The sequence below is a fragment of the Corythoichthys intestinalis genome, chromosome 7 (assembly GCF_030265065.1).
Source record: "Corythoichthys intestinalis isolate RoL2023-P3 chromosome 7, ASM3026506v1, whole genome shotgun sequence".
Classification (NCBI taxonomy): Eukaryota; Metazoa; Chordata; class Actinopteri; order Syngnathiformes; family Syngnathidae; genus Corythoichthys; species Corythoichthys intestinalis.
This window is the reverse complement of record NC_080401.1, coordinates 9,477,707-9,549,795: the sequence shown is the minus strand read 5'-3', so window position 1 is coordinate 9,549,795 and position 72,089 is coordinate 9,477,707. Positions and strand designations below refer to the sequence as shown.

Below are 72,089 nucleotides of genomic sequence, written 5' to 3'. Positions count from 1 at the left end.
ACAAAATTCCTGGGAGTCCATATTGATGAGTACCTTAATTTTAAAAAACATATTGATGAGCTCTCAAATAAACTGTCGAAATATGCTGCGCTGTTTTTTAAACTGCGACATTATATACCACTATCTGCACTTCTCACCCTGTATAAATCTTTATTTGAGCCACATTTACAATATTGTAATATCATATGGTGCAACACATTTCCAACCTATCTAAAAAAGCTTGAAATCCTACAGAAAAAAGTCATACGTGCCATAACATGGTCTGGGTTCAATGCTCCTACTAAATTAATATTTCACCACCACCACCTTCTGAGGCTAAAAGAACACAACTACTTTCAAAATGCTTGCATAATGTATCAGGTCATCCATAAACTAAACCGTAAATTAAGTGATCTCATCCCAATCAGTACTCCTCAGCACACATATACTACTAGAAGAAAACATCACATCACAGGAAAAACCAGAAGTCTAAAGTCTACAAGCTTTGGGATTGTATGCAGAGGACCACAGATCTGGAATGAACTGGACGAAACACTTAAAATGTCACACTCCATCTCTATTTTTAAGAAAAAACTGAAAACTCATCTCCTTGCTATGTATGTTTAATATGCTGTCTTTGAATAACATTCCTAAGGTATCACATGTCAAATCCGATGTAATCAGAATTTTGAAATTTCCCATAGTTAATTGCATGTATGTGTATGAATGAGTGTATGTGTGTGTTGTTTGACTGGGCCCCTACTAAAACCTTTAAATAGCTTATTCGGAGTGTCCCTTTCATACATCTTGTCAGATGAATTGCTTGTATATATGACCATGTTCATGTGTGTACCATGATACGATGTGTGAATAAACTAAACTAAACTAAACCATTTTTGTGATGTTTTCGTCAAACAAACCCCAACGCTACTCTCTTGTCGTTAAAAAACAATGGCACCTGGCTCCGCCTCGACTGTCAATCACTTGTCGTGACGTGCCCGCCCCATTCGGCTGTTTCCGGAACACTTTCGGGAATGGTCGTCATTTTCGATCTATTTTCGATAATTACTCATTAATGTGATTGATTTTTTTGTTAACTTTATCAATATTTGTTATCTTGGCACATAACGGTTCTATTGATGTCTCACACCCCCTTTGCTGCTACATACCCTTTAATAAGAACAAATAGTAATATTTACTTGAAGTAAGTGGAATAATCTGACGCATTAAACTGTCAATTAGTCTTTAACACTTAAAACAAGATGGATAAAAATATTTGACTAAATTTCAGGAAAATAATCTGAATAAGATGTTCTAAATTTGCAGTGTGTTGAGTGTTGTATTTTCTAGGCTGCCCCTACTGCAGTGAGATATGAAGTTCTGGTCAGTTTCGTTACAAAAAGGGGGGTTCTCCTGGGTGGGTTGTTAGCCCTCTGCAGGATAGTCCGTTGATGAGGCTCACAGCGTACTGACACACTGGTATCTTGTTTGTCGGGAACCCACCTGGAGACTGTCCTGCCAAGGGTGACCCTGCCAGGAGCGAACTCCAGATAGTATCGCTCCCCAGGGTCACTGAAACACGCAAGCCACCTCGCCACATCAAGGCCAAGACACAGAGAGGGAAGTCAGCCCAGAGCCTCCCGCCTGGCTTCACAGCGCTCTATCCGTTAGCTTGGTCATGTTCTCAGTCTTCCTCCTGACCACCCAGTAACAACCATCCTGAAGTTTGACCCAAAGGCTGCAGGCTGGAGACGACCATGAGGAAAGCCTCAACACGGAGTTGCCTTGAAGGATGCAGACCGCCAGTACTGGAGGGGCCTAGCTCAACTGGTCAGCTCTACGAATTGGACGGGAAACCAGCCCCAACACAAGAGCTGTGATAATGGTGGAGAAGTTGGTAAGTTAATTTTGTTTGTGTTGGCTACGGCTACATTAGTCATGTTTTGTGCTTTCGGTTACAGATAAACTATTGAAAACCCTCTCCATCCACCTCACAGCAATAATGGTAAGTATGACATCTTTTTCTTTTTAATCTGAAGTACTACTAAAAAGATTAGCATATTGTGATCAAGTTCATTATTTTCTGTAATGGACTGATAAACATTAGACATTCATATATTTTAGATTCATTACACACAACTGAAGTACTTCAAGCCTTTTATTGTTTTAATATTGATGATTTTGGCAAAAAACTCAAGAAAAAAGAAAAAACAAAAAACCCTATCTAAAAAAATTAGCATATTTCATCCGACCAATGCAAAAAAGTGTTTTTTAATCCAAAAAAAGTCAACTTTCAATTAATTATATCAGCTATGCACTCAATACTTGGTCGGGAATCCTTTTGCAGAAATGACTGCTTCAATGCGGCGTGGCATGGAGGCAATCAGCCTGTGGCACTGCTGAGGTTTTATGGAGGCCCAGGATGCTTCGATAGCGGCCTTAGCTCATCCACAGTGTTGGGTCTGGTGTCTCTCAACTTCCTCTTCACAATATCCCACAGATTCTCTATGGGTTTCAGGTCAGGAGAGTTGGTAGGCCAATAGAGCACACTAATGCCATGGTCAGTAAACCATTTACCAGTGGTTGTGGCACTGTGAGTAGGTGCCAGGTCGTGCTGGATCTTGAAATCTTCATCTCCATAAAGCTTTTCAGCAGGTGGACGCATGAAGTGCTCCAAAATCTCCTGATACCTAGCTCCATCGACCCTGCCCTTGATAAAACACAGGAGACCAACACCAGCAGCTTACACGGCACCCCAGACCATCACTGACTGCGGGTACTTGACACTGGACTCCAGGCATTTTGGCATTCCCTTCTCCCCAGTCTTCCTTCAAATTCTGGCACCTTCATTTCCGAATGACATGCAAAATTTGCTTTCATCTAAAAAAAAGTACTTTGGACCACTGAGCAACAGTCCAGTGCTGCTTCTCTGTAGCCCAGGTCACGCGCTTCTGCCATTTCCAGCGAACCCCTGTGCACGGTGGCTCTGGATGTTTCTACTCCAGACTCAGTCCACTGTTTCTGCAGGTCCTCCAAAGGTCTGGAATCGGCCCTTCTCCACAATCTTTCTCAGGGTGCGGTCCCCTCTTCTGATTGTGCAGCGTTTCCTGCCACACTTTTTCCTTCCCACTGAGGTGCCTTGATACAGCACTCTGGGAACAGCCTATTCACTCAGAAATTTCTTTCTGTGTCTTAGCCTCTTGCTTGAGGGTGTCAATGATGGCCTTCTGGACAGCAGTCAGGTCGGCAGTCTTGCCCATGATTGCAGTTTTGAATAATGAACCAGGCTGTGAGTTTTTAAAAGCCTCAGGAATCTTTTGCAGGCGTTTTGAGTTAATTTGTTGATTCAGAATATTAGGTTAGAAGCTTCTTTAGAGTACCTTTTCATGATATGCTATTTTTTGAGATGGGGATTTTTGTTTTTTGACTTTTCTGCCAAAATCATCAATATTAAAGCAAAAGGCTTGAACTACATCAGTTGTGTGAAATGAATCTAAAATATATGAAAGTCTAATGTTTATCAGTACATTACAGAAAATAATGAACTTTATCACAATATGCTAATTTTTTGAGAAGGACTAGTATTTTGAAGAAAATTTCGACATTAAAATTCGGGATACATCGCCAGCGTGGGGATGGATCTTGTTCGTAACTGGAGGACTCCCACATATCAATAATTTAGGCTAACAAATGTAAAATTGTTTATTTTACCTATTGTCCATGAAGCAAGAAGTGTCGAGAAAGAAGATTTCGTTCCACTCACTTGGGGGATAACTGGTTAATGAACTTTCTTAGTTTATAATCCAAGGTATACCTGCTAAAATATTACACTTAAATCCCTGCGTTTTTTCCCCTCCAATTGCAACCATCCAAAAGTAAAATAAACAGGGCAAGATTTAGGATTAAATAACATAATAATTTTCACCAATGTCAATGCCCCAAAACAGTTGTGACGTGTAGGGATGAGAATCGAAATCAGATTCCAATTCGGAACCGGTTGCGAGTGTTTCGAGGCCTCGACATCACAATGAAAAAGCCTTAACGATCCCTTTAACGATTCCTAAAGACGCGTATTGCGTCGTGACGTGTCTTGTTGTCCAGACGCATCAAACGAGCATGGCGCCAAGAACCACTCGCTCCAAAGTTTGACTACACTTCACCAGGAAAGAGTGTGAAAATGAAAGGTTACGACGGGTAAGCACGAGCATTGCAGCCATAAACATAACAATGACAGCACGTAGGTTCAAACGCTCAAAAGTGTGTCTTCACTTCACGAGGAAAAATTACAACAAAGCGACTTGCAGTCATTGCAAGGTGGAGATGACTGCATCGGGAGGGAATACGACTGCGCTGTCCTCACAGAGAGGCTAAGGCTCAGTCCTGGCTATACAGCTAGCTAAACTCCCAAATGAAGATGCAGAAGACGTTGGTATAATTTGCTGACTTTATTCAACCATCACTTGAAGAGTCCCCAAACTGCGGCCCGCGGCCCAAATACGGCCCGCCTCCACATTTGGTCCGGCCATTTTGATTTTTTTTTTAACTCAATCGTGTTATGTATTTCCTGGCCTTTTCCTTGAATAATTCAGAGAGGGTTATTTGGTTATTATCTATTTAATTAATAGTGTTTTTATTATTAATTATTATTATTATATTATATTATTATTTTTATTTTATTTACTTTCATTCCGTGAAGAATCCAAAAAGGGTTATTTGATTGTGGCTTTCTGAAAAACAATAATTTTTTACATTTATGCACTTCTGCAATCGTCACACTTTTTCTGTTACAAACTGACCCCGGCCCCTCATCAGAGAAGGGAAAAGTTATGTGGCCCTCACAGGAAAAAGTTTGGGGACCCCTGCTTTAACACATATTGCCAAAGGCAGAACAACAACCTATCTGCCAATATATACCAATATTTTTTTTTCTATCAGATAAATGTTTCAGTAAAATGTTACACATTCTTGTGTATTTGCCACTTATTGCCACAGTTAACATTGAGGCTTTGGGCCTCTTTTGATCTCATTGTGAGTTTGTAAGGTTGTGACTTCTGATTAAACAAACTCGATGCCAATCAAAACGTTTGTTCTTCTTTCCCCCCAAATTAGAATCAATAAGAGAATCGATAAAGAATCGAATTGTTAAGCAATATCGATAATGGAATCGGAATCGTTAAAATCCTATCAATTCCCATCCCTAGTGACGTGTGAGCCGGTGGGTTAGCATCAGTCAAACAGTCTCACAGGACTCCACTTTTGGCTGCAAAAGAAATTAATTACGGCCGGCCACGTTTTAAAAGCAAATTTCAGCGCGTCCACCCACTACTTTGCATTCTCGTTGCTGCCCCACCAACTACGCTTACAGCAATAAAGCAATAAATAGTATTGCTCCTGAACCCAATCTCTTTATTAAGCGTAACTGATAGAGCTGGGAATCTTTGGGCACCTAACGATTCGATTACGATTACGATTCAGAGGCTCCGATTCGATTATAAAACGATTATTGATGCACCCCCCTCGTTTTAAAAAAAAAAAAAAATAATTTTTTTTTAAGTTTTGTACATTAGTTCCAAAATTGTTCAAAAATACTCTCAGGCTAAACCAAACTACTATTTCAGTATCAAGTTCGCATATAGCAGTAAACAAATATACAAAAATAACAGTAAATTAAAAAAACTCCAGTCCCCATTCTGTATCAGCAGCTTTAAACTACATTCAATTAATTTAATGTTGTGAATCAACCGTTAAAGTTGTTAAAATTGCTCCCGTTATTCCATAATTTCCCTTTTGTCTACTTTCGACATGTGAAAGTTTTAAAACTATTTTAAAGATAGATTCAAGTCAATATTTTACCAATTTAGGAGTATTTTAGATAAAAAGTTAATTAGGTTTGCTTGGAAGGTTCGCTACAACAGCCTTGCAGGAAAGTGTACTGCTTTAAGATGGCGGCCGTTTACTAACGCCCGCATCTAGCTTTTTGTAGATATGCTGCTTACGCTACCGAATCTATAATGCATCTAGTCCTATATAAATGATATCCACCGAAACATTATGTGGCTGTACTTTGTAGCAGCTTTTCGGCAGCAGTCAGGTATGTTGTTGTGTTTTTTTTATCTCGTGGCATGAGTTGAGCTAGAGCCGTGAGTTGAGCATTGGCATTACCTGAGGGGCCGGGTAATGAGAAGCATGATGTTTAGCTACTCTCGCTCCGTTCCGTCTTGAAGACCGCGCGGCGCGCTGAGTGTGTTGTACTTCCGCTTTACTTGGCATATTTCAATAATCGGAATTTGGATGTTTGTGAGTCGTTCTCGAATCTTCCACAGCCGAATCGCGAATAATCTAAGAATCGGAAATTTTGCACACCTCTAGTAACTGACACAACAGTAGAACACACAACAAGCGGAACACAAGAATTTAATATGTTTAATGTGACATTAAAATACACTTTTAAAAAGCCGCCGAGGGTGTTGTAACGCAGCGTCGACAGGGAATGCGTGGAAACTCATTCACTTGTTTGTTGCAAAATGATAAAACGACACTGCAATGAATGATTGTTCTCCCGCTCTGAAAGGGAATTGGTTTCTTTTTAATGTATGAAAGACTAATTTTTCAAAAATGTTTTTTCGTTGTCAATTTATCGCCATTTTATACTGGAAGGAGGTACGCCCACACTAATCATTGGTTGCCTTATTTATGCACCTAATCAATATGTTATGTACTTCCTCAATTTAAGTACATGTAAGGCAGAGACTTGTGTGGAACAACACTTCTCTATTCAGCGCGCTTCTCATCATATATGCACGCAATAGATCAGATAATCGTTCTTTATACTGTAATATCACACCCACAGGAAACGCATACCACACACACAGGGAGCGCCCAGCTATGGCAACAGCAGTGTGACATAAATTTATATAATCTTCTCCCCCCTTACATAAAATGTCCCAAAAATAAACACAGAACAACCTCCTGTGTTTCCCATCTTACTTATTACTTATGAATCCAATCTAGCAGGCGGTCACCATAGGCAAAGTTTGACTTTTGAAGCAGAGGGGGCACAATATTTAGATGACCCCGAAACGCAGTATTAGCAATAAACTTAACTCATAAGAATATTTATAATAAGAATAATAATAATGAATAATGAAAATAAGCGTTTTTTGTTTCCCATCAATCTTGTGGGGGATTCCAAATCAGGCTGCTTAGGCTATACTTTTCGCCAAGATTGTCAACCATTGAATATGGTACGCCCACCGGTGTCGTGCCAATGTAGTTACCCCAGTCAAAAATTGTATCCCCTGGGCGGAGCCACTGCTTTGCACTGATTTGCTTGATTTGCGTGTTTTGGTGATGTAGTCGTCTCCTCGGTTTTAAAACATGGCATATCCATCAAAAAAAAAACTTTTTTTTTTTTTCCTTTCGTAAAACGTAACATATGTACTGAATGTAAAAAAAGGCAGTGTTTCACTGTTTTACTTGCAGGATGACCTATAACTGTTATTACTGTAATTCAAGTCCTGTATGGAGGTTCTCCAGTTTAATAAACGTCGATGTCCAAAATATATTACTGTTTTTTTCTGGCTTTAATTAATTGTTTAAGTCGATGTAACTCATAACTAATGTGTGTATGTGTGTGTGTGTGTGTGTGTGTGTGTGTGTGTGTGTGTGTGTGTGTGTGTGTGTGTGCGTTCCCGCGGCCAGGGGACACCATTTTTTTTACAGGGGTAACTACATTGGCAAGACACCGGTGGTGGCTGTGTGGTACAATTAGCGTCTTTAGTGGGGCAAATTGAAACTCCACTCTCTATTTGACGGTGGTCTCTAGCGTTTCATGGTCCACATTTTCACTCTATGGTTCTTGCTCAGTAGTTGTTGTCCCTTTTGAAAGCTTAGGTTTGAAAAAAAAAATTATATGTATCCATCTTGCCTCTTCGGTCGTCGGGTGATTTTGGCGAAGCAAAGCAAATGACTGTCTAAGGTGTAGTCACATGATCTGTTCGAAAAATATTTTGGCCCATTATAAAAATCTTTTTTTTTTTTTTTGTTCATTTCATTCATTATAGACAATATTTTACTGGTAAATTATCAATTTTAAAATCATATACTGTATAGGAATGTCAATTACATGCAATGACACTTTGCGGCCACCAGGGGGGGCTGGCCCCCCTAAAAATCCGCTTATGGCGGTCACCTGTCTCGTGCAGGATAACGACGCTCAACAGTCACTTCAGATTTTTCACTTGTGGAAACGGGTTCCGATACCGTTGCAGGTTCTATTTGTGCATTGTTTGTATTTGACACAATTACAGCAGGATTGTTTGGTTTTGACACATCCTGTAAGCTAGACATTTCTGGTAGAATTACACTGCAATCATCCCAATCCACTAGACAGTTCTGGAGTAGTGCCTGGTGTTTCCAACAATTGATCCACATGGTGACCATTAGCTGTCTGAATTGTGTAGGAAAGAGGCCCAGTTTGAGCAATGATGGTGGCAGGGGCCCACTTTTCCTTATTCTGATAGCTCCCGCCATAGCGCCTGGTTATACAGCACCTTCACGCTCCTTTTGAAATCTCTGCTCGTCCTCCTCCCCAAGAAGTCACAACGCGGAAGCTGAGGTCGGCGCCGTCTGTCCCCTGGAGCACTGCGACCCGCAGCAAACTCCAAAAACAGCACGTTCGAGCTGACGTAGGTCCAGATGTCCTTGTCGCCACTTTTTGTAATGTACTTCCTGAATCTAAGTACATATAAGGCTGAGACTTGAGTGAAACAACACTTCTGTATTCAGTTTGCTTCTCAATATATACACACATGATAGATCACATAAAGAGTTATGAGTTATGTTACTGCATTGCGGAGACGGCTGAGCAATGAGCATTCGATAGCTCTGCAGCGTTGCTCTGTAATTCACTGCCAAGCCACTATAGGGTTGTGGCGTTGTGTTTGTAGGGTTTTGGTGGACTCTTGACGACTTCTAGGTTTCTTCCGCTTACACTGCTATGCTAAAATGCCAATGGAGATAAAACGCTTGAATATGGATCTTCAGCTCATCAGGATTGAACAACAAATGTTGATCATACAAATGTTGAGGCACAGGTGACGCAGAAGACTGTTTTGGAGGCGGTCTGTCGGACTGTTGTTGCCATCACATTACGAATCCTATCCTCGGCTGGAAGCCAGCAAGCTGTGGCGGCTAGCTTCAAACTGGCGTGGAGCACTGTGTCCAGCGTTTTGTCCGAGGTCTGCAAAGAATTGTAGATAGCCCTCAAGCCCGATTTTTTTTTTTTTTTTTGCCGTGTCCTACAACCAGCCAGTGGGAAGCCATAGCAGATTTCTGGCTGCTATGGAACTTCCCAAACTGCGTTGTAAGCCTTGATGGTTAACGCGTTGTCATAAAAGCACGAGGCACTCTCAATCAGTGATGTATCAAGTGTGTGAACTGTCAGTTGTTGAAAATTAAACATCAAAACAACTCTTTTGACACCAAACCTGTGCTTTATTTTTCATATATTTGAACTGTGACACGTAAATAAGTCAGATTTACAGCAAACATATGTACACAATAAATGAAGTGCACCAACCAAAAATACGACATAAAGTGATAAAAAGCTGGCAGTTTTTGGCCGGCTGGGTCACCGCATCATGTGGCCATTCGATTCCGAACACACATACTTGTCTCGGTGGTTCTTTCATTTTTTTTTTTTTTGAAATTCAATCGCTGTTTGACCTCCAGCCCTGTATTACTTCTAAGAGCAGTTTTACTAAGCTGTATAATTTACTTATACATGAGTAGATTTGTGGAGAAGAAAAACACAGCCCTTACCCCAGTGCTACATTGGGCTACACTGGTGTTACATTTTTCCTCATTAGTCTACATATTTTATTTTATTTATTTATTTACTTTTTTGCCACTTTTTTACTTTCACCAAGACATCACAATAATAAACACATGACTCCATTATACTAATCAGACCCAAGCTTTCCATTCAATGATTACGTCGGCCTGTTCAATCACATGGCGTCTTAAAGCACCGTAAAAATTAAGGATATGACTTAGAGCGCTGCTGTCACCATGACTCAAAAACATGGATTTTAATCTCTCTCCTAGTTTTGATTTGGCACTGTTTGACCATGGAAACTGGAGATATGATCATTTTAGTCTCAGAATTGGAAATATGTTTTCTCCAAAAGAGGGCACTCATGCTCCATTGACGAATAATGCTTGATTTCTGTCGATTTTTTTTCTGTCGCAGGAATTCAATGTTTTTTGTTGCTGTATTTCTTTGGCTAAATGTGGTTATGTAATATGTTCAAGTATAATAACAGTTCATATAGATAACTTTTCGATGAGAAAAGAAAATACCATTGTTAAAAAAAAAAATCAAACAGCTCAAGAGGTTACTCACAATGTTACTCATTAGTTGAGTACTATTTTATCAAATACAATTTTTTTTCCCCCTTTACTTGAGTTCATATTTTTTGGATAACTACTTTTACTTGAGTAATATTATTTTGAAGTAATGCTACTCGAGTAAAATGTTTGGCTACTCTACCCACCTGGTGACAACACAACTGCAGCAACACTAAGGTATTTATTACAACAACAAGTTTTACTTGAAATTTACCATTAGCAGTTCGTTTTGTTTTTCGATAAAAAGAAATCAAGCAAATTGTGTCAACTCTTTTATCAGATCTACATAATACACACATGAAATATTTTAAAATACATTTATTTAGGAGGGGCTTGCAAAACATTGAATTTGTGTATACTTTTTATTATATTCCAATTAGGGCTGTCAAAATGATCGCGTTAACGGGCGGTAATTATTTGTTTAATTCAATCACGTTAAAATATTTAACGCATGCGCGAGACGACCTACTCATGCATTGCCGCAACCAGACTACAATGACGACGTTTTATGTATACTGAGAGCTAAGAGGCAGAGACAAGCGAGAGGAGGGGGCTCAGGCATTCTTGGGGCCGCGTTATTTATTGGAATATGCTTTGGCATCTCTTCCACAACAATTATAACTATTGTGGCGAGCGACGAGGGGTAGAATGACAGGAGATCTTTTTCTCAACACCCTGTGTTGAACACAACGCAGAAAAGATATACCATTTGCAGCCACCACTGACAGTCATGGTTGCCCAACTTCCCATCATGCATTTGGGCGGAACAGTTAAGTCGCTACAGTATCATTTGCTCAAAGCACAACAAAAATAATATTCCTATCTCTCAAGAAAGTAATGTTCACAAAAAGAAATGCGCTCAATGCAAAGAGAACTGGCATTCCCAATCAAAATAGCTATGCAAAATAATACTCAGACTTTGGTCAAACTCTATTCAAACATTTCGTTTAGCTCAACAAATACACTAGATGGCAATATTTAGTCACAATATACAAACTATCAGAGGTTTTGTACGTTGTGAAGTCAACACTCAAATGAACGTAAGGTACGATGAACCCGGAAACTACGGCATCAGTCGAGGGGCAAAACGTACTAGAAAAACTTAGCTAGATCTGTAATTAATTTAAAACTCGCCCTTGACACCTTTTGGTTTATTTCAATCACACAATAGCGAGCTTTTAGTTTATTTTTTTATTGAAAATTTTACAAATTTTATTAAAACAAAAACAAACGGAGGGGTTTTAATACAAAATTCCTATAACTTGTATTCACATTTATCTTTTAAGAATTACAAGTCTTTCTATCCATGGATCCCTTTCACAGAAAGAATGTTAATAACGTTAATGCCATTTTATGGATTTATTATTATAATAAACAAATACAGTACTTATGTACAGCATGTTGAATGTATATATCCCTCTTGTCTTATCTTTCCATTCCAAAAATAATTTACAGAAAAATATGGCATATTTTAGAGATGGTTTGAATTGCAATTAATTACAATTAATTAATTTTTAAGTTGTGATTAACTCGATTAAAATTTTAATCGCTTTACAGCCCTAATTCCAATACATTGTGTGCTCCTCTTGTTATTTTTTGTGGATTTTGCATTGTTGTAAATTGTATATCTAAATTGTTTTTTTTTGTTTTTTTTTTGGGGGGGGGGGGGGGGGTCTGAAAAATAAAAATGAGTAGAACATAAAAAATAAAGGGTCTGATATCAGAATTGTATCAGCAGACATCCTGATTCAGATATTGGGTCATAAGTCTAATATGGGGATTACACAAATTCACTGACTAGGAGGAAATCCTCATTCATTCATTTTCCATGCCGCTTTTTCCTCACGAGGGTCGCGGAGGTGCTGGAGCCTATCCCAGCTAACTACGGGCAGTAGGCAGGGGACACCCTGAACTGGTTGCCGGCCAATCGCAGGGCACAAGGAGACATACAACCATTCACGCACACACTCACACCTACGGACAATTTAGAGAGTTCAATCCGCCTACCATTCATGTTTTTGGGATGTGGGAGGAAACCGGAGTTCCCGGAGGAAACCCACGCAGGCACGGGGAGAACATGCAAACTCCACACAGGAAGGCCGAAGCCCGGGATTGAACCCTTGATCTCAGAACTGTGAGACAGATGTGCTAACCGCTCAGCCACCGTGCCGCTAGGAGGAAATCATCTGTGGATTTATAGATGAGGTGTTGTGCCAAGAATGATACATACCTGTCTGAATGGTGACATGTAAATTATAATGGAGTGTGTATAAAGCCCCCGTTAGTGGCTGAATGAATGCAACTGAGTATAATGCTCCTTTAGGATGAGCTAAATCCTCTCATCAAGCCTAATTTATAATAAATGACCTCTGTTGTTTTTCTGGATAAATGGACTAGAAATCCCCACAGAAAACCTTATCAATGGTTATAGTTTAGGTAAAAGCTCCTGAAAATTTAGTGGTTCTGTGTCCGAACCACGATCATACTGTAACATGCCAGCTTGAAGATGCATCAGACAGAGGACCTTTTATTGAAAATAAGCAGACAATGGAACAACAAACAGTACTGCATACGGTGTTGTTTATTGACTTAAGTTTGTGACCTTTATCTCCCCCCCGCAACCCATACATCAACACACCACTACCACACACAAAAAAACGGCTATTGGCATGTGGGCAGTTCCATTACTCCATCAATGCACTTCTGCCGCATACTGAGTGCGCCATCATGTCTTGTTCTTTGGGCGCACCTGAACTCGATTTCATCATCATGAGCCGAGTACAACTTATCATCACGCGTGTATCTGAATAAAATGTTGTGCGTGCTCATTAGTTCTCTATTCACAGTGCAGGGCTCTGCAAGAAAGAGATCATTCATATTCCAAATGTTAGTCATTAAAATTACACTGCAACTTTTAAGAAACGGGGTTTCATTGTCTGGGGTTGATTTACAGTAGACAAAGCAGGTTGCTATTTTAAATCTATTACAGTAAATGACTTTCAATTTAAATTGGGATGTTGTTGCGCATTATTTTATACTTACTGAGGCATTTCATCTCTCCAATCCACTGACCATTCTTGCAGGTCTTGTAAGGTTGCCCTTCCATTACGTAGTAATTCTGGCAAATATACTCAACCTTTTCGTCATGTCTGTAAGTGTATTTGGTGGAATACTTGGTGTCCCCACCAGCAAGATAAGGTGGACGCTCACATTCCAAAGGAGCTAGAAAAATTGGAACAAATGTATTTATTTGTGTACAGTAGATTCAGAAAGTATTAATAAGAGTTTTTTAAAATTATTTTTGTTAAATATTGAATTAACGTCATTCATTCATTTTCCATGCTGCTTTTCCTCACGAGGGTCGCGGAGGTGCTGGACCCTATCCCAGCTAACTACGGGCAGTAGGTAGGGTATACACCAGGGTTCACTAAATCCGGACCTCGGTGCCACTTTTCCTGTCGTGTTTTCCACGTCTCTCTCCCCTAACACGCCTGAATCAAATGATTATGTCATCAGCAACCTCTCCAGAAGCTTGATAATGATCCTGATTATTTTGATTCAGGTGTGTTGGAGGAGGGAGACATGGAAAACACGACAGGAAAAGTGGCACCGAGGTCTGGATTTAGTGAACCCTGGTATACACCCTGAACTGGTTGCCAGCCAATCGCAGGGTACAAGGAGACATACAACCATTCATGCACACACTCACACCTAGGGACAATTTACAGTGTTCAATCAGCCTACCATGCATGTTTTTGGGATGTGGAAGGAAACCAGAGTTCCCGGAGAAAACCAACGCAGGCACGGGAAGAACATGCAAACTCCACATTCCGAAGCCCGGGATTGAAACCATGATCTCAGAACTGTTAGGCTGACGTGCTAACCACTCAGCCACCTTGCCTGAATGACTTAAATGTCACTTTTTTTGGGGGGGGGCGTAACGCAATACCCAATAATGGAATTGCACAAAAACAATACAAAACATTTTTATATTCACTCCATTTTCTCATCATCGTGAAATACGGTACTTAAATATCAAAGCAATGATGAAAAGAGTCACTTGTGTCACTTTACATTATTTCTTCACTGGATTTTCCCGCACTAACGTTGAACACAGTACTATAGTGGTGTCTCTTGATACTGTCAGCTCCAGAGGTGGTTAGTAACAAGTTACATTTACTGGAGTAACTTTTTGAGAAAAATGTACTTCTAAGCCATACTTTTTACTTGAAAAGATTGGTGGAAAAAAAAGCTACTCTTAACCCCGCTACTTTGGGCTACATTTGTCGTTACATTTTTTTTTTCTTATATTTGACTTTTTTTTTTTCTCCAGCGATGCCAGCTGTACAGTAGATCTACCAGTTTCATCAATGAGACATAGCAACAATAATCACATGGCTCCATTATAACAATCAGACTCAAGCTTGCCGTTCTATTGGCACGCTGGCCCGTTCAATCACGTGGCATCTTTAAAGCGCCGTAAAAAATGAAGCATTTGACAAAGAAATCTGCCCTCAATATGACTCGAAAGTGTGGATTTTAATCGTTCCGCCAATTTTTATTAGGCACCGATTGACGACAGAAAACCGGAGATATGATCCTTGTAATTTCATAATAAGAACTTTTCAATATTCAACTATGCGAACTAGGAACTCTTTTCTCCACTAGAGGGCACTTTGGATGAATGATGCTTCAGTTTTACAGATTTTTTTCTCTCGTCGGAATTCCATTAAAAAATTTTTTGTTTGTTTGTTTTTTTTTTGTGTGTATTTCTTTGGCTTAATACTGTTATGTAATAGGCTTTAGTACAATATAATAACCGATCATATAGATAACTGTGCTGAGAAAGAAAAAAACATTGTTTAAAATAAATCAATCAAACATTGTAGGCATTTAATCACAAGGTTACTCATTACTTTATTCTTTTCGCCAAATATTTTTTTTACTTGTACTTGAGTAAATTTTTTGGGATGACCAGTTTTACTCCTCCATCACAAACGTTAAAAGACTAACATTTGATTCATTTACAGTGATGTTAATCTTACTTTAAAAAAGTAATGTTACAAATTACTTCTCCCAAAAAGTAATTGAGTTAGTAACTCAGTTACCTGAATGTGAGTATTTAGTTACTTGGCAAGTTACTTTTTTTTTTTGGTTTTCTATTTATTAAAAAAAAAAAAACATAGGTCACACAATGTGTAGTCCAAAAGGTTTTTGGGGCAATTCACCCTCACCCAATTCTTTACCCTAAACTTAACTAGACACAGGGGAATTGTTGATATTGCGATAACTAGATAGTAACCTTTGTTGTTTGGAAATCATTTAATGTTGTGAATCAACCATTTAAAGTTAGTAAAATTGCTCCCATTATTGCATTAGTTTCCTTCTGTCTATTTTTAACGTGTGATTATTTTAGACAAAAAGTTACTTTGATTCACTAGGAAGGTTCTCTACAATAGAGCCTTCCTGAGAAGTCTATTGCTTTAAGATGCCGGCTGTTTACTAACGCCGGCGAGTATCATTTCGCATCTAGTTCTGTATACATGTGATATCTATCGTAGCATCATGTGGGCGTAGTTTGTTGGCTATCTGCTACAGTCAGGTCTATTGGAGCCACCCAGAGCATCGCATTTCCAACAGCGTCTCAACTCCTTTCCTCCTCCCCACTCCCTCTCTGCTTTCTCCGTGCATCCGCATCTCTCACTTTTCTCGCGTCATTCAACCAACGTAGTAACGCACGCCTTTACAGCCTCAGTAACAGTGACCGTTGCAATGATGAGAAAAGTAATTAATTACATTACTACTGAAAAAAATAACGCCGTTAGTAACGCCGTTATAGTCTAATGCGGTTATTAACAACACTGGACATTTATATACTTATTTTCTGTAATTTCTGCAGTTGAAGAATAAGGCAAAATGCTGTAGAAACCTTACCTCCACATGTTGGGAAAGGATCGCTCCATTGCCCATTCGGTAGACATTCAACCTCTGCCTTCCCTCGAATCATATGTCCACGCAAGCGGCAAGAAAACTTCAACTTTTGGCCTTGTTGTACTTGTGTGTTGTGTAGTTTTGTGCTCAAGTGTACACCAGCAGGTATGTCTCTGACTTGGCATGGTTCTATTTTGAGATGAACAAAACAAAAACATTAGGAATGTAAGGCCTTTTCACACTAGCTTCAGCCCAGTGTGAAGAGCGGTCCATGGTATGCGCAAAACGGGAGGAGCCACGTAGCCGTGACATAGATGCTGTCAGGAAGTGAAAAGCGGCAAACATGTTTACTATAGTCCCAAGCACTAATGCGTTTATTTTTCATTGCTGCAGAAGAAAATGGGGAGTTTTACTATTTCAAGGAGTAGTTGGCACTATAATCGCAGTGTACAGTTTTACTAGTTTGGGTGAGAAGGTGAGGTGCCATTTAGCTTAGCAACGAGAGGTATGAGACTCATTTTTTGTGTGTTCCAGAGCTCGGGAAACTTAAAAAAAAAAGTGTATTCATCAAGGTTTCCTCGGCCTTGATTTGCGTATATCCGTCTGCAGAAACAGCCTGATAGCACAGATATAAGTACGCCTACCCCTCAGTTATTGGACGCGTTGTTGACGTCAGCGTGGCGGCACCGCCGTGAAAATAGAACAAGTCCATATTTTTTCTGCCTCGCCCCTCAGCTAAATTCTCCCATGACTTTCTGCTGCGTCCAAAATGACCGCCACCGCTCACTTTCGCTGAGAATTCCCCTCCCACATACACAATGAGTGGGTTACCGCTGAGCCCTTCACACTAGGCTGCCGCTAGTTTGAAACCGCCTTTATTTATATAAATATTGTTGCCTGTAGGTATCCAGTAGAGGGGAGTCCTCAGCCTGTAATAGCACACATGTGCTTGTTTCTATCACTGTTTCATGCGTACCACCTATAGGATGTTTGGCATCTACGCTGTTGGGATTTGATTGGTAAATGGGCTTACACTTTTACAGTGCATTTCTACCTAAGCGCGTTGGCACTATTTCCATGTACATCTACTCATTACACAGCATTAGAAACATGTCAAAATGTTCTTTAAAGCTTTAAAACTGAACGTTTTTTTATGCGCTTCCTGTGAAATTCACATTGATCTAAAGGAAAACAAAGGTTTTGAAATTATACAGAATGTTAATCAGCATTGTGTTTAACTCTTTGAAGGTTCCATTGTGTCTTACTCAGAATTTGGTGCGTTTTACTCTTTTTGACCTTAGAATTGTAACATACCCGTGCAAGTCGGGAAGGGGTTCTCCCACTCTCCGGTCGGTAGGCATTCGCTTTCTTCGGAACCATCCAAAGCATATCCATTACTGCAGCGAAACCTTAATTTGTGTCCAATTCGTATTGTTTGATTGCCTGGTGGCAGTTCATCTACATCGAGACGAGGGTGTATCTCTCCAACTTTACAAGCAATGTCTGGAGGAGACATGTCAAGATGAAAAAGGTTACAAAACTCTTTAAACTCACACTTAATTTGGTATTCTTCAAATAAACGAGACATTCGGTACGTATTATATAAACAGAATATACAATATTCCTATTGGTGTGGAAAGTCACCTTCACATGAAGGGAATGGTTTATCCCAAAGTCCATCTTGACCGCATATGAGCAATGAGCTGCCATGCAGTTGCTTCCCGGGAACATCACAGCTGAATTTTAGGAAGCGGTCGGGAAGGATGCCCTCTTCATTTTGTGGTAAACCTGTAATTGTGATCCCTCCCACTGCAGGTGGTGTCTCACATGTCATAGCTGTGAAGACAATAATTCAGCTAGTTCACTTTCTTTGTTTGCCTGCCAAACGTAGTACATTGGTACATCGACATACAATCCTTTCGACATCCTACGTAAAATTTGACTCATCGTTTGTCTCGACACATGAAGGCATGCTCGAAATACGACGATTCATGACAGCGTCGCAATGTCATTGCTTTCCCTCAAGACTGATGCACGGCGGATTTTCTTGTGGGAGAAATCAACATGGGTCCCAATAAGGTTAGTGCAGGTGGTGAAAAAAGGAAGAAGGTGACAAGTGGCATTCAAATTAAGATGGAAATGATGGAAAAATATTTTTGGGGGGTGTTCAATTTATTTATTAAGATTTAACATATATGTATATCTTAATGTTTTGTAAGAACTGCAAATGTAATAATTATGATATAAATGGGATATATACTGTATGTACAGTGTATCACAATAGTGAGTACACCACTCGCATTTCTGCAGATATTTAAGTATATCTTTTCGTGGGACAACACTGACAAAATAACACTTTGACACAATGAAAAGTAGTCCGTATATATGAGTTAATTTATTTTCCACTCAAATTAACTCACAATATAGCCATTCATATCTAAACCCCTGGCAACAAATGTGAGCACACCCCTTAGAAACTATATCCCTAAATGTCCAAATTGAGTACTGCTTGTCATTTTCCTTCCAAAATGTCATGTGACTCGTTAGTGTTACTAGGTCCAGGTGTGCATAGGGAGACGGTGTGTTCAAATTTGTAGTGCAGATCTCACACTCACTCATACTTGTCACTTGAAGTTCCAACATGGCACCACATGGCAAAGAATTCTGAGAATCCTAAAAGACTTACTGTTGCGCTACATGAAGATGGCCAAGGCTACAAGAAGATTGCCAACACCCTGAAACTGAGCTGCAGCGCAGTGGCTAAGATCATCCAGCGTTTTATAAGAGCAGGGTCCACTCAGAACAGACCTCAGATTGATCGTCCAAATAAGCTGAGCGCACGTGCTGTGCGTACATCCAAATAATTTCTTTGTAAGATCGTCGCAGGAGTGCTGTCAGCATTGCTGCAGAGATTGAAGTGGTGGGGGGGTCAGCCTGTTAATGCTCAGACCATACGCCGCACTCTGCATCAAATTGGTGTGCATGGCTGTCAACCCAGGAGGAAGCCTGTACACAGTACAGAAGAAAGCCTGCAAACAGTTTGCTGAAGACATATCAACAAAGTACATGGGTTACTGGAACCATGTCCTAGGATATGATGAGAAGAAGATTATTTTGTTTGGTTCCGATGGTCTCAAGCACGTGTGGCGGCGACCAGTTGAGGAGTACAAAGATAAGTGTGTCATGCCTACAGTCAAGCATGGTGGTGGGAAAGTCATGGTCTGGTGCTGCATGAGTGCTGCAGGTGTCTGAGAGTTACATTCCATTGAGGGAAACATGAACTCCAACATGTACTGTGAAAAACTGCAGCAGAGTATGATCCTCTCCCTCCAGAAAATGGGTCGCAGGCAGTGTTCCAGCATGACAATGACCCCAAACACACCTCCAAGATGACCACTGCTTTACTGAAGAGGCTGGGGGTAAAGGTGATGGACTGGCCAAGCATGTCTCCAGACTTCAACCCGATAGAACATCTTTGGGGAATCCTCAAGCGGAAGGTGGAGGTGCGCAAAGTCTCAAATATCAGGCAGCTCCGCAATGTCGTCATGGAGGAGAGGAAGAGCATTTCAGTAGCAACCTGTGAAGCTCTGGTCAACTCCATGCCCAGGAGTGTAAAGGCAGTTCTGGATAATAGTGGTGGCCACACAAAATATTGACAGTTGACATGTTGTATGTTAATATTGACAACTTTCACCTAGGGGTGTACTCACTTTTGTTGCCAGGGGTTTAGATATTAATGGCTATATTATGAGTTATTTTGAAGGGAAAATAAATTAACTCTATAAAAACAGTACTTTTCATTGTGTCAAAGTGTCATTTTGTCAGTGTTGTTCCATGAAAAGATATACTTAAATATCTGCAGAAATGCGAGGGGGGGGGACTCACTTTTGTGATACACTGTATATATATATATATATATGTATGTATATATATATGTATATATATATATATATGTGTGTGTGTATGTATAAAAATTGATTTGTAGGCATACACATGCATACGTCTTAACATTTTTAAATAAAATACTTTTTTTTTTTTTTTAATTGAGAAAAATCCGCAATGGACTGAGGGCGCGAAGGTCGAAGCGCGATATATAGCGAGGGATCACTGTATAATGTATTCTTATGGGGAAAATACCGCTCGACATACGACCATTTTGACTTACAAACCAGGTGCTGGAACGCATTAAATTCGTATGTAGAAGTACCACTGTATTGTTTTGGTGACTTTCAGTGTCACGTTAATCAGCAGGTTACAACAAAAATGTGAAATGTAAAATGTTCTTAAGCATTTTTGGTACATTCAGTATCTCTAAAAATGGTTTCAACGCCTCACTCTGCAGGGTTGGCATAACATAAAACAAAACATAAAAAAAAAAAGATGCTGCATAAAGAACGGATTAAATTCGTATGTAGAAGTACCACTGTATTGTTTTGGTGACTCAGTGTCACGTTAATCAGCAGGTTACAACAAAAATGTGAAATGTAAAATGTTCTTAAGCATTTTTGGTACATTCAGTATCTCTAAAAATGGTTTCAACGTCTCACTCTGCGGGGTTGGCATAACATAAAACAAAACATAAAAAAAAAAGATGCTGCATAAAATACACTGCTAGCCAAAAGTATTGGCACCCCTGCAATTCTGTCAGATAATGCTCAATTTCCCCCAGAAAATGATGGCAATTACAAATACTTTGGCACTAATATCTTCATTTATTTTGCTTGCAATGAAAAAAACACTAAAGAGAATGGGGGGGGGGGGGGGGGGGGATTAAATCATTATCATTTTACACAAAACTCAAAAATGGGCCGGACAAAAGTATTGGCACCCTTTGAAAATTTATGTGATGCTTCTCTAATTTGTGTAACAGCACCTGTTACTTACCTGTGGCACATAACAGGTGGTGGCAATAACTAATTCACACTTGCAGCCAGTTAAAATGGATTAAAGTTGACTCAACCTCTGTCTTGTGTCCTTGTGTATAGCACATTGACCATGGAAAAAGACAGAAGACCAAAGAACTGTCTGAGGACTTGAGAAGCAAAATTGGGAGGAAGCATGGGCAATCTCAATGCTACAAGTCCATCTCCAAAGACCTGAATGTTGCTGTGTCTACCGTGCGCAGTGTCATCAAAAAGTGTACAGCCCATGGCACTGTGGCTAACCTTCCTAGATGTGGACGGAAAAGAAAAATTGACGAGAGATTTCAATAAAAGATTGTGCGGATGTTGGATAAAGAACCTCGACTAACATCCAAAGAAGTTCAAGCTGTCCTATAGTCTGAGGGCACAACAGTATCAACCCGTAATATCCGTTGGCGTCTGAATGAAAAGGGACTCTATGGTAGAATACCATAAAGCTCGGCCGGAGTTCGCCAAAACTTACTTGAGAAACCCAAAAACGTCTTGGAAGAATGTTCTCTGGTCAGATGAGACAAAAGTAGAGCTTTTTAGGAAAAGGCCTTAACATAGAGTTGACAGGGAAAAAAACAAGGCCATTAAAAAAAAAAAAAAGAACAAGGTCCCCACAGTCAAATAAAGGAGGTTCCCTGATGTTTTGGGGTTGCTTTGCTTCCTCTGGTACTGGACTGCTTGACCGTGTGCATAGCATTATGAAGTCTGAAGACTACCAACAAATTTTGCAGCATAATGTAGGGCCCAGTGTGAGAAAGCTGGGTCTCCCTCAGAGGTCATGGGTCTTCCAGCAGGACAATGATCCAAAACACACTTCAAAAAGCACTAGAAAATGGTTTGCGAGAAAGCACTGGAGACTTCTAAAGTAGCCAGCAATGAATCCAGACCTGAATCCAATAGAACACCTGTGGAGAAATCGGAAATCAGTTTGGAGAAGGCACCCTTTAAATCTCAGAGACCTGGAGCAGTTGGCCAAAGAAGAATGGTCTAAAACAGGGGTCCCCAACCTATACCATACAGGCCCTCTGTGGGTGCAGGATTTTTTAGTTCCAACCAAACGAGGACACATTTTCACCAATCAAGTGTTTTAGAAGTGCAATCAGTTGACGGCAGTCAGGTGCTGCTTGTTTTAGCAAAAACCTCAGTGGTTCAACAGTCTGTGTTGGATCAGTTGGAACAAAAACGAGGACCCACAGCGGGCCTTGAGGACAGGTTTGGTCTAAAATTCCAGCAGAGCATTGTAAGAAACTCATTAATGGATACCGGAAGTGGTTGTTCGCATTTTGCCTAAAGGTTGTGCTGCCAAGAGGGTGCCAATACTTTTGTCCGGCCCATTTTGGGAGTTTTGTGTAAAATGATAATTATTTCATTTTTTTCCCTCATTCTCTTTTGTGTTTTTTCATAGCAAGCAAAATAAATGAAGATATTAGTACCAAAGCATTTGTGATTGCAATCATTTTCTGGGAGAAATTGAGCATTATCTGACAGAATTGCAGGGGTGCCAATACTTTTGCCTAGCAGTGTACATGTTAATTTAATCTAAAGCAGGGGTAGCCAACTCCGGTACTCGAGGGCTCCCATCCAGCTTGTTTTCCATGTCTTCCTCCTTTAAAACACCTTGAATCAACTGATCCGCTCATCAGTAAGCTCTGCAGGAGCCTGATAACAATCCTGATTATTTGAGTCAGGTGTGTTGGAGGAGGGAGACATGGAAAACAAACTGGATAGGGGCCCTCGAGGACCGGAGTAGGCTACCCCTGCTAAAGGGATGTTTTCGCCAATCCCATACGTATCTGCAGTACACTTACAGTGAGCTGGTTGTGAATTGCTCGCTTTGAAGACTTACGTTCACAGATTGGCACATGGTTGGTCCATTTGTCCAGCAAACACGTCCTGGTATCAGTTTGACTTATCATTTGATAGCTACAAAGAGGAGAGCAGAGCCTTAACTAGTTCAACAATAACAATAATCAAAATATAATTAAAGATCAAAGCATTAAAGGTACTATGAAACACTACGGCAGGTGACTTTAAAATGGCAGCAGACTATATTCTTGAGAGAAATCCATCCAAAAAAAGCAGAAGATGTTACACCCAGAAAGAGCTGCTGATTTTTGCAGTCAGCGAGGATGCTATCCATAGGCTTTCTATTCTCTTGTTGTGCGTTTTGTCATTCTGTCAATATGTACTAGCTAGCGCGTGAGCGTTCCCTGATGCACTGTATTGTGCGGAATAACTATGAAATGGTTAAAAAAAAAAAAAGCAAGATTTGAGTGCCGAATTATGTAATGTAAAATTACATTACTGTAGTTATTTTCATGGCATGGTCACCATTTCATAGCACCTTTAATTTTCACACACACACGTTAATTTTCACATTTTAAACACATCTTTAATTTTGTCTATAATCACCTACCCCACATTGCAAAAGTATTTTATAGTTGCCCCGAAAACCAAATCGTCACCCTGGATAATTTGATAGTAGCCATTTGGAGTGTTTTCGGGAAGTGGACATGGCTTCACTGCAATGAAGAACATAGTTTGTGTTCATCAAACAAGAGATTCATAATCCCTCTTAGAAATGAGTTAATGAATTTCATTAGTTCCACTCTTTTTTTCCCCTCTGTTGGAAAATAACACCATACTTTGAAGGAAGTATTTTGTTGGTTAATTACCGTGAAGTTCATTTAACTCAATATGAAGTGGTTTTGCACCAACCAAATAGCATGCTCACACTTAGTGTGATTACAACAATCGGGTAAGTAAGAGTATATCAAAACAACATTCAACTCACAGAAGCAATGTCCTGGATTGACTGTCGCCCAGCCGTCACCTGAACATTTATATCTGATGGGGAGCCCTGATATGTAACCCGTTTCACAAGTGACCTGTATCACATCTCCTTCTTCATACTCTGTCTTTGTGGTCAGTGAGACATGGCCATGAGGAACATCTGGGAGCGTCAAACAAGCTAACAAACAGCAACTGAGGTTAAGCATTGACACGCGCCAACAATACCTTTCTTACAACTTGTAAATACAAGACCTCCTAACAACCTCTTAGTGCAGTACTTCTCAAATAGTGCCCCCCCCTTCCCAAGGGGGTGCAGAGCGATGCTAGGGGTGGCGCATGTGACCTCGGGGAAAATACTTTTTTGCCATGCCAGAATAAAGTGTGCGCAGTATTTTTTAACCAAACAAGAGCACACACCAAAGAGCACTGGAGATATGAAGAGCTAAGACGAGGAAATATGACAACTAACTAAACTAGCGAGCACTGTTAGCATCATTTAAAGTGGCATAGTTGCTCAGTGCAAAATAACCCAACACCATCGCAAAGGAGCTGATACTGCCTGCAGCAAAAATAAAAACTGTGCTTCTGTCCAATGACACTGCTGATTTTGTTCGATTAATATTTGTTTTTGTTTTTGGTTTTTTGGTCAAATTGTTTGGCAAATTGCCCTCATGAGTCAATGTTGCTAATCATTCTGAATTATTATTATTTTTCAGCATCAAATGGTCAAAAAATTGTACCCTGAGTGTATCTTTACAGTTTGGATATGACCATTTTTTTTAATTGAGGAAAAGTTAAGTGCTTCAAGTCTTTTCTTTTCTAAACAAAACATTGTCAATAAAGGTAAGCTTTATTGTAAATTGTTCTATATTACTTTTATTCTTTAATATAAAAAGGACACAGTGTTATGCAGAGGTGTACTTATAATAATACTAACTTTATAGAGAAATTATACTATTTGCAGTAGCGGCAGAGAGTTGGAGGGGCGCAAAATGTTTACGTCTTCCTGAGGGGTTGGGGGGGGGGGGCTAACAGAAAGTAATTGAGAGGCACTGTCTTAGTGAGAAGCACTGTCTTAGTATGTTGAAAATTAAACTCCACCCACTAGCCACAATAAATGGCCTATATATAATTTGCAAATAAATGCATTTCTATTGTCTCTCTAGCAAAATAGCCAAAATATAAGAAACAACTAAGTGCAGGTCAACTACTGTACACAATATAATTGATTAGGAATTAATTAATCTTTTAGAGTACTTAATGAATGCAATAACATTTTGGTGATGTAAAGCAAAACCAGATACCCACAGAATCCTGTAGAGTAATCTCTTGTAACAGCTCCACTTTCCAAAAGCTCTAGAAAAAAAGTTCCCTGACTAATAAAGAAAATAAGTACACCTTACCATTTTCAGACAAGGACACCCTCACGTTTCCCCAAAGTTTTAGAACCAAAAGTAATAGATGCAGTCGCATATCTGTTGCAGCTGTGTGGTGACAATCAGAACTGGGGCAAAAACATTCAACAAATGTTGACTTCTTGTGTGTTTGTTCTCAGCTGCAGTCCTCTGGGACCGCTGAGGGTCAAAACATGGACTACCCAGTGGGATTGCACAAAATGGAAGAACCAAACATGATGCATGTACGCACTCTGCACACAGTACACCTCTGTGTGATTGCTTGCTTGCTTGAGCAATTCTGACATTTTCACTAAAGTTGACACACAGTTACTCTGGCGCAATCATAGTCAATATAATGACTGTCTTTCCCGTCACACTAAAAGAGTCTTGTTAGGTTGACAAACATGATAGTTTTAAGGAAAAAAAAAAAAAAAAAAAAAAAATTTATAAAACCATTTATCCCCAATTGATTTTCAGTAATATATTTTCAAAGAGAAAAACTCATCTTTACACTATATTGTCTAAAGTACGTACCAAATTGTATTCTAAGACAGATTTTAGAAACTATATCAATAAATAAGCCAGTTCTGTGGTGATGATTAATCCACTTCAGTCTACGTTTGACGACCAGAACATTGAGAATAAGAGAGTGCAAAGTCCTTTGCAAAAAGCAAGTATGTGTGCAATCCTGTAAATAAAATACTAACTTCACATACAGTGGGGCAAATAAGTATTTAGTCAACTACCAATTTTGCAAGTTCTCCCACATGAAAGGATTAGAGAGGCCTGTAATTGTCAACATGGGTAAACCTCACCCATGAGCAGTGTTGTTAATCTTACTGAAAAAAAGTAATTAATTATAGTTACAAATTACTTCTCCCAAAAAGGAATTGGGTTAGTAACTCAATTACCTGAATGTAAGGGTAATTGGTTACTTGGCAAAGTAATTGGTGATAATTACTTTTTTTTTTCCTCAAAAACAAAAAAAAAAAACATTGGCCACACTATGTGAATTTTTTGTGTGAAGGTTTTTGGTACAATTGGCCCGAGCCCAATTCTTTACCCTAATTTACCCTTTACCCTGAATCAACTGTTAAAAGTTGTTAAAATTGCTCCCGTTATTGCATTAGTTCCCTTCTCTCTACTTTCGACATATGAAAGTTTTAAAACTGTTTCATCATTTAAAGATAGATTCAAGTCAAGATTTTGCCGATTTAGAAGTATTTTAGATAAAATGTTACTTAGGTTCGCTAGGAAGGTTCTCTACAACAGCGCCGTCCTAAAAAGTCTACTGCTTTAAGATGGCGGCTGTTTACTAACGCATCTAGTGCCGTGTCTCATTTTGCATCTAGTTATATCTATATATAGTATACAGTGCCTTGCAAAAGTATTCGGCCCCCTTGAATCTTGCAACCTTTCGCCACATTTCAGGCTTCAAACATAAAGATATAAAATTTAATTTTTTTTGTCAAGAATCAACAACAAGTGGGACACAATCGTGAAGTGGAACAACATGTATTGGGATAATTTAAACTTTTTTAACAAATAAAAACCTGAAAAGTGGGGCGTGCAATATTATTCGGCCCCTTTACTTTCAGTGCAGCAAACTCACTCCAGAAGTTCAGTGAGGATCTCTGAATGATCCAATGTTGTCCTAAATGACCGATGATGATAAATAGAATCCACCTGTGTGTAATCAAGTCTCCGTATAAATGCACCTGCTCTGTGATAGTCTCAGGGTTCTGTTTAAAGTGCAGAGAGCATTATGAAAACCAAGGAACACACCAGGCAGGTCCGAGATACTGTTGTGGAGAAGTTTAAAGCCGGATTTGGATACAAAAAGATTTCCCAAGCTTTAAACATCTCAAGGAGCACTGTGCAAGCCATCATATTAAAATGGAAGGAGCATCAGACCACTGCAAATCTACCAAGACCAGGCCGTCCTTCCAAACTTTCTTCTCAAACAAGGAGAAAACTGATCAGAGATGCAGCCAAGAGGCCCATGATCACTCTGGATGAACTGCAGAGATCTACAGCTGAGGTGGGAGAGTCTGTCCATAGGACAACAATCAGTCGTACACTGCACAAATCTGGCCTTTATGGAAGAGTGGCAAGAAGAAAGCCATTTCTCAAAGATATCCACAAAAAGTCTCGTTTAAAGTTTGCCACAAGCCACCTGGGAGACACACCAAACATGTGGAAGAAGGTGCTCTGGTCAGATGAAACCAAAATTGAACTTTTTGGCCACAATGCAAAACGATATGTTTGGCGTAAAAGCAACACAGCTCATCACCCTGAACACACCATCCCCACTGTCAAACATGGTGGTGGCAGCATCATGGTTTGGGCCTGCTTTTCTTCAGCAGGGACAGGGAAGATGGTTAAAATTGACGGGAAGATGGATGCAGCCAAATACAGGAACATTCTGGAAGAAAACCTGTTGGTATCTGCACAAGACCTGAGACTGGGACGGAGATTTATCTTCCAACAGGACAATGATCCAAAACATAAAGCCAAATCTACAATGGAATGGTTAAAAAATAAACGTATCCAGGTGTTAGAATGGCCAAGTCAAAGTCCAGACCTGAATCCAATCGAGAATCCGTGGAAAGAGCTGAAGACTGCTGTTCACAAACACTCTCCATCCAACCTCACTGAGCTCGAGCTGTTTTGCAAGGAAGAATGGGCAAGAATGTCAGTCTCTCGATGTGCAAAACTGATAGAAACATACCCCAAGCGACTTGCAGCTATAATTGGAGCAAAAGGTGGCGCTACAAAGTATTAACGCAAGGGGGCCGAATAATATTGCACGCCCCACTTTTCAGTTTTTTATTTGTTAAAAAAGTTTAAATTATCCAATAAATTTTGTTCCACTTCACGATTTGGTCCCACTTGTTGTTGATTCTTGACAAAAAATTAACATTTTATATTTTTATGTTTGAAGCCTGAAATGTGGCGAAAGGTTGCAAGGTTCAAGGGGGCCGAATACTTTTGCAAGGCACTGTATGTGATATCTACCATGTCTACCACATCTACCATAACATGCGGGCGTAGTTTGTAGGCTATCGGCTACAACATGTATTATTGGAGCTACCTAGCATCGCGTTTGTTCGGCGTCACACTTTCTTGCCTCCTCCCCACTCCTGCTCTGCTCTGTTGTCTCGGTGAGTCCGTCTCCCTCAGACTTTTCGACCAATATAATAACGCATAGTAACGCATGCCTTTCCGTCCTCAGTAACGGTAACGGCGTTGCCAAGATGAGAAAAGTAATTAATTAGATTACCCACTACTGAAAATAATAACGCCGTTATATTGTAACGCCGTTATTAACAACACTGCCCATGAGAGGCAGAATGTGGAAAAAAAAAAAAAAAAAAAACCCAGAAAATCAGATTGTTTGATTTTTAAATAATTTATTTCCAAATTAGAGTGGAAAATAAGTATTTGGTCACCTACAAACAAGCAAGATTTCTGGCTGTCAAAGACGTCTAACTTCTTCTAACTTCTAACGAGGTCTAACGAGGCTCCACTCGTTACCTGTATTAATGGCACCTGTTTTAACTCATTATCCGTATAAATGACACCTGTCCACAACTTCAGTCAGTCACACTCCAAACTCCACTATGGCCAAGACCAAAGAGCTGTCGAAGGACACCAGAGACAAAATTGTAGACCTGCACCAGGCTGGGAAGACAATAGGTAAAAACACTTGGTGTAAAGGAGGGAGTTGAAAGTCTGTGTTGCCTAACGACAGCCTCAAAACATCATTGCTCTAGAGGAGATCTGCATGGAGGAATGGGCCAAAATACCAGCAACAGTGTGTGAAAAGCTTGTGAAGAGTTACAGAAAACGTTTGGCCTCCGTTATTGCCAACAAAGTATTGGGATGAACTTTTGGTATTGACCAAATACTTATTTTCCACCATGTTTTGCAAATTCTTTATAAATCAAACAATGTGATTTTCTGTTTTTTTTCCCACATTTTGTCTCTCGTGGTTGAGGTTTACCCATGTCGACAATTACAGGGCTCTGTAATATTTTCTAGTGGGAGAACTTTCACAATTAGTGGTTGACTAAATACTTATTTGCCCCACTGTAGCATAATATTTCGGATTCTAACCTTGTAAAGTGGTATGAAAAAGTATCTGAAACTTTTGGAATTTTTCACATTTCTGCATCAAATCACCATCAAATGTGATCTGATCTTTGTCAAAATCAAACATATGAAAAAAAGTGTCTGATTTAACTGAAACCACCCAAACATTTATAGGTTTTCACATTTTAATGAGAATAGTATGCAGACAATAACAGAAGGGGGAAAAATAATTAAGTGAACCATCACATTTAATATTTTGTGGCCCCCCCTTTGACAGCAATAACTTCAACCAGACGCTTTCTGTAGCTGCATATCAGTCTGGCACATCGATCAGGACTAATCTCGGCCCATTCTTCTTTACAAAACTGTTGTAGTTCAGTCAGATTCCCGGGATGTCTGGCATGAATTGCTGTCTTTAGGTCATGCCACATCATTTCAATGGGATTCAAGTCTGGACTTTGACTTTGCCACTCCAGAAAGTCTATTTTGTTCTTCTGAAAGCATTCTGAAATTGATTTACTTCTGTGTTTTGAAATCATTGTCTTGTTGCAGCACCCATCCTCTTTTTAGCTTCAACTGTCTGACAGACGGCTTCAGGTTTTCCTGCAAAACATCCTGATAAACTTTTGAATTCATTCGTCCATTAATGATTGCAAGTTGTCCAGGCCCTGAAAACAGTCCCAAATCATGATGCTCCCTCTACCATGCTTCACGGTGGGGATGAGGTGTTGATATTAGTGAGCTGTTGCATTTTTCCTCCACACATGGCGTTGTGTGTTACTCCCAAAAAATTCAACTTTGTTTTTATAAGTCCACAAAATATTTTGTGAAAACTTCTGTGGAATGTCCAAGTTCCCTTTTTGCTAACCTTAAACGAGCAACACTATTCTTGCTTCCATAGTTTTACATATAGTTGATATGTGCACAGAGATATTGGACTGTGCCAGTGATTTCTGTAAGTCTTTAGCAGACACTGTAGGATTCTTTTTTTATCTCTTTGAGTATTCTGCGCTGAACTTTGGCGTCATCTTTGGTGGACGGCCACTCCTTGGGAGAGAAGCAACAGTGCCAAACTCTCTCCATTTGTAGAAAACTTCTCTTACTGTAGATTGATCAACATTCAAACTTTAACAGATGGTTTTGTATCCTTTCCCAGCTTTATACAACAACAATCCTTGATCAGTGCCCTGCGATTGGCTGGCAACCAGTTCAGGGTGTCCCCTGCCTACTGCCCATAGTTAGCTGAGATGGGCTCCAGCACCTCCGCGACCCTCGTGAGGAAAAAGCGGCATGGAAAATGAATGAATGAATCCTTGATCAAAGGTCTTCAGACAGCTCTTTTGACCGAGCCATGATGCACATCAGACAGTCATTCTCATCAAGACAATCCTTTCCAGGTGTGTGTTTTATAGTGGGCAGGGCAGCTTTAAACCCCTCATCAGTGATTGGGCACACATCTGACTTAAATTGTTTGGTAGAAATTGGTTTCTTAGGCAGAGGGTTCACTTACTTATTTTCCCCCTTCTGTCATTGTTTGCTTGCTATCCTCATTAAAACATGAAAACCTATAAATGTTTGGGTTATTACGTCTATGCGATTTTGACAAAGATCAGATCACTTTTGATGGTGATTTTATGCAGAAATGAAATTCCAAAAGGTTCAGATAATTTTTCATACCACTGTACTTCTTTGAATTTCTGTTAATCATGTATGTGCCACATCACCCAACACCAGCTCATACAAACGAAATAATGATAATACAAAAAAAAAACATCTTTTATGTTTTTGTTAAGATTTGTCAGTTTTTCTCAATCGGCTAGAATCAGCAACAGAGGTCAAATAGTCACCCCGCCCCACAAGTTATATCATAATCGACACATTTTGACACATGCTTTGGCTCCAGGTGGTATGATAAAATCTGCTGGTAAAAACGACAACAATACCTCTGCAGCATTTTCTGACATTTTATTATTCATTGCATCCAAATAGTGAAATTTGATCGCAGTGTCACTGTTCAACATTCAGATAATATTGCTTGGCAGCGATCCCCATGCTCCAACAACAAAACAAAGCAACAAAATCCCCAGAACAACAACAAAAGATTCCTTGCATAATTTGGGGGGGGTCAGATTCCCCTTGGCCCTTCAGCATCTCCTTTCGTAGAAGCTGTGGAGGAAAGATTCTGTGTTGAGAATCTTAAAACTGCAATGGATTGACATAAACCATACATTTACAGTATGTAACCTTTAAATTTATTTCTGGAAGACCAGTAATTTGGAGTCATGATAGATTCTATGTAAAATAGATTGTAGAGTTCTGACTATACAGTGATCCCTTGTTTTTCGTGGTTAATGGTGACCAGAACTCGCCGCGATATATGAAAAACCGCGAAGTATTGCACCCCGCCCAAACCCCCTGCCCCCAACTCCCAAAAAAAAAAAAAAAAAAAAAAAAATATATATATATATATATATATATATATATATATATACATATATATGTATATATATATGTATACATGTATGTATGTATATATGTATACATATATATATATGTACGTATGTATATATGTATACATATATATGTATGTATGTATATATGTATACATATATATGTGTATGTATGTATATATGTATACATATATGTATGTATGTATATATTTATACATATATATGTATACATATATATATGTATACACATATATACATATATATGTATACATATATACACATATATACATATTTTGTGTGTGTGTGTGTGTGTGTGTGTGTGTGAGTTCAATGTATTTATTCAGATTTCGGGTTTGGAAAGAGATACATATAGGACATATTTTTTCACTTATTTTTCCCAAAGCATAATTAAAACAAATATTATGTACTGTATATATATTTTTAATTTTAGTAAATGGCTTTTAAGCACTTCAAATGTAATAATTATGATAAGTTTGAAATATGTTACTATCTCTTGGAATTATTTTTAAACAAGAATAAAGTACTGTAGTAGAAAAATACTTAGCTCTTTTGAATGTTTTTGTTACCTCCCTTGGCTGTGACTCTTGAAGTGACATGTGGAAATTACAAACTGCTCAGGATCAGTTTCATGTGGCGTTTACTGCCACGAACACAACACGTCCGGCTGCCTCGAACTTCACCACACACACACATTCATTCCAGCGCGCGCTTCCTTATCCCCCTACCCGTGCATACGCACACAGAGCCTGTCTGTTCCAAGGCAGAACTCGCAACACTTCAAAGAGTGAGTCTACTCAAATCCTCTCACACACAATGAGCTGCAACAGAAACTGTTGAACAAGTTAAACGATGATTGACGCATGCGGCGCTTTGAAGTCCGTTTCTCTGGCAAGTTCAAACACAAAAATCTGTCAACATTGTTAACTTTAATAAGCAACTCCAGTGCAGTGCCGCGAGAGTGAGTGAGTGAGTGAGTGAGTGAGTGAGTGAGTGAGTGAGTGAGTGAGTGAGTGAGTGAGTGAGTGAGTGAGTGAGTGAGTGAGTGAGTGAGTGAGTGAGTGAGTGAGTGAGTGAGTGAGTGAGACTTTGCGATCAGCTCGGGACAGCTTATCTGTATTTTTTTTTTTAAATTGACAAAAAAAAAAAATTCGCAATGGACTGCGGGCACGAAGTTTGAAGCGCGAAGCAGCGAGGGATCACTGTATATCCAAAAGCTGATATATCACGATACTCTGTTGTCCAAAAGGTTCAATTCCTATTCAGTAACCCAAAACCAATAAGTCACCCGTAAATGCTCCAAAAGGAAAAGGAAGTGACTGAAAATCAGCAGGAAATAATGTGAAATATCCCAAAATTAACTCGTTGCCCGGCATTGGCTGCCACTGACGGCCATAGACGGTGAGATCGTTATCGTGAGCCTTTTATCGCAAATCATATCATATCGTGAGGTACCCAGAGGTTCCCACTGACCCCCTTTTTATTTTATTTTTTAGCTCCACAGGCATTCCAGACATTTGGCTTATAGCTTTGAATGATGTGGGCATTCGTGTAAATTGTAGTTATTTTAGATGTAATTTATGCAATCAATAACATTGCGCTACACGGCATGATTTATGCTGACAGTGTTTTGTGACTCAAACTAAAATAATGACCTTGTAAAATACAATTCTCTGTGAGGCAATGCCATCTGGTAATGACATCTAATTGCTTGTTAGAATAGGCCTCTGAGAACAGTAGTTCTTAACATGGGTAAGATCGAACCCCAGCGGTTCACATTGAAGGTTAAAACACACAGGGCCCTATGCCCTATTATTAAATCTAGAGAATGTGACATTTTAGACTGGGTTTTGGGCTGGTTTGGCCCCCAATTGACAGGGTTTATTCCATTTCTTTCAATTGTTCATCCTCTATGGAGAGCCAAATGGGACACAAAGAAATACTGCAACGAAACAAGCTTAATGTTGAACAATATATGATTTATTCCTCCAAATTTAAATGAAAAATTCTAAGATATGCGAAGGCCAGTCTTGGCCTAGTCTGGTGAGGCTTCAAGCATAAAGATGAAAACATTAAACATCAAATTTTGACCTTTTTAAAACATGCTGCTTAAATGAGAAGTCATTTGAACAGCAATCTGCTTAGCTATTAACTTGCTAGCTATGATATATAAAGGTCAAAAGTTCTGTTAACACTGGTTTAGATAAACTCAGGCATGAGCCTTACACAGCAAATCTCTAAGAGTTAAAATGTGGGTGTTACAGTTTTTTTTCCAGGAGTGTGGTTTTAATGTGACACTGGCTGAGTATCAATTGGAAGTGCTGGGGTTGAATTTCTGAGTGATACAGTCGAGTATTAAGAAAAGAGTATCAGTGTTAAAGTGAATCCGACTTGTTTTTGACTCGGAGATCCCTGAGCTTTGGTTATACCCAACGAGATTCTCAGACAGCAGGTGGCAGCATACGTTGACTGGCTCCCCAAGGGAGCAGTGATGGCCAAATGAAGCTTCCTGAAGCAATGAAGCTTTGTAGCCAATTGGTTGAAAGCTTCATGGTGGTTCATTTGGTCTTATGACGGTCTTATGATGCCGCTGCCAAATAAAGTGCTACCGGTTATTTATCTTTTCGCGTAAATGTACAGTGATGAAAGCTTTCGTTTATAGTCCAGTGCGACTTATCTACAATGCCTTGCAAAAGTATTCGGCCCCCTTGAACCTTGCAACCTTTCGCCACATTTCAGGCTTCAAACATAAAGATATAAAATTTTAATTTTTTGTTTCAAGAATCAACAACAAGTGGGACACAATCGTGAAGTGGAACAAATTTTATTGGATAATATAAACTTTTTTAACAAATAAAAAACTGAAAAGTGGGGCGTGCAATATTATTCGGCCCCCTTGCGTTAATACTTTGTAGCGCCACCTTTTGCTCCAATTACAGCTGCAAGTCGCTTGGGGTATGTTTCTATCAGTTTTGCACATCGAGAGACTGACATTCTTGCCCATTCTTCCTTGCAAAACAGCTCGAGCTCAGTGAGGTTGGATGGAGAGTGTTTGTGAACAGCAGTCTTCAGCTCTTTCCACAGATTCTCGATTGGATTCAGGTCTGGACTTTGACTTGGCCATTCTAACACCTGGATACATTTATTTTTGAACCATTCCATTGTAGATTTGGCTTTATGTTTTGGATCATTGTCCTGTTGGAAGATAAATCTCCGTCCCAGTCTAAGGTCTTGCGCAGATACCAACAGGTTTTCTTCCAGAATGTTCCTGTATTTGGCTGCATCCATCTTCCCGTCAATTTTAACCATCTTCCCTGTCCCTGCTGAAGAAAAGCAGGCCCAAACCATGATGCTGCCACCACCATGTTTGACAGTGGGGATGGTGTGTTCAGGGTGATGAGCTGTGTTGCTTTTACGCCAAACATATCGTTTTGCATTGTGGCCAAAAAGTTCAATTTTGGTTTCATCTGACCAGAGCACCTTCTTCCACATGTTTGGTGTGTCTCCCAGGTGGCTTGTGGCAAACTTTAAACGAGACTTTTTGTGGATATCTTTGAGAAATGGCTTTCTTCTTGCCACTCTTCCATAAAGGCCAGATTTGTGCAGTGTACGACTGATTGTTGTCCTATGGACAGACTCTCCCACCTCAGCTGTAGATCTCTGCAGTTCATCCAGAGTGATCATGGGCCTCTTGGCTGCATCTCTGATCAGTTTTCTCCTTGTTTGAGAAGAAAGTTTGGAATGACGGCCGGGTCTTGGTAGATTTGCAGTGGTCTGATGCTCCTTCCATTTCAATATGATGGCTTGCACAGTGCTCCTTGAGATGTTTAAAGCTTGAGAAATCTTTTTGTATCCAAATCCGGCTTTAAACTTCTCCACAACAGTATCTCGGACCTGCCTGGTGTGTTCCTTGGTTTTCATAATGCTCTCTGCATTTTAAACAGAACCCTGAGACTATCACAGAGCAGGTGCATTTATACGGAGACTTGATTACACACAGGTGGATTCTATTTATCATCATCGGTCATTTAGGACAACATTGGATCATTCAGAGATCCTCACTGAACTTCTGGAGTAAGTTTGCTGCACTGAAAGTAAAGGGGCCGAATAATATTGCACGCCCCACTTTTCAGTTTATTTGTTAAAAAAGTTTAAATTATCCAATAAATGTTGTTCCACTTCACGATTGTGTCCCACTTGTTGTTGATTCTTGACAAAAAAATTAAATTTCATATCTTTATGTTTGAAGCCTGAAATGTGGCGAAAGGTTGCAAGATTCAAGGGGGCCGAATACTTTTGCAAGGCACTGTATCAACAAAAGTTGTTTTCGTGTCAAATTTGGTGGGTGGTGGCTTATAGTTAGGTGCGCCTTATAGTGTGAAAAGTATGGAACATAAAAGCAATTTTTTTTTTAACATATATACACTACCGTTCAAAAATTTGGGGTCTAAGTGACCCCATATTGTGACATAATTTAAAACTAATGGTTTACATTTGAAGAATGTTCAACAACAGATTTGGCTATTATTTATACTTCAGATAATACTGTGCAACTACAATAATACAACCTCAAATATTACTTTAATGTTTTTTTTTTTTTTTTTTTTTTTTTTTACTTATCATTTAAATAAAAAACAAATAAAAACTCTCCAAAAGAGTTTATTTTAACTCTCCAAAGGGGTTAAATTTAACACTGAAATAGGAATATCTTACCTCCTACATGGGAGTTATTATTCACCACTGCAAAACTATTCATTTTAACATGCTCTGGTGTGGTTGCATATAAAAACCAGAAAAGGGTTCAAATGAACCCCATGGGAGTTGTTTTAACACGGCCGATTTTGCTGTCTATTTGACCACTGCTGTAAGTTTTCCTGCTGGATCAAATGAAGACTATATTGCACCTTTCAACAGCCTAATTAGGGAAAAGGTGCTTCACAGAATAAAACAAGAACAGTAATATAACACCAAAATATAAATATACTGTATATTAGAAAGCAAATGCTAGTTTTAAAGAAAATGTACATTAAGATGTGTCATAAAAATCTTTATGAAGTGATGGATTTTAATTGTACAGGAAGTGAGTTCCACAACTGTGTGGTCTAGACCAGCAAATGAGCGGTCCCTGAACAACTTGTATTTGGAATTTGGAATGACCAAAGTAGTGTAGTCAGAAGACTGTAAAGAGCTAACAGAAATACGTACAGGCACACAATTCAGACAAGTAATCGAGGGCCCAACCATTGATGACTTGCCTGTAGATTTGAGCTCCATACCGATTACACTCTGAGCTCACCAAAACTAGATGCAACCAGTTACAGAACTTAAGCGACAAGTATGGGGACAAAATAGAATAACCACCGTGGCTCAAAGTATTTGAGTATGAAAATTGGCAAATTTCTTAAACCCCTGCTAATGGAGAAAAAGTGTTTAAACACATAAATTGACACCGCTGACGAGTGTAGCCATTTTGTGACGTCAATTATACCCACAACATATAAAAACTGATAACCTTGAACCCAGGCGAATAGAAAAATGGGTATTATTGATATCATGAGGAATGGTGTGTCATCTGGGATACTTGTATTATACTCAACTCATGTTTGCACTGAAATGTCACTGCTAATGCCACAATGTTACCACATGTATCTCACTAAGTAATATGTTCTCTGAAAAATGTCTCATAATGCAGGTACAGTATTTCCAATATTTGCAGTTACAGTATAGCATGTTTGTATTGTTATGTACAAACTTTCATTTGCACTATATCAGTTCAGCCATCTGCATCCTTGTATGAGTACTGTAAATTGTCATATACGCACTGTTGCGCTCTGTTATATTACCACTACATCCCTACATGCTGCTAGTCACTTATTCACTTTAATGCTAATCTATGTACACTGTAACCTGTGTTTTTCTATATTAGCCTTACAACCCTATTCGGTTGGCTAAAACAGTACTGGAATTCTCTGCCACACTAAGGGCGGCCAATCCTCGTCTTTTATTGAGTTCTATCAACTATTACACATAGGAAAAATAGAATTATTTGATTTTTCAATATACAGTGGTAACTCTACATACGAAGGTAATCCGTTCCAGAACCTTGTTTGTGAGTCGAAATGGTCATATGTCGAGTAGGATTTTCCCATTAGAATACATTATACAGTGTATCACAAAAGTGAGTACACCCCTCACATTTCTGCAGATATTTAAGTATATCTTTTCATGGGACAACACTGACAAAATGACACTTTGACACAATGAAAAGTAGTCTGTGTGCAGCTTACACAGGGGTGAAAGTGGTTAGAATTTCTTGCCGGGACTCCCCGACGTGAAGGTCGCCACGGAGCCAGGAATTTTATCTATTTATTTATTTATTTATTTATTTATTTATTTTAATGGTTCAAAACTACTGAAATGCAAAGAAAACTGTTTTGGTCAGTTATTTCTTGAACACATACAAAAACTGATTTTCATTCAAAATTGTATTTTTTCAATGATTTGCAAAATAAAAGTGAACAAAAACAGCTATAACCCCAACCTACATCTCCTAATTTTTATTTTCCCTCATTTCCTCACATTCTAAATGCCAAATCTCAATTTTAACTACTTAAGAACATTGGATGTATATTAAAATTGAAGATAAATGTAAACATTTACTTTTGGTTGTGTGTGTTTTTTTTTTTGTAATAATAAAGATATACTGTAAGTAACATACATTCAGAAAAATAATTACAAATGATTTATATTATGCAGAGTGAAATGGAATATATTTTGAAGATCGTGCAAACATTGACTTTTTTAAATTATAGGGAAATTTATCAGTAGCCTAACATAAATGAACAAATATAATTCCAAAGTGCACATTAACAGCTAAGATGTTCTGAACCTCCCCATCAGAGCAAATAAAACTAAATATGATAAATAAGCCACCTTAACTCTTTCCTTGCTTTTAAAGATTTTTTTTTTGCTGTTTCAGAAAACATGCACATTTGAATCAATCAGAGCTAACTATCTCTGGTGATCACATGTCAGTATGTGAGCCAATTGAACGGATAAATGGGTCCAGGCATTTTGCTTTGCTGCGTGCATTCGTACATATATGTGACTCGTCATCGTCCGACTCAGATAACTGCAGCAGCTGGGGAAACCTCCATCCCGTCCGTGGAATAAAATAAATAGTAAATATCGGTGGAAGCGGATTACGCTACACAGGCACTTTATTATGCTTGTTGTTAACACTTGTGTATGTAAATCTGATGTTGGTAGATTGTTTTCTTCTTGGAGATGAAATGCATGTGTTGCAGCTTTGTATTTTTTTTTTTTTTACATCGTGTTTTGACAGTTGCCGTCATATTTTCGGAATCAAAGCACTGTATGCAGGAACAGCGTTCCGGCCCTGAATCTTATACCGGAACTGCGTTCCTGACCGTTCCCGCCCACTTTCACCCCTGAGCTTACATAATAGATTTAATTTATTTTCCCCTCAAAGTAACTCAAACTATAGCCATTAATATCCAAACCCATGGCAACAAAAGTGAGTACATCGCATGGAAACTATGTACATCCCTAAATGTCCTAATTGAGTACTGCTTGTCATTTGAATGTCATGTGACTCGTTACAGGAGTGCTGTCAGCATTGCTGCAGAGATTGAAGAGGTGGGGGGTCAACCTGTTAGTGCTCAGACCATAAGCCGTACTCTACATCAAATTATTGTGCATGGCTGTCACCCCAGAAGGAAGCCTCTTCTGAAGACGGTACACAAGAAAGCCCGCAAACAGTTTGCTGAAGACATGTCAACAAAGCACATGGGCTACTGGAACCATGTCCTATGGTCTGATGAGAAGAAGATTTGTTTGGTTCCGATGGTCTCAAGCATGTGTGGTGGCGACCAGGTGAGGAGTACAAAGATAAGTGTGTCATGCCTACAGTCAAACATGGTGGTGGGGATAACACCCCCACTCTTCAATCTCTGCAGCAATGCTGACAGGAAGCACTCCTGTAACGAGTCACATGACATTTTGGAGGGAAAATGACAAGCAGTACTCAATTTGGACATTTAGGGATGTACGTAGTTCCCATGCTTACTTTTGTTGCCAGGGGTTTAGATATTAATGGCTATATTTTGAGTTATTTTGAGGGGAAAAAAATTAACTCTATTATAAAAGCTGCACACAGACTACTTCTCATTGTGTCAACGTGTCATTTTGTCAGTGTTGTCCCATGAAAAGATATACTTAAATATCTGCAGAAATGCCAGGGGTGTACTCACTTTTGTGATACACTGTAATTCCATTAATTCGTTCCACAGCATAAAAAACCTACACTAAATCCTGAACAAACGCTGGTGGTATTATTGCAAATAGGAATTACTTAGAGCAAAACAAATACATTCTGAATAAAAATCGTACTATTAATATAATAATAGTAATAATAATAATAATACCTGTAATAATGTAACGAATCAGGTTCTAATATGCAAAGCAAATGACCGTCCAAGGTGCTAGTCACATGATCTGCTCGAAAATTTTTTGACCCATTATGAAAATATCTTTTTTTGTTCATTTCATTCATTTTTGTTGTTTGTTTTATTGCTTCACAACTTTTATATATACTAGTATAGGAAAGTCAATACATGCATTGACACTTTTAGGCCACTGGGGAGGGGGTCTGGCCCCTGGGCCCCCCTTAAACTCCGCTTATGAATTTAGTCACATTATGATATGGTTATCTTTTTCTTTTCCTTTCGGCCTTTCCCTTCAGGGGTCGCCACAACGAATCAGTTGTCTCCATCTAACCCTGTCCTCTGCATCCTCTCCTCTCACACCAGCCACGTTCATGTCCTCTTTACCTACATCCAGGTCAATACTGGCCGCAAGATAAGTCTAACTGATCAGTCGATCCCCCTGAAGTCACTCAATATTAGTCAATCGTTATACACTTCTCCTTACCTCCACATTGAATTGGTTGACTCCAAGTGCCATTTACACATGTTGCAGAACCATCGGTTTTTTCACTTGGTTGAATACAGCGATACTCAATGACCTCATTATTAATGTATTTTTCTTTGTTGTCAGTGAAGGTCATGAGTCTTTCCACATTTTTGGGCTTAGAGCAGTATGCTAAAATACAAGAAAATAACATTAGTAAGAGATGTTAGACTGTACTATACTGTACATGTGGTGCAGTCAAGGTAGGATGTTAACTTTTTGCTCCGTAATAACAATGGCTAGTGATTTCCCAGAACTACAAATCACTTGGCGTTTTTGACTAGCCACCATTTTTTTTGCAGGGTATTAGCTGCTATGCACAAGACAGTTCTGCGTTTGGTAAATATAGTATGAGAAAAAAATTAGAATAGAGAAATGAAATTGAAGCTGACTGCCAATATTTGAAGAAAAATAAAGAAAAAGCTTTATAACAAAATTACAATTCATGCAAACAAGCATGAAAAAACAAAAAATAGAATGAGGCTGGAATTTGCCATATTCATTCTATGACAATGGAAATCCTAAAAACGGCAAAACAAATACTTAATTAAAAAAGACCATCTTTTTTTTCATAATAATCTTTCACTTACGTATACACTTAATGTCCACCATGTCCCATTTGCCATTTTGACATGTGATTGTATCTTTTCCTTCCACCATATAGTTCTCCCGGCACTTGAAAGTTACCTTTGAGCCATACATGTATTCTCTCTGATATGAAGTTGTAATGAGGGCATTCTCAATCTTAGAAGGCGGACTGCACGTCACAGAATTGACTGTAGGACATAAAATTGCCAATTATACAGCAATTACTTGTATCATTTAAAAAAAATAAAAGTGAAGTTAACTCACGTGTGCAGATAGTGTTGGAGGATAATCCATTCAAATCCCAATTTCCTCCCACGCACAATATGTAGTTAATCTGGCTTTGGTATCCATCGTTGCAAATAATCTGGAGGCTCTCATCATGTCCATTTGGATTCTTATGGTGTTTGATTTTTGCATTTGCAATCAAAGGTGTTTCCCCACACTTATTTGTTTCTGCAGTAAAACAACATTGAAATTGTAGATTGACAAGGACAGCAATAAATATAACACTGCTTCCAAATGTGATACTAAAGTTTGAGATTGCATATAGATGGCAGACACACTAAAGCCCCTTCCAGACATACTCTGAACTCTGGTTAAAACCCGGGATTTAAACGGGTATGTCTGAAAGCAATTTCCTGGGTCGATTGACACGTTAGATAGACCCGAGCGGTTTACTGAAAATGTTTTTTAAAGCTTTTTTTTTTTTTTTTTTTTAATAATTTTTCGCAATAAAATTTAGTTCATATAGTTGTATGTATACGAATATCTAAATAAGTGCTATTATTTACTGTCCACCTACTTTTGGCTCACCCTGTATGTATATACAGTATTTATATATATATATATATATATATATATATACATACAGTTGTGGTCAAAAGTTTACATACACTTGTGAAGGACATAATGTCATGGCTCTCTTGAGTTTCCAGTTATTTCTACAACTCTGATTTTTCTCCGATAGAGTGATTGGAACAGATACTTCTTTGTCACAAAAAACATTCATGAAGTTTGGTTCTTTTAAAACTTTATTATGTGTTAACAGAAAAAGTGATCAAATCTGCTGGGTCAAAAATATACATACAGCAACACAAATTAGCAATTTCTTGTGAGTGATTATTGACTTCAACAATCATTGACTTGAACAAGTCAGGAAAGTCACTTGCAGCCATTTCAAAGCAGCTGCAGGTCCCAAGCGCAACAGTGCAAACAACTGTTTGTAAGTATAAAGTGCATGGCACTGTTTTGTCACAGCCACGATCAGGAAGAAAACGCAAGCTATCACCTGCTGGTGAGAGAAAATTGGTCAGGAGGGTGAAGATTCGACCGAGAATCACAAAAAGCAGATCTGGCAAGAATTAGAAGCTGCTGGAACACAGGTGTCAGTGTTCACAGTCAAGCGTGTTTTGCATCTCCATGGACTGAAAGGATGCCGTGCAAGAAGGAAGCCCTTGCTCCAAAAGCGGCACCTTAAGGCTCGACTGAAGTTTGCTGCTGATCACATGGACAAAGATACGACATTCTGGAGGAAAGTTCTGTGGTCAGACGAAACAAAAATCGAGCTGTTTGGCCACAATGCCCAGCAATATGTTTGGAGGAGAAAACCCCAAGTACACCATGCCTACTGTCAAGCACGGTGGTGGTAGTATTATGCTGTGGGGCTGTTTTGCTGCCAGTGGAACTGGTGCTTTACAGAGAGTAGATGGGATAATGAAGAAGGAGGATTACCTTCAAATTCTTCAAGATAACCTAACGTCATCAGCCCGAAGATTGGGTCTTGGGCACAGTTGGGTGTTCCAACTGGACAATGACCCCAAACACACATCAAAAGTGGTAATGGAATGGCTAAAATAGGCTAGAATTAAGGTTTTTGAATGGCCTTCCCAAAGTCCTGACTTAAACCCCATTGAGAACTTGTGGACAATGCTGAAGAAACAATTCCATGTCAGAAAGCCATCAAATTTAACTAAACTGCACCAATTCTGTCAAGAGGAGTGGTCAAAGATTCAACCAGAAGCTTGCCAGAAGCTTGTGGATGGCTACCAAAAGCGCCTAATTGAAGTGAAAATGGCCAAGGGACATGTTACCAAATATTAGCGCTGCTGTATGTATATTTTTGACCCAGCAGATTTGATAACTTTTTTCTGTTCACCCATAATAAAGTCATAAAAGAACTAAACTTCATGAATGTTTTTTGTGACAAAGAAGTACAGTGCCTTGCAAAAGTATTCGGCCCCCTTGAATCTTGCAACCTTTCGCCACATTTCAGGCTTCAAACATAAAGATATGAAATTTAATTTTTTTGTCAAGAATCAACAACAAGTGGGACACAATCGTGAAGTGGAACAACATTTATTGGATAATTTAAACTTTTTTAACAAATAAAAAACTGAAAAGTGGGGCGTGCAATATTATTCGGCCCCTTTACTTTCAGTGCAGCAAACTCACTCCAGAAGTTCAGTGAGGATCTCTGAATGATCCAATGTTGTCCTAAATGACCGATGATGATAAATAGAACCTGTGTGTAATCAAGTCTCCGTATAAATGCACCTGCTTTGTAATAGTCTCAGGGTTCTGTTTAAAGTGCAGAGAGCATTATGAAAACCAAGGAACACACCAGGCAGGTCCGAGATACTGTTGTGGAGAAGTTTAAAGCCGGATTTGGATACAAAAAGATTTCCCAAGCTTTAAACATCTCAAGGAGCACTGTGCAAGCCATCATATTGAAATGGAAGGAGCATCAGACCACTGCAAATCTACCAAGACCCGGCCGTCCTTCCAAACTTTCTTCTCAAACAAGGAGAAAACTGATCAGAGATGCAGCCAAGAGGCCCATGATCACTCTGGATGAACTGCAGAGATCTACAGCTGAGGTGGGAGAGTCTGTCCATAGGACAACAATCAGTCGTACACTGCACAAATCTGGCCTTTATGGACGAGTGGCAAGAAGAAAGCCATTTCTCAAAGATATCCATAAAAAGTCTCATTTAAAGTTTGCCACAAGCCACCTGGGAGACACACCAAACATGTGGAAGAAAGTGCTCTGGTCAGATGAAACCAAAATTGAACTTTTTGGCCACAATGCAAAACGATATGTTTGGCGTAAAAGCAACACAGCTCATCACCCTGAACACACCATCCCCACTGTCAAACATGGTGGTGACAGCATCATGGTTTGGGCCTGCTTTTCTTCAGTAGGGACAGGGAAGATGGTTAAAATTGACGGGAAGATGGATGCAGCCAAATACAGGAACATTCTGGAAGAAAACCTGTTGGTATCTGCACAAGACCTGAGACTGGGACGGAGATTTATCTTCCAACAGGACAATGATCCAAAACATAAAGCCAAATCTACAATGGTTGGAATGGTTCAAAAATAAACGTATCCAGGTATTAGAATGGCCAAGTCAAAGTCCAGACCTGAATCCAATCGAGAATCTGTGGAAAGAGCTGAAGACTGCTGTTCACAAACACTCTCCATCCAACCTCACTGAGCTCGAGCTGTTTTGCAAGGAAGAATGGGCAAGAATGTCAGTCTCTCGATGTGCAAAACTGATAGAAACATACACCAAGCAACTTGCAGCTGTAATTGGAGCAAAAGGTGGCGCTACAAAGTATTAACGCAATGGGGCCGAATAATATTGCACGCCCCACTTTTCAGTTTTTTATTTGTTAAAAAAGTTTAAATTATCCAATAAATTTTGTTCCACTTCACGATTGTGTCCCACTTGTTGTTGATTCTTGACAAAAAATTAAAATTTTATATCTTTATGTTTGAAGCCTGAAATGTGGCGAAAGGTTGCAAGGTTCAAGGGGGCCGAATACTTTTGCAAGGCACTGTATCTGTTCCAATCACTCTACCAGAGAAAAATCAGAGTTGTAGAAATAACTGGAGACTCAAGAGAGCCATGACATTATGTCCTTCACAAGTGTATGTAAACTTTTGACCACAACAGTGTATATATATATATATATATATATATATATATATATATATATATATATATATATATATATATATATATATATATATATATATACATATATACTGTATATGCAGTTTTTTTCTTGTACACTTCACCTCACACCTCAACTATTGAGTACAATACACTTCCATCTAACCTTTTTCGAACGAGTAGCTCTCCAACATTTATTTATTTTTAATTTATATGCAGTTAATTTTAATTGAACAAATGTTGAAGTTTATTTTTAATTTATCAGTTTTTAAGCAGTTTTTTTGTGGATGTTTCCTTCAGAGTTTGCAGTACGTGATGGTAGCTCACAATAATAGTAAAACATAGCATGTATACTTTTGCTAGGTGAATTGTTTCACAACCACTGATATATAAGCGTGTTACATTGGGAGATGTTCGTTCACCCTTACCAATGCATTGTTCCAGTCCAGACCACAGACCATCAAAGCATTTCGCTTCACCCCACCACCCATTACTGGGCAGCTTGTAACCTTCATTGCACGTGTAGTAGAGTGTGTCATGTACTGGACCAACAGCAAAGCCATGAAGCACATCAGGTTGTAGACATGCTGTGACATCAGTTAAAAAACAAACAAACAAACAAACAAACAAATGTAATCAAAATGAATGGAGTGAAAGCACATTTTTAACCAACATGAGCATGTCTTTACCTGAACAGTTCTGAATTCCAGTCCAGCCACCAAATTCACAAGTAACACTGAATTGTCTATCAGCATCATTCAAACATGCATATCGGACACGGTCACCCTCGTCGTAATAGGGCCTGTTATTGCGGACAATTTCTGCATTGCTGAGGTCAAGTCGTTTACATTGGTGTCCTAAAATAAATTGTACAAAGTACGTAGTCAAATGAGCTGCTGAGACAAGTTGACCTGTGTCCAAAAAATGTACTCAAGTACAAGTAAAAAAGTATTTGTTGATAAGAATACTCAAGAAATGAGCACCATTGTAACAGCTTTTAATTTTGTTGGATTTTTGTTTTTTAACTATTTTTTTTCTGAGCACAAAGTTATCTATATGAACTGTTGTTTAATGATAATGTACAATAACCCATAACATAACCACATTAAGCCAAAGAAATACAAAAAAAATTCGGACAAGAGAAAAAAAATCTCATGAATGAAGCATAATTTATCCAAAGAGCATGACTGCCCTCTGGTGGAGAAAATGGTTCCGAGTTTGAATTGTGGCGAGTTCCTTCATAGTAGTGGAGCAGCTTCGCATAACGATTGTTCACTTTTTGAGAAAAGCATGAAATTTCTACCATCGCTAGTACACACCATAAGATTTATTTTCAGATGTGGAGGTATTTCTGATTTGACCCCTGAGGCCCGGGAGAGGTCAAGTTCAAAATGGCTGCCAGTCCAACGTGTCTAATGTTCAAACACACATCATTTTGGAACCAAACAGAGTAGGAAGACACTTAAGGTGTCATTTCCAACAAAGTTAGGGATGCACATTCATTTGGGTATACTTTTGAGATTGTAAGAATTCAAGAAAATGCATTTAGGTCAAGGTCAGATTATGTTGAAATTCTGTGAGAAATCATAGCTGACTTCAGGCAGGTCTACAGCTAAAAATATAACTTGCCCAGATTAACAGAACACGTTGTAGGACTCAGCAGAGTCATCTGAACATTTTAAGATATACAGATGCGTATGAACTGTTAAAATTATAGGCATGACGTTAGTTTAAAAACATGTTGAAACGAGAAAATTAACTGAGTTAGCGCAGTTTGAAAGTTGCATTGGTTTGAATGAGAGGCACAGTGTTCAAACAAAATGCTACAGCACAAAAACTATAAATCACACAGAAAGTGTAAGAAGCAGCAGAATTGTGTTAACAGTTTGATGTATATCATGTGTATGTCCTGTTAGAATTGTAAATTTGACAGCAGTTTTTAAATTTGTGGTTGCATGGTGTTTAGTCACTGCTTGGGACCTGAAACGCTGGGAAAAAAAACCTGCCATTTTTGTATATCAAGTCATATTTTTCCTTTAACAATATTAATTTGGGTGTCTTTTGGGTTTCATATTGGCTATGTTGATAACTCCAGGCAGTCATTTCTGTTCATATTAACTAAGCATTTATTGCTCCGTTCGCTTCCCGTACACATCCGTGATATGATGACTCTTGCTGAAAAACACCCAGGTGTTCTGGCAGAGTTCAAGTCTGGCAATTTTGTGGTGCACAAAACCAGCCATAGGTTTTCTGCTATTACACTTGATCAGTCCCATGAGCAGAACAATGCAATTGTGAAAGGTTCTGGTGGGGCTATTGGACTGACCGGCAATCCAGGAGCACTCAAACACAAGAGGAGGCTGACACTCGACTGCTTCTGCATGTGGCAGATGCTGTGCAGAAGGGTTGTAAGAAGGTGACCATACGTATTGTTGATACTGATGTGGTCGTACTGGCTGTGGCTTCATTCAACAAAATAGCTCTTGATGAACTGTGGGTTGCCTTTGGTGCTGGGTCAAGCTTCCGGTACATAGCTGTTCACCAAATTGTTGCCAAAATGAATCACACACAGTGCCTAGCTCTTCCAGTCCTTCACGCTTTCACTGGGTGTGTCTCTGCATTCGCTGGACGAGGAAAGAGGACTGCCTGGGAGACTTGGGTTAAGTCTTTCCCAGAGGTCAATGATGCTTTCCTTGAACTCCTGTCTATGCCAAGTGATGTCAGTGAAGAATCAAGGTTACTGCTCGAACGATTTGTAGTGCTGATGTATGACCGAACCAACGAGAACACAGAGGTGAATGATGCCAGGAAACAGCTCTTTACACAGAAGTCCAGAACTTTTGAGAATATTCCTCCAACCCAGGAAGCCCTCAAAGAGCACATCAAGCGCACTTGCTACCAGGCCAACTGTTGGAACCAGGCACTGGTCCTGGATCCAGTGATGCCAGACCCATCTGACTGGGGCTGGACAAAGGAAAGAACTGAGTGGCAGCCACTCTGGACCACTGTCCCTGAAGCATCAAAATCATGCTGTGAACTGATCCGCTGTCGCTGTGTTAAAGAGTGCACTGGACGATGTAAATGTGCCAAAGCAGCACTTAAGTGCACGGATCTGTGCTTTTGTTCCGGAGACTGTTAAGCTTTCTAAGCTGTTAGTTGATAGTTTGATAGTTATTAGCTTCTCCCAGTCCCTGTGCCAGTCACTTCTCTGTGTTTCTGTGTGATATAAAAAATAAATAAATAAAACATATAAAAAAATTAAATCAATTAAAACAAAAACAAAAACAAAAAAAATCACCTCCCCGATGGATCATTACCTTATCGTGATGGGGCGGTTTGTGTCTCTCCATGACCCCTAAAGCCATGTCGGTGGGAGGCTAGTACTCCTGGCACATTCTACGAAGCTGAACAGGTCGAAGGGTAGAGTCCAGACAAAGAATGATCCACCTGTAGCAACTTGGGCCAATAACCCACCCTTCTGAAATTCAACTTTCAATTTGCAGTAGTTCATTTCACCGTTTCAACACGTTTTTTTAAACTGCTGTCATGCCTACAATTTTAACAGTTCATACACATCTTTATATCTTAAAATGTTCAGATCACTCAGCTGAGTCCTACAATGTGTTCTGTTAATCTGGGCAAGTTATATTTTTAGCTGTAGAACTGCCTGAAGTCAGCTATGATTTCTCACAGAATTTCTATATAATCTGACCCTGACCTTGACCTAAATGCATTTTCTTGAATTCTTACAATCTCAAAAGTATCCCCGAATGAATGGGCATCCCCAACTTTGTTGGAAATGACACCTTAAGTGTCTTCCTACTCTGTTTGGTTCCAAAATGATGTGTTTTTGAACATTAGACACGCTGGACTGGCAGCCATTTTGAATTTGACCTCTCCTGGGCCTCAGGGGTCAAATCAGAAATACCTCCACATCTGAAATTAAACCTTATGGTGTGTACTAGCTATGGTAGAAATTTCATGTTTTTCTCAAAAAGTGCACAATCTCTCATAATATGAGAGCGAGGCCGCTGTACTAATAGTTACTGTTTTGAAATTAAAAGGATCATATCTCCTGTTTTCTGTGGTCAATCAGTACCAAATAAAAGCTGGGAGAGAGGTTAAAATCTGCACTTTCAAGTCATGATGAAGGCAGCGCGTTATATAAAATACTTCATTTTTTACGGTGCTTTAACGACACCGCATGATTGAACAGGCTGGTTTGACGATAGAACGGCAAGCTTGTGTCTGATTGGTATAATGGAATCATGTGATTATTGTTGCGATGTCTCATTGGTGAAATCGGTAAAGCTGCCCCGGTAATACGCACACCAGGCACATCTCTACTTATGGCATCGCTGGCAATTAAAAAAAAAAAAAAAAAGTATATATATGTATCTAATATGTAGAATAAAGAGGAAAAATGTAACGACGCTTGTGTAGCCCAAAGTAGCGCAGTAAGAGTAGCGTCTTTTCTTCAGAAATCTACTCAAGTAAAAGTAAAAAGCATAGCTTAGTAAAAGTACTCTTAGAAGTACATTTTTCTCAAAAGGTTACTCAAGTAAATGGAGCGGAGTACATGTAATGCGTTACTACCCACTTCTGCTCCTCTACATACACACCCGCTGTCTCCTCCGGCCTCTGTTGGTCAGTAAGTTAAAGTGACAATGACAACGCTTTTTTAAAATTCTTATTCATAATAATTTAATGCATTTTTGTTAAATTGGACAGACCCATTTATTTATATTGTATTTGTTTTGCTATGTGTAATTGTACCCGCAGAATTTATTAAGGATTTATTGTAGGTTGTTGGGCTGTGGAACGTATAAATCGAATTATATGTGGGAATTGCGTCTCAACATCTGACCATTTTGACATACTGTACAAACCAGGGCCTGGAACTAATTAAATTCGTATGTTGAGGTACCACTGTATTAGTTAACTTGAATATTGTCAGTGCCTCTTGAATCAAGTGTACAGTGGTCTGAAAATGTTTGGGCACCTCTGCTAATTGTCAAGATTTGTCAGCAATTTCAGTTGGATATATAAAATAGCAGGAAAAACATAGGTGTTGTGTGAATAGTTATTTCATATTAAAAAAAAAAAGCCTGATAAATATTGCATCATGGATGGCATTTCACATTGCCACAATATTGAATGGGCCTCCTCATCACTGCCTCCACTGTGTCTCACATATCAATAGAGTAAAATACCATAATTTCTGCATTATAAGCCGCTATGTTTTCCCCTTTTTTTGAATCCTGCGGCTAATAGTCCAGTGCGGTTTATTTGTGGATTTATTTGGGTTAATAAGTAACACTTTATTTGATGGAGGCGTCATAGGACTGCCATAAGACCGTCAAAAATTATGACATGACATGGGCATCAATGAATGCTTCTGACATGTCATTAAGTATCATCAGGCAAATTATGTCACTAACTCCATTTATGTCTAGCTCAGATCTTTTACATTCATTCAAAAGTAAGATAATTTGCCAGATAACACAAAATGACATCTGTCATAAGCATTCATTAATGGTCATGTTAGTGTCATGCCATAATTATGATGGTCTTATGAAAGTTTTATGGTGCCATTGTCAAATAAAGTGTTACCAAATACTAAAGCTAGCAATTAAGAAACAACTACAACAGTAACTGAAGAAATAATTTGCACAGAACATGAATTTTGTCTGTAGCACTGCAATGCATGCTAGGCGCCATTTCTAGGAAATACTGGCTTTTATGTATTTTTTTTCTCCACAACAACAAAAAAAATCTTTTCACTAGTATGACTATAATGGAGGTGTTGTCTTAGCTTTCAAGTGTTGTTACTTACCTGGGCAATATACTGTTCCGTGCCAACCATTATCTGTGCAAGTTAGCGCAAACTGTTCACGAGAATCTTTACAGGTAAAGTAGGCTGTTTCGTAATTTTTGTATATTTGCTTGCCATTATTAGCAATGGTTGCACTGTGGATATCCTTACTGTCACATGTTATTTCTGGAAAACAAAAAAATAGTACAGAAGCAATTAGTTATTGCTCAGCCTCAAGTCATGTTCTACTACTCTGACAAGGAATACATGCATGCAATAAAAAGTGGAATAAAAAAGGATACAGTAGTAAGCAAGGACAGTGGGATTTTTATTTTAGTCTACACGTACACGTCAGATGGACAGGCAATCTTTAAAAAATAAGTATTTAATCAATCATTCATCATCAGTGTCGCAGACACTGCGGAATTTACGCCATTTATGGCATATTGGATCAAAGATCAAATCAACAAGCCTTCCTCCGTTTAAGTTTGTGACAATAAAGTAGCATGCAAACAAAATGGATATATTTAGAATCCGCATGAAAGCACAATTCTAAGTGATGCAAATATCATTATTCTATGACAAGTAATCACAAATACTTTTTTTGTTTTAAGGTTGTGAAAGTTGTGCTAGTTTTGGTCAGTGAGTGTAATGGGGATTTAATGGCTCTGACTTTGTGCACTGCAAAAACACATCATCTTAAAACTAGTTAAATTCCCTTCTTTTCCCAGTGTAAATCTACTCGAAATAAGTGAAATTATCTGTCAGTGTTCAACCAAATTTAACCCACTTAGATTACCGCATTTTCTGCACTATAAGGCTTACCTAAAAGCCTTCAATTTTCCCAAAAACCGACAGTGCGCCTTATAATCCAGTGAGCCTTATACATAAATCAATATTGAGCCGCAACAGCTCCATCTAATGGATGCATGATGTAACCCTAGCCCCTACTGGAGCGTCTGTTCAATGCGCCTTGTAATGTGGTGCACTTTATATATGAAAAAAAGCTTTAAAATACTAGGCGATTCATTGAAAGTGCGCCTTAAAATGCAATGGGCCTTATGGTGCGGAAAATACGGTTCTTGAAATTACCTAAAAATAAGTTTAACAGACTCATTTTAAGCAATAAATTATTTAATCCTGAAAAAGCTTGTTTGTCAGAAATGTTCTTAATTCAAAAATAGATATTGATCAAAACATTATTTGAAGCAATATTTTCTTGATTCAGGTGAAAAATGACCAACTTTGAGATGTATGGGTTTAGTAAGAATAATAGTAAATAATAATATTTACTTAAAGTGCGTACGACAGGATAAAAAAAGTATTAAATAGCAATATTATGTGAATTAGAATGATATTTTGAGACAATTCGACTATATACAACAATTTGGCAAAGCGCAGACGACGAGAAATTAGTCTTTAAGCCGCCGTTTACCACGCCTACCATTATAGGGCTCTAGCGTCCCCAACAGGAGGATGACGTCGAGAGGGTCATTGTTTCATCTGATTTAGAATTCAACCCATTGAGGGGGAATTATTCCGAACAATGAAAATGCGACGAAGGGATCCGCAAAATGTCATTTTTTCAGTCTCTCTGCTCCATTAGTTTTACAGGATATTTCTTTTTTTATCGAAGTATTTTTTTCCCCCAATTTCTAAATAAAGGGTATGGTCATGACAAATAACAGTCTTGTGCTAAATGGAATATGAAATAATAAAAATGCATTTATTTAGTACGACATGGCAAAATTACTCCATAATGGTCAAAACTGTCGACTTCACCTTTACTGTCGCAGCTCCCGAACGATATTTTATGCCACCGTAGTTAGTCAGGCTTTTTTCATTTCCCTGCCCTGGCTTCAGAGAATGTAAACAAACCAAGAGGCGTGACAGCTAGCCGACATGCTAACCCGAACCGAGTGACGTCTCCAAGTCTTATTTTCGCTTTTTGAAGCAAAAGATCACACAAAACTAGCCCGGCCATAAGCCCATAACACACGGCGGCGGGGTTGTCGATTGTCTCCGCCGATCGGCAACCCGCCCGCTGGTGAGCAAGTTACAGCTCATTCCCCTGCTACGGACAGGAGAGCTCGCCGGGGAAGCAGCTGGAGAGTACCGCCGGACAAACTGGCCGGCAGGATGTGTCTCAGAAGAACTTTTCTACATGTCTGTCCATGATCAAACATAAGTAAATAGTCCTTTGTTTAAAGAAGGTTTGTAGTGTTTACTCTGTAATTGCTGTATTTGCGGCAATTTTTAACACAAAGTTGCAATTTCAGATGGGGTTGAGTATAGAGGGAGGTGTGCAAACAAGCCACTGGTCGTCGGCCGAGTGATATTCTCGGTGGACAATCAGTCACAAAATTCAAGCCACCTCCGTCTTAAAACGTGTGTCATGATCTCAGTACTTGACATAATACAAAATACGATGGTTACTCACTTCCTCGTAAGTCCAGTGGTCCCACAGTAATAGGGCTTGTTTTGGCCAATATCCGTGGTGAACGGAAACATTTTGAAACCCGAAAAGGCTCACACGCCTCTCCCTGGTGCGGCAACAATTTTCTGCAGCCGTTTGGCTGGCGTGATGCGAAAAATAAATGAATTAATCCGCAAAATCAGTTGAATCCTCAGTCCATCTGCATGCTACAAAGCAATGCTGTATTGTGAGATGCTGACCCAGGTGATGTCACATTCGCATTCGTCCTAAACCCGAGACTGAAGCCGGAAGTCACTCATTTTCAAAAATTGAATAATATAAAACGATCGCTTCCACACACATCCAAGCGGTCCATTTCATTCAGGAGCATAAAACAGCGAGTGAAATATGAAATAAACATGTTTTTTTGGTGTCATACACACCTTAAAGTAAGTGGAATAATCTGATGCATTAACAACTAGTTAACAACTAGTTAAGACTAGTTAACAAACTAGTCTTTAACACTTAGAAAAAGATGGAGAAAAATATTTGACTAGATTTAAGAAAAATAATCTGATTAAGATGTTATAAATGTGCAGCGTGACCCATTTTGCCACTATAGTGATGCGAGCTAAAGGCCTCAATCTTATTTTAACTATTTTGCACGAAAGTATTAGTTCATGAGTCATTATTTAGTTCATGAACACAGTTTAGTTGATTTTGTGTTCTCCCCTCCTCCTTATCAGTGCACCCCTTGTGATTTAGAAGTCAATATTTGCCAAGTGGGTGTTGTTTAAACTGACCCAACATTTAACAAAATTAGGAATGGTGATGAAGTGGGTTATGGTTGTATGACTGACATAACATTTTTTAATTTAATTTTTTTTTTTTTTTTTTTTTTTCACATTTTGAAAAGGTGTTTGTTGAATGAAAATATTTGGTAATTTTAGCAGCCGGCACAATACATTTAGTGTGCCTACGTACCTATCCACCACGTGGTTTAAAATTTCATCCACAGGTAGGATATATACATGAAATTATAAATATAGGTAGATATTGTTTACTATGTATACAATATATATAGATATATAAGAGTTGTCCAATATTATTGGGTAGAAGAATTTTAAAACGATATGGGATGATATTGACATTGGTTTTTCATGATCTGTTTTGGGACAATATACATATGGCAGTGCTGTCATGTCCACCTATTGCCTGCCTGTGTTTCTGGATTTTGACGCACCCTGCTGGCACTTGGTGTAATTCATTCCAGCACTTTCTGCTGACATGATCATATGTGGAAGCGAGCTCATTACGAAGAGACGTCTGCAGCAAGTGTGAATAGGAGTTCTTGCCATTTCTGATAATATAATTATTAAATGGTTATTAAATATTTGCTTTTACCAATGAAGGCTCACAATAAATTATTGATTGCTATAATTGTATGTTCCATGATTGATTGCAGTAAGACATTTCTGTGATTGATAACTATAGACATGTTTAGCTCTTGATCAAACTGCATTGTCATTCTGACCAGTTTAAACCGGCCACAGATCAACTTAGAGGACAAGCCACAGACATTGAGAAACTAAACTGTCTGGGACATTTAAGAAATCATAATATTGCATTTTATTACTTGACAAATACTACTGCTTCATGAAATGTATTTGATGAGATAATTATTATATATTTGCTCTAATCGATTGCTTCTCTCAATGAAGAAATGCTTTTGCTTATTGTTGCTCACAAAGAAGGAATGTTTTGTCTTGAAGAAGCCTTGAAGAGGCCTCTTAACTGTTCAAGGACAGAGGCAAAAGAGGCTGCTTTGCTTTGCTGAAATGTGGTGCTCCACATGTATATAATTCCACCTACATGCACATACTGTACATAGCCAAACAAATATAAGGGGTGTCGCCAGCTTGCTTCCCCTTTCCCTTTGAGGGTAAGACACCCGTTTGTTGCGAGAGCTATCCCAAATTAAAAGAGAGGTGAAGGAGGGGCTAGTCAGAACGATTGTGGAAGCTTTATTTTGTAGTCTAGTATTGCATTGTAGTATAGTTTCCCCTCCTTCTCCTTGCAAGTGTTTCAACTAAATTGAGTGCCTTCTCTCCTTATTTTGGGTAATATTATAAATGTCTACCTTAGGATTCGTATCTGAAATTGACAATTTCACATTATTTGTGCCTGATACAAGCATCGTTTGTAAGTTATATTCTTCCTCTGTTATATATTCATGAGCATTGTGTAGTAAACTGGAGATGTGTATATTTTGTTTTGTTTGCAATCGTGCTTAAATATGGTTACATTATTTCATTGTTTGCAAGCTGTTCTACCAGTTGCTATTCAAATTGACAAATAGTGAATACTTTGCTTTATTTGTGACTTTATTTCATATTATTGAAAGAATGGTATCTTGTTTTTAGTTTTACAAAAAAACTATCAGTGTTCCTGTCAAGAGAAAGATGATCACAATAAAGCCAATTCAACTTTACTCCAGCATCTGACAACTCTTTAGAGCCTGATGTCACGATCTGTCAATTTGTGTACCCACACACGCACATTGAGGACAGAATCAGTGACTTATTGGCAATTTACACTTTTACTTGAACAAAAAACTGATGTTTGCACTACTAGTATAGGCATGTTTTCCATAACTTCAGTTGAAGTTGTTCTGTCGCTTGTCACAGAATGTTTATTTAGAAAACCTTGTGGTTGTTACATTTATCATTATTACAACGTCCAGTGGAGCATCACAATACAATTAGCTATAATACTGGACTGTCTCAGAAAATTAGAATACACAATATTCTAATTTTTTGAGACAGTCCTGTGTATATATACAGGACTGTCTCAGGAAATTAGAATACACAATATTCTAATTTCCTGAGACAGTCGGGAAATTAGAATATTGTGTATTCTAATTTCCTGAGACAGTCCTGTATATATACACAGGACTGTCTCAAAAAATTAGAATATTGTGTATTCTAATTTTCTGAGACAGTCCAGTATGTGAAGTCCACTACGGTGTATATCAGTTTGATATCGGTATCGGATTTTTGGAGTTGGACAATACCCTATTGGGATATCGGTTTAAAAGTTATTATTGGACAACTCTAGTATACAGTACAGTATATTGTCAGTCTAAGCTGCTGGTTCAATGGCTTCCTGGATACTGCTTACGTGAACACAGAAATTTATCAATAGTGTTGAGCTTTTGTGCACTTTGACCAGCTAGTTTCTTTGCGGTACTTATATAGTGCATTTATCTACATGGTTACCATTTATCCGTTCACGCACACATTCACACACCAATGGGGCTGCTACCATGCGCTGTCAACCCATTGGAGGCAAATAAGGGCACTTCGACAGTGGGCAGTCATAGCCGGGAATCAAACCGCTGACCCTTCAGTCCAAGGACAACTCCAGCTACCACCTGCGCCACGGCCACCCTGTTGTTGAGCAACTGATTGTTTGAAAACAACATTGCGTGAGAGTTCAGTCGAGTGCAGCAACATTGTTCAGTGTGCAGCACATACACTGCACAAACCCCATTTACAAAAATGAAATTATTTTGCAACCCATGAGCTGGCACAATCACTGAATAACTGGACTACACTGCAAATCTATAACATCTTAATTATTAAATATTATTAAAAAAAAAAATCTTTTCAAGTAATTTTTCTCCATCTTGTTTTGAGTGTTAAAGTTAATAGATTAATGTGTCAGATTTTCCCACTCACTTTAAGTAAATATTACTATTTGTTCTGAATAAACCCATACATCTAAAAGTTTTTCACCTAAATCAAGAAAAAGTTGCTTTCTAATAATGTTTTGAACAATATCTATTACTGAATTAGGAACATTTCTGACAAACAAGCTTTTTTTTTTTTTAAATCAGGGACTAGATCAGATCGGATTTCCTTTAATTGTCATTGCACACAAAAAAACACCGCAGTGAGATTTATGGCAACGAAATGTCGTTGCTAAACATACTAATTTGTGTAATAAGTAATAATAATAAGTAACAAGTCTATAAGTAGTAATAAGTAAAAAAAAAATAAAATAAAATAAAATAGATAATAATAAATAATCAAAATAATAAATTAAACAATATAATGAATATATAATAATAAAAACATAATATAATAATTATACATGATACAGTATATACAGTAAAATAATGAAAATAATAATAAGTAATAATCTATAAGTCTGTTAAGAAAAATAGCAAGATGAAAATAAACTTATTTTAACATGACAGAAATACGTAAAATTTACTTGAATCACTGGCAGATAATTTCACTTACTGTATTTACAGTAGATTTACTCTGAAAACAAGGGAATTTAACTAGTTTTAAGGAAGTGTGTTTTTGCAGTGTAGAGAGAGCTAATTAGTTGAAAGAAAGAAGCCAAATTGGTGTAAACAGATCGCCACAAAGACAACATGCAGACAGGGAAGGCTGAGGATAACAGATAACCAAATTATCACAAAACAAATGATTTGTTTGAGTGTCAAAGCCACAACAAAAGTGGAACATAAACACAGATCATATCACAATTTCAAAGAAAACGAAAAACGACGTAAATCCAAGTGTTAAAAAAATATGACAAACTGCAGTAAAATCCTCAAAGGTGTATGGGTGGACAGTTGAAATAGTAGCACATCCATTACTGTACATCCTTTTACAAAAAATGGAACTTCTCTTACCTTGGCAGGGTGGATTTGGTATCCATCCATCTCTTGTGCATGTGACCTGTGACAAGCCATTTGTTCTCCTGTATCCTTGCCTACAGTAAAAGTTTGCAGATGTACCCAATTTTACTCTCTGCCCCCAATAGATATCCCATCGATATACACTTGGGTCTCTTTGGTTACTGCATGTAACCTCTGGAAAAACAAACAAATAAAGCAGGACACATTGGAGATTTTCATCATTATTCTCTTTATCAAATGACTTGTTTTAGGGCAATGGTTCTTAACCTGGGTTCGAGCATACGCTCAGGGTTCGGTGAGCAACTCTAAGGTGTTCAGCAAAGGTTAAGAAATGTAGAGCCCTCTTTTTATACGCTGACTAAATCTCGGCAAAGTGGTGTTTTAGACTAGGTTTGGACTCCAATTTAGAAGCTTATTCCATTTCCTTTAACTGCTAGTCCTAGATCTGGTGGGAGGAGAATCTGGTTTGCTCAGTGGAAGGTTGGCACACACTCGGTATGAGTAAGTATAACAGACCTATGGGCAGAGGGGTATCAAATTTTAACGTGTTCATAAAACAGGCTGTCAAAATGAGAAGAATTTCGAACGAGAACTTGCTAAGATATTAGCTTGCTAAATTAGATACTGGTATGTGGGTTTTGACAAATTGCTTTATGATATAATTCTGAAGGGATCAATGAACGCACATATAAAACTTGTGGGGTTTGGTTCCATTAGCTAGGTTAAGAACCACTGTTTTCAATGGGTTTGCTCATTTTTTTACCAAGACATATTGGTCTAATGGTCCATTTTCCATCATCTTTGCATGTTGACACTGCTGAGGTCTGCTGGACAGTTGAAATGTAGTAACTCTCTCCACATGTGACAGTTAATGTGTCACCAGGTGAAAATGAGGACGTGTAAGCAGGTTCGTAGCTGGTTCCTCTAATGGCTGGCAGTGATACTTTACATTTTATCACTGCGCCGAGATTGAACAAATGATACAATTATTTGTAGTTTCCTCACAGAACTGGTACCTATTCATCAAGGGCGTAGGTTTGCATAGGGACCGTAGGGACAAAACACTACCAACTTTTCAGGATGCTCAAATTGTCCCCACCAACTTATAACCAACCTTATTTGCATTAAACAATGTGTTCAGTTATATAGGTCATTTAGATTGTCTTCTCATATGTTGTAACGATAGAATTGACCCATTATTAAGTGAATTATTTTCATTTTTCTGACTTACATTTTCCCCTTTTTCACTTGCTGTTTTTTTCCTCAAGCGCATGTTTTATTGGCTGATGACTTAAAACAGACCCAGACCCCCCCGCGCTCTCACAGTACAGAATTACTTTACATGTCGACATGCCGCCTCCTCCGCCCACCTCGAAAAGGAGGGATATTGGAAGTTTTTTTTTTTTTTCCGGCCAGTAGCTGCTGTAAGTTATGTGAAAATTCATTGTTGTGAAGGTGGGAAACGCACCTCTAATTTTGCTACTAAAAGTCCGAACGGCACCACAGTGTAGCATTACCATTATATTAAACTGTGTGAACTTGCTAACCTGAGTAGGAAGCTGCTTCAGGAGAAGTGTCTTCCTCTATGTGTGTTCTACTATTTTAACGTAATCAAACTAAGAAATATAGTGAACTCTGCTCATCTGTAAAACATGTAGTGAGCCAAGGCTTATCCTCTTCTTCCTAGTTTTCATTTTTATTTAGTTTATGTGGTCTTAAAGCAGCCCGACGGAGCCTTCATTTTTTGTTGAGTTTGGCTGTGCTTGTGGACAAAAGCAGAAGTGTTTTTCCTGAAGGAAGGCTCCATTTTTATTTATTTTTCTTATTCCCTGTCTTAAAAGTTTTTTTTTGTTATATTTAATTAATTTAGACAGACATTTTTGAGTGGTATTAAGACAAATGCTTATTTATTTATTTATTTATTTTTGCATTCTGGATAGTTAAGAGATGATTAAAAAATTGTATTTCTTTGTATGTTAATACACAAATTTGTGTTCAAATATTTCAATTTAAATTTGCTAATAAAATCCAGACATTTGTTCTGGAAGTTTTCAAAATGTTTCTTAAGTAGTTTTTGAAAACAAAGGTTGGAATCTAACGGTGTATCACCTGAAAAATTTAAATTCCCTTGTTTTGAGTGTAAATCTAGTAGAAATAAATGATAATTCTATAAGTTATCTGCCAGTGCATCAAGTAAGTTTTACTCAGATTTCTTCAAATAGGAAAAATAGCTGGCTGAAAATAAACTCAACAGACATATTTTAAGCAAAAAAGCTAAGTTTAATCTTAAAAAAAAAATGTTAGTCAGAAATGTTCTTAATTCAAGCATAGATATTGTTCAAAACATATTTTGAAAGCATTTTTATCTTGATTTAGGTGAAAAATGACCGACTTTTAGATTTTTGGGCTTAATAAGAACAAATGGTAATATTTACCAAAAGTAAGTGGAAGAATCTGACACATTAATCTGTTAACTAGCCTTTAAAACTCAAAACAAGATGAAGAAAATTATTCCACTAGATTTAACAAAAATGATCAGATTAAGACGTTATACTGTAAATTTGCAGTGTGAAAGTTATTATAAGTCAATACAGACTTATTTTGCATTTATCATTTAGCCTATCAATTAATTAGGTTCTTTTTGGTGAGAAATGTAGCCCTGACCGCTGTTCACCCAGTCTGTTTGGTCTAATTAATGTCCCGTCCCTATCAAAAAGTGTACATGCAGGTTGTGACGTTGTATTGTCCCTACCAATAGACCCTACTCACATGATGTCACAACCACGCCTCCGCGCCATATTGTCCGTCTACTCGTCGTGTTGATGCATTACCGCTACGTAAATTCCTCGTATTATAGCGTGTTTTTCTGCTCGTTAACATTAATAATCAAAATGGTGAAGGCGTGTGTGGCGGTTGGTTGCAATAACAGAGAAGATAGACAGAGAGACTTGAAGTTCTACCGTATTCTGAGAGACCCGGAGAGGAGAGCGAGATGGACTGCTGCAATTCGACAAGAAAACTGGGCTCCAAACGATTACCACGGATTATGTAGCAGTCATTTTTTATCTGGTAAGATGCATCTAATATATATTTAGAGGGTTTTGGGCTGACAAGCACAATTAAGATCATTGCGAGGCTAATCGCCGACAACATACAGTTTCAAATTCAAGATGCTTATTTCTTCCACCATCATAACATTTTGAATAATATTTAGCTGGTACCAAGTGAAAGAAGCTGGCCTCGTCTATGGATCATCAGTTAAACAGGTGTGTCCAAACCTTTTGCAAAGGGGGCCAGATTTGGTGTGGTAAAAATCCGGGGGGCTACCTTGGCTGATTTACATAGAACAATATATTTAAACACATTTTAGCAAGCCCTTCTGTGTGTCACATTTGCTTTATTATTTTTTTTACTTCATAATTTCAACAGTCTCGTCTTTGTGGCTTTCTCTTTCAACACTCGGACTCTTGCGAAATACTGCTGCTGTGAAAAAATAAACTAGCTTCAAGTTGCTATAATTTCTCACTGCGTATCTTCCCTGTAATGTTGTCATACATGTCAGCATGTCTTGTTTAGTAATATTGCGTCACATCGAACTCTTTGAAAACAGCGACTGTCTCTTTGCAAATGAGGCAGACACAGTTGTTGCGTGTTTTATTGAAGAAATAGTCCAATATCCAACTATCCTTGAAGCGTCGGCCATTGCAGTCAACTTTTTTTTTTTTTTTTGATAGTCGCCATTTTAGAAATCACACAGGGTAATGTTGCTTAGAGTGCTGCTCTCAAAGTTTTTCAAACTTTCGTGAGAATAGGCTGATTTTGTGTGGACAAGATAGTTGTAGATATCAGGGTAGCAGATGTCAGGCAGAGAGGGCGAAGACAGCGGGTCGAAAAATATCGATTTAGGCATCAAATATGGATCTGGCGAATGGATAGACTGAAGCTTTTCCGCATAACGCCTTTTATGCAATGCATCCAATGAGTTTACAGTGTCTGAAAGCACCCGGGCTTCCATGAATTGCTCTATAAACTGAACGACTAATTGAAACCATTGAGAATAGGGCAAAACAGAGATGGACAATATGGCGGCCGGATACAGCAACACGTCATTCTGTGACGTTTGTGAGTAGGGTCTATATTGAGACCAAACCTACGCCCTTGCTTTTCAGTACACACACATTTTGCTTTTGAACAAGTTGATGTTGTAATCTAGTTTGAACTTACATTCACATGCAGGCGTGGGGCTCCACTCTGCTCTGATCCCAAGTTTTTCGCATGATGAAGGCCTGTGCTCAGCTCGCTTGTAGTTTGGATTACATTGATAAGACAATATCTCGTGTTCTTTGTACTCTTTGACTTTCCCAGGCACGAAACCATTTTCAATCAATGGCACTGTGCATTTCACCGCTGGTGGCAAATGTAGGAGAAAAATGCATTAAATGAAACGAGACACTACAATGACAATCTCTTTTCACACAAATGTAATGTATGTACCTTCACATTTTGGAGGACGACCAGTCCACTCTCCATTTTCATCACACAACATCTCTGTTGAACCAGTTAGGATTTCAAAACTATTCTTGCAACTAAAACGAACCACGTTGCCAAAGTTAGCTTCTTCCAGGTCTCCGACCACATCAACATTGTCATCCACGAAGATGAAAGGGCATTGTATTGCTGAAAGAAAATACATAATCAAAGGGTTCAATTTCGTCAAACTTCACAACCATATTAAGCTCATGATCGTAGTAAGCCTGTACCTTCACAGACTGGAATCGTACCACTCCACCCTTCTGCCATGCAGCGTCGGTAGTCAATCCGACTGACCATTTGATAACTAAAACAAGAAGAATGTACATACAGTAAATGAAGCATGAGTTAGTAACAAGCTAATATTAGTGAACCCAATTATTTCAGATACAGCAGTTCGATATTGCATACCCTTGGTGGCAAGTATATTTGACTTGTGAGCCAAAGACGAAATCATTGCCTTGCTCCAAATGGAAATTTGCAAACTGGGCTTCACCAGGATGACCACACGGTTTTGCTTCAAAATATAAGGAAGAAAGAAAAAGTCATTTTGTTGTGGTGATTATTATACTAAACAAGCCATGATAAAATTAGCAATGAGATTAACAGAACGCTAGTCCAGCCATACTGTATATTATCAGAATTCATTGCACCATACAGTGGTACCTCTCTTTATGAACATCTCGACATGAGGAATTTTCGAGCTAAGACATGCCTCAACGGGAAAATATGGCCTCTTGGTACGAAATAAATTTTAGGATACGAAAGGCAGAAATAAAGTATGGGCTGCTACTCGCAGCTCCCAGAGTTTACTGAAAGTAACATACAGTGAAGAGCAGAAGTATTTGCACCCCTGGTGATTTTGCAAGTTCACCCACTTATTAAATAGGTAGAGGTCGGAAATTTCAAACATAGGTGCATTTTCATTTATTTAGACATAATCTAAAAAAAATCCGGAACTCACATTGTATGATTTTCCAATAATTTATTTATTAGTAATTTTCTGGGGTTCATAAGTATTTGTACCCCTGAGAATCAGCAATAATCATGACACTCAAAGAGTTGTCAGTCTACTTTAAAAAGGTTGCCCTTTACACCATTAGTCATCACCCGTTTGCACTCAATATTGTCACCTGTGCACCTCGCAGTCAGTCATAATCCAACTGCTACCATGGGCAAGACCAGAGAGGTTTCAAGAGATACCAGAGAAAAGATTTTTGAGCTCCACAACAGTGACAGTAATTGTTAGAAAATGGAAAAGGCTAAACATGACTGATAATCTACCTCGGACTGGGGCTCCATGTAAAATCTCTCCTCGTGAAGCATCACTCATGATGAGAAAAGTGAAGGATCAGCCTAGAACTACTGTACATGGCAGGAGCTGGTCAATGACCTTAAGAGAGCTGGATGCACAGTTTCGAAGACTATTGTCAGTAGAACACTATGGTGCAATGGTTTAAAATCATGCATTGCTCAGAAGGTTCACTCGTTGAAGCAATTACATGTGAAAGCCCATCTGAAGTTTGCCAGGGACCATCTGAATGATGCATGGGAGAAAGTCATGTGGTCAGATGTGGCCAAAGTAGAACTTTTTAGTGCAAACTTTATTCATTGTGTGTGGAGGAAAAAGAAGGATGAGTACAAATATCCCAAGAACACCATCCCCACTGTGAAGTATGGGGATGGAAATCTCATGCTTTGGGGCTACTTTTTGACAAAGGGGACAGGACGACTGTACTGTATAAAGCAGAGGATGAATGGTGAAATGTATCGTCAGATTTTGAGCCACAACCTCCTTCCTTCAGTCACAAGTCTTGAAGATGAGTCATGGCAGGATCTTCCATTATGACAATGATCCGGGGCACACAGCCAAGCTGACCAAGGAGTGGCTGCATAAAAAGCATATCAAGGTTCTGGAGTGGCCTAGCCAGTCTCCAGACCTCAATTCAATAGCTCAATGACAGCCCCAAAACCTGGCAGATCTAGAGAAGTGTGTGTGGAGGAATCGGCCAAAATCTCTGTTTCCATATGTGAAAACCTGGTGAAGACCTACAGAAAGCATCTGACCTCTGTAATTGTAAACAAAAGCTTCTGCACTAAATAGTAGCACTGATTTTCTCAGGGGTACAAATACATATGAACCCCAGTAAATTACAAATAAAGGAGTGAAAAATCGTACAATGTGAGTTATGTTTTTTTTTTTTTTTTTTTAAGATTATAAGTGGAAATGCATCTATGATTGAAATTTCAGACCTCTACCTATGTTGTAAGTGGGTGAACTTGCCAAATCACAAGGGGTGCAAATACTTCTGCTCCAAACTGTACTTATAGCTGCTCTGCCATTGACTATTGGCTAGTATCTTCCTAGCATCCATTGGCTAAGATGGACCTCTACTGTATGTGTATCTGTGTATCCCAGTGTCCTCTTCATATGTGTTCCAACAGCTTTACGTGAATGTATTAACTTTTATTCTTTATTCTTTGTTTTATACATTAACAACCCTCATTTTATTGTTATTGTGAAATATTTTGATTGTAACATGTATTTGTGACGTGTTTTGATGCATTTTTATGCTTTATGAAAGATTTATGTCTGAAAACGCGTCCCTACCATAGGGGGAGTTTGACTTTTGTGTGTGTGTGTGTGTTGGGGGCAAAACATGTTGGTGACCCCGTAATGCAGTGTCAGCTGTAAAAATTACCTTACAATGTATATATACCAGGCACGTGCAGAGGGGGGGCAGAGGGTGCTTGAGCACCTGCCCCTTTGCCCCTACATGCCCAAAGTGCCCCTTTTGACTGGGCTTTTTTTTTTGTTTGTTTTTTTTGTGCGTATGTTTGTGCTGGCTGAATGTGCAGGCACGGCACTGAGTAATTTACTTGAACACCGAAAACACCTTAAAAAAAAACAAAAAAGCCATCTGTGTGCCGCTGAAAGCAAAATAGTATCTCTAAGGTGCTAGTCACATGATCTGTTTGAAATTTTTTTTTTGACCCGTTATAAAATACTTAGTCGGATTATTTTACATTTCATTCATTTTTGTTGTTTGCTTTATTTCTTTACAACTTTTATAGACAACATTTAAATGGCTTTATTTTAAAGGTGAAGTTCAGAATTTTGATATTAAGTTTAATTTTCGAGTTAGCGATTAGCCGGTAGAGTAAAACATAGCCAACACGATTGATTGCATGGGTTATCGGTGATTCTCATGCGTGCGTATGTTGTTTTTTTATTGGTATGCTACACAGGCACCATTGACTCGCGCTAGCTTAGCCACTCAGGAGCCCTGAAACTAACAAATAATTAACAAAACTACACGGAATTTGCTGAAATTAACACCACCGACTAATTAAACCACAGCTAACTCGATGATTAAGACTTACGCCAAAAATTCTGAACTTCCCCTTTAAATGCATTTATTGGAAAGTCAGTTACATGCAATTACATTTTTCAGCCACCAGGGGGGCACTGGAATTGGAATGGAATTTTCCATTTTCGAAACTACTTCCAGAACCAATTAATTTCCTAAGTAGAGGTACTACTGTATATTTGCAAAACATTTTAGCTAAATAAAAATCAAAGCTTACCGCCAGTGTAACAGTGACATTGCAGTTGTGCTTCTCATAGTACAAAAAAGGTGTATACGCTATGTAATAAATACCGTAAATGCAAAAACAGCATGAAACGGTCTCTTACGTTGACATTTGGTACCACGAGACTGCCATGTTCCATCAGCACAGATGAGTCTGAAAAATCCACTGTGCCCAACAGTGCAGCCCACTCTCACTTGCTGCCCACTTTGGTATTTGTTTTCCATATTCGTTGTGTCAAAATTTGAATCGTACAGGGGTCCATTCTGAAAATCTTCAAGTGTACAGTCTGAAAGTCAGAAAAATAAAATAAAAATGTATTGAGACAGCTTTGGAGTACCTTTACCACAACACAATCGCAAACAAAGAGGAAAAAAGACAAAGTGACTTGACTCAACATGAATGTATTTGTATTCCGGTTTTGTCCTACCTTGACATTTCACAAAGGTCAACGTATGCATCCACAATAATAGGACACAGCTTTGGGTTATTGTATTCATTTCGTCTTCTTCACTCCAAACCACGGAACACAACTAAAAACGCATACTGCAGAACATCACTACACATGAGAGAATGAGCCGAAGATCATGAAACAAAAAAAGGTGATTGCTCAATGATTGACGCAAGTCTCCTGTCATCTCCAATCTCTTAGTCACAGGGAAAGGAGAAAAGAGGAATGTGACCCGCACACTCATTCATACACAAACATACACACGAATTGATACATATGTAATGTTATTATGTAGCAAATATTTACACTTCTGTATAGTTCAATGAAAATATTTAGAAGGCATGGCCTGAAAATACAACACTTTAGAACCTTAATGCTGGAAATACAACTCCATCGGATGTAGCCTTCATGCAGTTTGCGATTTGCTCAATTTTTGAACCGTAAGGTTTTGTTTATTTTTCTCTGATTTACCTTCTTGGTAATCATTTGCAGAGATCAATAGCGCAAACAAAACAGATGCTTCAGTTCTCATCAGAGTTCAGCATGGGATGTGTGCTTGTTCGGGAAAATACATGATTACTGCAGCACTACACCTAATTTTCATCTCAAAACAACGTCAGCACGGTTAAACAATGTACCTTTTCACTATGTCTGAACATGACATTTTAGTACAAAATGTTTTGACTGTGCAATTAAAAAAAGAAAAAAACAGTATGTTGATCTATGAGTCAGATGGACGGTGAGTGCTTTGAGACTGATAAACTTTTCTTTTAATGTTACTAGACTCACTTTGATTGGAAATCAAGACAAAACTAATAAAGGAAAAATACAGTCACTTTATACAACTAGACAATGATCATTTTATTGTTCATCATAGAGCTTTATTTATTTGAAGTATGGAGTGAATATTCCAAAATGGTCTTTTGGGTATGAATATAAGAGTGAATGTTTGGTCTGTTCGTCAATATGTACGTGGTGACCTGAAAAAAATGGCAAATTTTTAACAATCCAATAAAACAAGGTGTGATGAAAGAAAAATATTTTATTCCTAGTAATTGAAACCTTAAAACATGGCATTAAAAAAAACAATTATGCAATTTTAATTTAACGCCTTCTCCAAATCCACAAAACACATGTGGACTGATTGGGCGAACTCCATGGCCGGGATGAAAACCACACTGCTCCTCCTGAATCCTAGATTCATTTCATTTCATTTCATTCGTCTATTTAAGGCCATGATTTTCCTTGTCAAAACAGCAGATACACAGCTCATATAATCATATAACAGAAAAGAGCAGCAAAACTAAGTAATATTGCAACATCAACTACATGCCTGAAAAGGAGTGGGAAGAAGACAATTTATTTAATCCCACCCCAATTCTGATCTAATTAAGAAAAAAAAAAGTTCTTGCTACTTCCTTCCAAAATGTAGGCAACCCAAAAATCAATTCAAACTGTTTTGTACATATACATTTTTAAACAAGTTTTGTTCCTTGTGATGAAGTTACCACAGGTAACACCCAAACCAAAACAATTTCATACCAACATGATAAATGAAAGTAAAACCATACCAACAATGGTAAAGGCTACACACACAGGACAAACAAATTAAAATGGCAATAATAACTATACCAACAATGGTAACGGACAACATACAATGGTAAGAAACAACCAGCACTCATACCAAGACAACTTATTGATGTAATTAAGATCTTATATCAGTATACTGTGACCAGACCATAAATTTGCATAACCGTTTAAATCTGTAGATAGTTTGGCATTGCATGTGTTTAATACCCAGATTATTCAAAAATTTCACTTCACACACAGACACACAAAAACTTTTACGTGTTGTTCGAATTTTTGGCATTATTAAGTTTTCATAACATATATAGGTATGAGTTCTCTCTTTCATTGTAAAAAAGTTTAGCAATTTAATTGGTAATAATTTTTGAATGCCTTATAGAGGATTACTGAGGTATAATACTTTACAAGATCGTTAAATTTTAGCAGTTTTAAGTAAATAAACAAATTATGTGTGTGCTCTAGAAACCCGACCGTATGGATGATCCGCATGGCCCGTTTCTGTAAGGTGACTTAAAGGATTGATCGTGCCCTGAAAGGTGTTTCCCCAGACTTCAACACAATATGAGAAGTAAGGGAGAACCAAAGAGCAGTATAAAGTGCGGAGTGCGTTCTCGTCAAGAAATTGTTTAGCTTTATTTATAATTGAGAGACTCTTGGAAATTTTGGTTTTTATATGTCTGATGTGGGGTTTCCATGTCAGTTTACTGTCAATTGTGACACACAAAAATGTATTCCCATCTATGTTTTCAATTTGGATACCATCAATAAATTCATGCAAATCAGGATTCGATGGACCTAATAATTGGATTATAGTAAATTGTGTTTTTTGGATTTTGCAGTTTTCAAATGAACTTGAATTCATTAAATAACTCATTTCTCTTGAGTTTGCAGTACCATCAATAAATTCATGCAAATCAGGATTCGATGGACCTAATAATTGGATTATAGTAAATTGTGTTTTTTGGATTTTGCAGTTTTCAAATGAACTTGAATTCATTAAATAACTCATTTCTTTTGAGTTTGCAGTACTCAAAATAACTTGAGTAAATTAGATTTCAGTAAGCTTGTGAGCTTCCAGTACTGAAGGGATACATTAGTTAGCTTTAGTGCTGCTCATTCATCATATGCAGGTGAACTTCATTTTTTTTTAACCTGGAATAATTCTACAATATAAGCAGCTCATGCTATTTTAATTAATAACACATTTTACAACAGTAATGACCCTGTCCCCTGGATTAATTCAGGGGACTTAATCTATTTTAAAATGCTCAACAATGCATTTAAGACTCTTGCTCTTGACATGCAGCTGAATGTTTTGATAATGCTCAGTGTGATATGAACAATCAGAGGTATCACCTTGCATAGTATAACCAGAGCTTTCTTCAAGACCTTCACTTACTTCACATCGATACGGTAAGTAAACATTGTTGCAAGCAACGTGGAGAAGAATGACCAAGACTGTCTTTGGTTTTTAACACTTGCTGTTCTTGTGCCCCATATACCGCATTAGCTCTACATAACAATAGCAATCACTGCTCTCAGTCATGGGTGCCACAACTACCCATCATAACAGATAAATAACAGTTGCTACAATATTTTACTTTTTTCGGAACTGTTGCAACGCGATGCGACAGTTTATAAAAGAGTACAATACTGACTTAACATATAGATGTGACGTCAGTAAATTACGTGAAGGTGCTGAAGAGAGCTCTGGTGGACGGTATGGTTCAACGTGGACGTGTGCAGGAATGTTTTGGTGTCATAAAGACGGAAAATAGATGAAAGTACGCCCAAAGAACACTCGGTACAAAAAATTATTGTTTCTAATTTGACTTAACTGAGATGAATCAAGTTAGGCATGTTTTCCAGCCCCAAATGACTACTTATTAAAAAGTAGTGTTCACAAAAGGTTGATAAAAATTGAGTTTGGCTCACTGATCATATTTAATTAGGTTGTATATTAGCATTTACAGTACACATGATGAGAAACAAAATCAATACGTGTTCTCTTGTTTTTCATATTTTGCGTATTTGTTCTGATCAACACAGCACATTTCAGACAGGACAGGCCTATCTGCGCTGACAATCACGTCTCCTCGCGGGAACCAGAAGTCTTTCGTCGTACGAAGATGGATTATGAGCTCTGGACCAAATTGACCATTGTTCACTTTCCTCTAATCGGCAACAGCATGAATTGGCTGTTTCTGTTCACCGCACATATGAGCATTTGGGGATATTAATGACATTTTAAATAACTACGGTACTTTTGTTGTTGTTTTGCTCTATTCCTAGCAGATAAGAAAGGAAAAATTACTCACAATAGCCCACTGTGTTGTGGGATACACTGTTTTCTCAAGATAATCTTCTAGATATCTAATGATGAGGAACACCTTGCTTTGAATGGAAATTGGAGCTTTTGGTTTAACACAATTCCCAGTATTTTTGTGGCATGCATTTAAAACATATACTGTTTAAACTTTATGTAAAGATATATAGTACCGGTACATAGGTGGAAGGTGTATTCCACACATAAGCCTCACAATACATAAATGCTATGTTCACATCAGATTGACCAATGTCCAATAATGGCCAACTAGTCATCTATTAAAGACAATATTCAAATGTTTTTTTTAACCACTACTTGCAACTCTGAAACATCTGACAGAAAAAGACATTATTCAAATCTAAGACACTATTCAAATCTTTAAAATAATGATCTTAGATTTTGTTTAATTAACTTACACAATAAATCCAAACTTCTTAATAATCTCTTAACTATCCAGGAAAGCAAAAAATGTTTGTTTTGTCTTAAGACCACTCAACATTATCTGTCTAAATAAATTAATTAATTATCAATTAAAAAAATTATTTGTCAGGGAATAACCAAAATAAAAATGGAGCCTTCCTTCAAGTAAAACACTACTGCTTTTTTTCACACGCACTCAACAACAACAAAAAAAAGAACGCTTATTTGGGCTGCTTTCAGACCATGTAAATAAAATAAAAATGAAAATTTACTGACACACACAAACTGGGGACTTCTCTTTCAGAGCAGCTTCTTGCTCACGTTTTTCAGGTTCTATAGTTTCCTGAAGAGTTCACATTTCTCATTTTAATTAATGTTAACAGTAGAAAACACATACAGGAGGACACTGAGCTCTAAGCAGCTTCCTGCTCGAGTTTTTGCAGGTTAGCAAGTTCACACAGTTCAATGTTATGCTAACTCTGACTCAGGTCGGACTCTCAGTAGCAAAATTAGTGGTGTTTCCCACATTCACAACATTAACGTATTTTTACATTACGTACAGTGGCTACTACTGCTGCTAAAATATCTTCTTATATCCCTCCTTATCGAAGGGGTGGAGAAGGTGGCATGTAATTCTGTCGGGGCTGTGCGTGTTAGTGTTCAAGTCATCTGCCCATCAGACGTGGTTTCGGCGAGGGGGGAGGGAGGGGGGACT

At 38.4% G+C, this 72,089-nt stretch overlaps 1 protein-coding gene across 4 annotated transcripts; it reads right to left on the bottom strand.

Moving 5' to 3' along the window:
- Window positions 1-12,952: 12,952 nt before the first annotated feature.
- On the bottom strand, window positions 12,953-67,240 carry LOC130918844 (complement factor H-like). Of its 4 annotated transcripts, XM_057840977.1 has the most exons (22): window positions 67,021-67,239; window positions 66,697-66,879; window positions 63,411-63,516; window positions 63,230-63,306; window positions 62,964-63,146; window positions 62,694-62,876; window positions 59,233-59,427; window positions 58,464-58,643; window positions 51,361-51,525; window positions 46,214-46,381; window positions 45,953-46,111; window positions 41,830-42,018; window positions 41,568-41,753; window positions 40,939-41,109; window positions 24,028-24,204; window positions 23,650-23,755; window positions 23,080-23,156; window positions 17,965-18,156; window positions 17,635-17,823; window positions 16,324-16,509; window positions 13,432-13,611; window positions 12,953-13,244 (listed from the first exon to the last, which is right to left on the bottom strand). In XM_057840977.1, the coding sequence occupies exons 1-22, from the start codon at window positions 67,088-67,090 to the stop codon at window positions 13,051-13,053; spliced, it is 3,516 nt and encodes a 1,171-aa protein (XP_057696960.1). In that variant the 5' UTR covers window positions 67,091-67,239; the 3' UTR covers window positions 12,953-13,050. The 4 variants fall into 4 exon arrangements, with proteins under 4 accessions (XP_057696960.1, XP_057696961.1, XP_057696962.1 ...); XM_057840978.1 differs by lacking the exon at window positions 46,214-46,381 and having other exon boundaries at window positions 67,021-67,240; XM_057840979.1 differs by lacking the exon at window positions 24,028-24,204 and having other exon boundaries at window positions 67,021-67,230.
- Window positions 67,241-72,089: the final 4,849 nt, after the last annotated feature.

Bases quoted from the DNA above. Each gene is read 5' to 3' on its own strand.
- LOC130918844 (XM_057840977.1), bottom strand. From the start codon at position 67,090: ATGAATACAATAACCCAAAGCTGTGTCCTATTATTGTGGATGCATACG. The intron at 23,756-24,027 runs GTGAGTTGAATG...TCTTCATTGCAG, and splicing joins CAATCCAGGACATTGCTTCT to TGAAGCCATGTCCACTTCCC. The intron at 13,245-13,431 runs GTAAGTATAAAA...TCTTTCTTGCAG, and splicing joins TGGAGAGATGAAATGCCTCA to AGCCCTGCACTGTGAATAGA.